Source organism: Taudactylus pleione, unplaced genomic scaffold, assembly GCF_031769625.1.
Source record: "Taudactylus pleione unplaced genomic scaffold, aTauple2 ptg000094l, whole genome shotgun sequence".
In the NCBI taxonomy this organism is placed as follows: Eukaryota; Metazoa; Chordata; class Amphibia; order Anura; family Myobatrachidae; genus Taudactylus; species Taudactylus pleione.
In genome coordinates, this window is record NW_028284496.1 from 2,573,276 (window position 1) to 2,645,364 (window position 72,089).

The 72,089-nt window shown below is 44.5% G+C and overlaps 1 protein-coding gene across 4 annotated transcripts; it reads left to right on the forward strand.

Annotated features, from left to right (window-relative positions):
- The first annotated feature begins 8,743 nt into the window (after positions 1 to 8,743).
- LOC148526771 (heat shock cognate 71 kDa protein-like) lies at positions 8,744 to 37,086 on the forward strand. 4 transcript variants are annotated; one of them, XM_088469838.1, is made up of 10 exons: positions 8,781 to 8,826; positions 19,528 to 19,735; positions 20,824 to 21,035; positions 21,188 to 21,393; positions 21,966 to 22,118; positions 22,223 to 22,778; positions 25,333 to 25,535; positions 31,212 to 31,410; positions 31,795 to 32,027; positions 32,974 to 37,086. In XM_088469838.1, exons 3-10 carry the CDS (start codon positions 20,831 to 20,833, stop codon positions 33,160 to 33,162), a joined length of 1,944 nt encoding a protein of 647 aa, XP_088325964.1. In that variant the 5' UTR covers positions 8,781 to 8,826; positions 19,528 to 19,735; positions 20,824 to 20,830; the 3' UTR covers positions 33,163 to 37,086. The 4 variants fall into 4 exon arrangements, with proteins under 4 accessions (XP_088325963.1, XP_088325964.1, XP_088325962.1 ...); XM_088469836.1 differs by lacking the exon at positions 19,528 to 19,735 and adding an exon at positions 20,404 to 20,745 and having other exon boundaries at positions 8,798 to 8,826; XM_088469837.1 differs by lacking the exon at positions 19,528 to 19,735 and having other exon boundaries at positions 8,744 to 8,826.
- Positions 37,087 to 72,089: the final 35,003 nt, after the last annotated feature.

Here is a 72,089-nt window from a genome sequence, read left to right on the forward strand (position 1 = left end):
AGGAGGATTCTGATGGTGATGTGGTTTGTTTAAATCAGGCTCCGGGGGAGACAGTTGTTGTCCGTGGGATGAAAAAGCCCATCACGGTCATGCCTGGGCAGAAGACCAAACATTCCACCTCTTTGGTCTGGCAATATTTCTATCCAAATCCGGACAACAACTGTCTTGCCATATGTACCATATGTAAAGGTGAAATAAGTAGGGGTAGGGACGTCAACCACCTAGGAACATCCTCCCTTATACGGCACCTGCAGCGCGTTCATAAAAAGTTACTGTCAAGTTCAGAAACTTTGGCTAAGACCGTAAGCAGTCCAGGGACACCTAAATCCCGTTGTCCTGTTGTATCCAAGCGCCTGCAAACCACACCGTCAACTCCCTCCTCGTCAATTTCCTCCTTAGTCAGGATCGGAAGTAGTCCTGCAGGCCATGTCACTGGCATGACTGACTCTCCTATCCGGGATTCCTCTGGAGGATCCTGCATTGCTACGCCTACTGCTGCCGCTGCTGCTGTTACTGCTGCTGGGAGTCGTTCATCATCCCAGAGAGGAAGTAGGAACACCACTACTTTTACTAAACAATTGACCCTCCAACAGTCCTTAGCGAGGAGGATGAAGTACGACAGCAGTCATCCTGAAGCAAAACGTATAACTGAGGCCTTGACTGCTATGTTGGTGTTAGACGTGCGTCCGGTATCCGCCATTAGTGCAGTGGGATTTAGACAATTGATGGAGGTAGTGTGTCCCCGGTTCCAAATCCCGTCTAGATTCCACTTCACTAGGCAGGCGATACCGAGACTGTACAGAAACGTCAGAAAAAGTGTCCTCAGTGTCCTGAAAAATGCCGTTGTACACAATGTCCACTTAACCACGGACATGTGGACAAGTGGAACAGGGCAGACTAAGGACTATATGACTGTGACAGCCCACTGGGTAGATGTATCACCTTACGCAGCAACAGCAGCAGCGTCACCAGTAGCAGCATCTCAGAAACGCCAGCTCGTTACAAGGCAGGCTACGCTGTGTATCACCGGTTTCAGTAAGAGGCACACCGCCGACAACCTCTTAGAGAAACTGAGGGAAATCATCGCCCAGTGGCTTACCCCACTTAGACTCTCCTGGGGATTTGTGATATCTGACAACGCCACCAATATTGTGCGGGCATTACATCTGGGCAAATTCCAGCACGTCCCATGTTTTGCTCACACAATAAACTTGGTGGTGCAGAATTTTCTGAAAAGCGACAGGGGCGTGCAGGAGACGCTTTGGGTGGCCCGAAAAATTTCTGGCCACTTTCGCCATTCAGCGACTGCGTGCCGAAGACTGGAGCGCCAGCAAACACTCTTGAACCTGCCCCGCCATCACCTGAAGCAAGAGGTTGTGACGTGGTGGAACTCAACCCTCTATATGCTTCAGAGGATGGAGGAGCAGCAAAAGGCCATACAAGCCTATACATCCACCTATGACATAGGCAAAGGAGGGGGTATGCACCTGACTCAAGCGCAGTGGAGAATGATTTCCGTGTTGTGCAAGGTTCTCCAGCCCTTCGAACTTGCCACACGTGAAGTCAGTTCAGACACAGCCAGCTTGAGTCAGGTCATTCCCCTCATCAGGCTTTTGCAGAAGCAGCTGGAGAAAGTGAAGGAGGAGCTAAGACGGAGCGATTCCGCTCGGCATGTGGGACTTGTGGATGAAGCCCTTCATTCGCTTTGCCAGGATTCCAGGGTGGTCAATCTGTTGAAATCAGACCACTACATTTTGGCCACCGTGCTTGATCCTAGGTTTAAAGCCTATGTGGTGTCTCTCTTTCCGGCCGACACAAGCCTGCAGAGGTGCAAAGACCTGCTGGTGAACACACTGTCAGCTGAAGCGGAACGTGACACGTCAACGGCTCCTTCTTCATTTTCTCCCGCAACTGGGGCTGCCAGGAAAAAACTTAGGTATCCTAAGCAACCCGCTGGCGGTGATGCAGGGCAGGCAGGACCAAGTTTGGACATCTGGTCCGGACTGAAGGACCTGGCAACAATTTCTGACATGTCTACTGTCACTGCATATGATACTGTCACCATTGACAGAATGGTGGAGGATTACATCGGTGACAGCATCCAAGTAGGCATGTCAGACAGTCCATACCTGTACTGGCAGGAAAAAGAGGCAATTTGGAGGCCCCTGTACAAGCTGGCTCTATTTTACCTGAGTTGCCCCCCCTCCAGTGTGTACTCCGAAAGAGTGTTTAGTGCAGCCGGGAACCTTGTCAGCGAAAGGCGTAGGAGGTTGCTTCCACAGAATGTGGAGAAGATGATGTTCATCAAAATGAATTATCAGCTCTTCCAGGGAGACCAGCCTCCAGAAGGTACAGAGGGACCTGTGGTGGTGGATTCAAGTGGGGACGAGTTAATACTTTGTGAGGATGAGGATGTACACACTGAAGAGGGTGAGGAATCGGTGGATGAGGAGGATGAGGATGACATCTTGCCTCCGTAGAGCCAGTTTGTGCAGGGACACATTAATTGCCAGCTTGTTTTGTGGGGGCCCAAACGAACCAATCATTTCAGCCACAGTTGTGTGGCAGACCCTGGCGCTGAAATGATTGATTTGTTAAAGTGTGCATGTCCTGTTTATACAACATAAGGGTGGGTGGGAGGGCCCAAGGACAATTCCATCTTGCACTTCTTTTTTTTCTTTGCATTATGTACAGTTTGGGGCCTAGTTTTTCTAACTGCCATCCTGTCTGCCACTGCAGTGTCACTCCTAGATGGGCCACGTGTTTGTGCCGCCCACTCGTGTCGCTTAGCATAGTCATCCAGCTACCTCGGTGCAACCTTTTGGACATGAAAACACTATTGTGAGGTGTGAGGTGTTCAGAATAGACTGGAAATGAGTGGAAATTAAGGTTATTGAGGTTAATAATAGCATAGGAGCAGAGAAACCAACAAATTCTGTGATTTTAGCTGTTTTTATGCTTTTTAAAAAAAAAATACAGATCCAAAACACAAAACCCAGAACCCAAAACACGGAAGGGTGGTTTTGGCAAAACCAATCCAGATCCAAAACACGAAGAAAGATCCAGATCCAAAACCAAAACACAAAACACGAAAAGTGGCCGGTGCACACCCCTAATTAGCGCCCATCTTTGAATGAGGCCCTGTGTAAGAAAAATGTACCTTTTATATCTTGGCTAAGTAGGAGAAGTTGATGGAGTTATTAGGAAGGAGCAGAGGAGCCCCCTCCTGTCTCACCATCTGTGCGTCTGAACTCTGACATTCAGCACTTCTAAAGGAAGTGAAATATCCCAACATTGTCACCCTCTCAAAATAAACACTCACATCATTCGTGGCTCTGCTGGAGACATTATATTTAGGTGCCAGCACTTATGTAGACTAATGTCAGACTCACTACTGATAAAAAGACAAAATACTGGGCTCTGCTGTCTGAGCACCTGAGTAAGACGCATGTACAGTGTCTGTGTATTTTGTTGCAGGTGCCTCTGCACTATTGAAGCTTGCACTAGCCCAATGGCAGTACCTCTGTCTGAGTATGGCCTCCTATTAGCGGCTGTGCATCTTTGTGGTGCAGCAACAAGCCTAGAATAGTCTCCTAAGATGCAATATTAGCGTGCGTAGGTTTTTGCCACCTCTCTGTTACCTCCCAGTAACGTCTACTAAAATTCTCAAAGCTTGCGTTCAAATCTGTACCACGACATTGTACGCAGAGAATCAGGATGCATGCGCAGTAGTCAAAACATTGGCCACTTGGGTCTATATTGGAACTGCATCCGATGCAGAATCAGGTCCTGAGCTGAATCTGAACACAGTGGGGGCGATTTAATTCCAGGCGATGGCCGCAAGTTGCCGGCATCCAATCTATTCCCCAACATTGCACATTTTAATTCTTAGCCTATAGAGATGTGCAGGAACATGTGTAATGTTATATCTCTTTTCCATCTGATGGTCGTTTTGCACCCGGGATTATGTTCACGTGTCCATCCCGGGCACGACCCCATACAGGCAGGCGGCCCAACCCGGCACTAATGCCGGGCCGATGACGCCATCGGCATCACGTGGGGAGCCAGTCGCTTCAAGATGATCTCATTTCCAAGTGCTGGCTCTTCCTATGCAGAGAACAGGACCCTGGGTCACATCGTCCCAGGTTACCAGTTCTTCACACTGCATCACGAGCAGAGTTGAACACACGTTCAACCCTTCTTGTGACCAGTGTTGAAATGCCGGGTTACTCGACCCGGCTTATGTCAGCCCTGCCCTTTCACACTACACAGTGACTCGTTATTGCTGCTAGTGGAAAAGGGGTATTAGTGTGCTGTGATTCTTGACATTGTCTGAAATCACAGAGAATATAATAGTTTCTGGTGAGCACTGGAAATACTCCATCTTATTAGCTAAATGTAGCTACTGTAGCTGACTTAATCATATTCTCTTAAAAGCAAGCGACTACTAATGAGTATGTGCATGTGCATGGAACATACCTAGCAACTTTGGAAAGATTCTGCTATTGAAATACTCGGGTCTATTTACTAAGCAGTGTTAGGAGACAAAGTGAAATGAGATAAGGTAAAAGCCAACCAGCTCCCAACTGCCATCTCACAGGCTGTGTTTGAAAAATGACAGTTGGGAGCTGATTGGCTGTCACCTTATCACTTTTCACTTTGTCTCCTAACCCTGCTTAGTAAATATACCCCACAGAGTCTTACAGTAACTAGGGTGGTGCGACCTGTGCCATGGCACAGGGCACTGCAGGGCAATGTTTCTGTTTATTATCATTCTCACTTGTAGCTTCCTCTTCTTTTATCCCCAGCATCTCCTGGCATCCTCTATCTCTTCCCAGGCCCTTCCCCATGAGGCCATGCCCCTTTTTCAGGTGCACTACCTTATGTCCCTATTTAAAAAATGGGGGAGTGCCAATGCTTTCTCTGGCACAAGGCACCAAAAGGTCTAGTTACGGCTCTGGAAATACCGATAACCCTTTCACACAGAAAAGCAAATTACTAGATAAAGCACTTTTAATTTGCTGATCAAAACAGGTATTTTTTCTGTGTGAAAGGGTCAACCCGGGACTTCGACCCTGCTTTTCCTGTGGAGAGTTTGAATAGTCTGATTTGTACTGTGTAAAAGTGTAAAAGTCAAACCAGCTTCCTACCACTTATCAAGCTACCTTTATTTTTTTTCTTCAAGTTTTTCCTGAAAAAAATACTGTATCGTGTAGCATTATCAATATATAGTATCAATGCTCATCAAATATGGTTATTTATCTATTCCAATAAGCTGAGTTCCATGGATGTAGATACCTCCAAGAAATGTAATAAGTACATAATAGTGTGGCATGTCCAAACATGTGATACTAAAGCCATACCCTCAAAATAATATTATAATATAAGATCTTTCAATTAAGTGGTTGCTTCATACATATATCAAACAAAAGAAAGGAACAATGATGTAGAAGATTATAGTGAATGATTAACAGGGTCGTAGGATGACCTATGGGGGCCAAAAAGCAAAATTCAATTAAACAGGTAGAGAGTGCAAACATAACATCATTTAGAATCATAAAGGTTAATATGCAAATTATTTAGCAGTTTATGTATTATGGTTGTTAATTATATACTTTTTGCACTTTTTACTTGTTTAGTTGACTTAAAAGGTTGAAATGAATGGACTTCTCATTATATGATATTGTTATGGACTTTGATTTGTTCTTTTATACATAGTCGAGTCACATTATTATGACCACCTCCTACATTTGACGTCGGCAGCGCGTAGCCCATGAAGTACGTTACGTGCTGTGCGCTGGCTTGGTGGGTATATGAGGTGTGCGATAGGCAGTCTGCACACATATCACTCGTTGCTGTCATGGGTATAAGGGGGGATTTATCTAAGTTGCTTATTGGCTTTTATTGATTATTGGCTTTCGGGCAAGGGTGGCAGTATTTCTGAAACAGCGCAGTTTGTGAACTGTTCGCGTGCTGCTGTGGTGAAGGTGTACCGTGACTGGATAAATGGCATCATTGTGAATAACCGACGTGGAAACTGCGGAGCACCACACGCCATTGATGTGAGAGGTGAAAGTTGGCTACGAATGTGCTTGAGGGCCAACCGACACGCTACAGTGGAGCAACTCACCATTAAAATGAACCTGGGGGTCACCAGACGTGTCTCTAAATGACAGTTCAGCGAACCCTGCTGTGTATGGAGCTATGAAGCAAATGGATGGTCACTGCACATATGCTAACGAAGGTGCATCGGTGAAAAATGCTTCAAGTTTCAGGCCTCTGCTGATTGGGGAAGGGTTGCTGTCTCCAATGAGTCACATTTTCTGCTTAATGGACTTTGGCGTGTCAGACGAGAAGCATTGGAGCACAAACACCCTGCAACCATTCCTGGAAGAACACAAGCTGGTGGTGGCAGCATTATGGTCTGGGGAATGTTTTTATGGCATTTTCTGGGCCCACTCATCCATGTGGAAGGTACCCTCAACCGATTTAATTATGAATCCATCCTTGCAGAGCACGTACACCCATACATGCTGATTGTCTTCCCTGAGGCGGATGGGATCACACTGCAAGAAATGTCTGACAGTAGTTGGATGAGCACAACCAAGACTTCCAAGTACTTCCCTGGCCCCCTAATTCCCCAGACTTGAACCCAATTGAGCATCTGTAGGACCATCTCGATTGTTGTGTTTGCTCTATGTATATTCCACCCTGCACCCTCCAGCAGCTGTGAGATACACTGCAGTCAGCATGGCTCCAGATACCTGGTCCAACCTACCAGCACCTTATTGAGTCACTCCCAGCCCCTCTAGCTGCTGTTCGTGCTGCACACGGCGATCACCCTGGCTATTAGCAGGTGGTCATAATAATGTGACTCGACTGTGTGTATCATTTGACTTACATTTGACTGTATTTAAAATATTTTTTTGATGCTTCAGTAAAGAAAATATTCATTAAAAAAATGAATGGCGATTAGAATATAGTAAATATTCTAAACAAAAAAATTATATATTTAAAAAAAAAAATTAGTCTTCCTAGTCGTAATTGTGTGCCATATAACGTGGTATATAAGAAGGCTATAATTGACTACAAAATCAGCTAGGGAGTTATGCTCCTTGCAGGAGACACGGATGAATGAGTATACTTACAGCAACACCTCTTCCCAGTGAGAAGAGACGGAGGTAGCCGATACCTATAGGTAGGTTTACTGTAGTTGTAGTAGAGGGATCTAAAGTTAGCCATTAAATATTCCACAAACACCATTGGGATCAGGCCACTTTCATTAAGCTTTTATTCATGTCCTCAGGACAAGATAACAAATACTATAGTGCAGAGGTTCCCAAACGCGGTCCTCAAGGCTCCCCAACAGTTCAGGTTTTAAAGATATCCATGGTTGAGCACAGGTGTTTAAATCAAATTGACTGAAGTACTAATTAAGTCACCAGTGCTCAACTATGGATATCTCTAAAACCTGAACTGTTTGGGAACCTCTGCTATAGTGTAATACTGTATAGTCAATTTATTTAGTACAGCAGAGCAGCGGTGAATATGGGACGCCCCCAAATTGTCATATACCAGGAGGCGTGGCCTAACAATAAAGAGGCCACACCCTTTCACATGAGCGATCAATGAACGCAAGGGGTCGCTGGATGGGGTTTTCAAATGTTGTGAGGTATGTATTTAGTTAGTTCTGCTGTGCACCTGGGCAATTATCTGCTGGGTGATTTGTGCCTATCTGAGTATGATAGACAGACAGAGATAGATAGATAGATAGATAGATAGATATGAGATAGATAGATAGATAGATAGATAGATATGAGATAGATAGATATGAGAGATAGATAGATAGATAGATATGTGATAGATAGATATGAGATAGATAGATAGATAGATATTAGATAGATAGATAGATAGATAGATATGAGATAGATAGATATGAGAGATAGATAGGTAGATAGATAGATATGAGATAGATAGATATGAGAGATAGATAGATAGATAGATAGATAGATAGATAGATAGATAGATATGTGATAGATAGATATGAGATAGATAGATAGATAGATAGATAGATAGATAGATAGATATGAGAGATAGATAGATAGATAGATAGATAGATAGATAGATAGATAGATAGATAGATATGAGATAGATAGATAGATAGATAGATAGATAGATAGATAGATAGATAGATAGATAGATAGATAGATAGATAGAGATGTACAAGCATGCATAGCACTCACGTACACCAGTCAGTCATTGCTGAGTAGTATCAGATCAGATTTACACTGTATGGCTGCACAGCTCTCACATTGGATACATGTTGCAATTGCTTCAGACAAACTATTTATATTTGCAGTGTACACCCAAACCTTGGACAGCTTTCAAGGCAGCACAGAAAGGCATTTGTTACGGCCTAGTGACAGCTGACACGCTGCTTTCCACATAAGGTTCTTGCATTTAATCATTTCACTTTATTATTTTTTTTAACTCCTATTACTTAATCGTAGTAGATTCTAAAGTTTGTCTTTACCACTGTCCCAGATGAGCATGCCACCCTCAGCCACTGTACTAAGAGAAATGGTAATGGCAGCCCTCCTATAAATCTATGCCAAGCCTGAGCTTCTACCCCCCCTCTATCTGTACTCTGTGCCTGCGTGACTGCCAGGCATTTAGGGGGGAGTGAGGGGAGGGTGGGGAGAATTACAGGGACATCTAGAAGCTTCTGAATACAGCTACAGCTGTGCAGGGATAGGAGACAGACAGTGTATTCAGAGGGACAGACCACAGACAGAGAGCCAGCACAGTCTAAGGGAGCTGTCGCAGGTGAGGAGACTGAGACCCGTTGAGTAGACAGACAGGAGGGTGCATACTGTGCATGGGCGTGTTAGGAAACAATGACAGATGTTTAGATTGATTGCTGGTTTTTATTGTATGTGCTACTGTATGTCAACATTATAAAATCAACTTTCCAGAGCTGCTATGTTTACCTAAGCTGCAACAATAACATCTAACCTGCTGCATGTAGATTTCTCTTGCTTTGACAAATGGCTTACAGTATTTATTAAACACTGTGCTTTGGGTCAGATATTTAGGGGAACCAAGCAGGTGACATTTCGTCTGCTATCTTATGTATCAATTGTTCCCCACACCTCTTCGATTGTAAGCTCCTAGGGGCAGGGCTACCTTCACTTTCTGTTTTATGTCATTGTATGTAATTTGTATTCCTCTATATAGGTTCTGCGCAATACGTTGGTGCTTTATAAATAAATAAGTATGTTGGGATAATGTAGTGTAAAGGTGCCCATCCACTAGATGATTAAGTTGAGCGATTGAAGCATAATGATCGTTCAATCGTTTGACAAAATGTCTAAAACGACCAGCGATGCGTGTGCCCGCTGGTCATTTAGACATCTTGCAAACATGCTGGTCAACCTGACGATAACGTCAGGTTGAGCATGTTTGCAGATGATTGATGAGCCTGCACTGAACGACTGCTCGTTCAGTGCAGGCTCATCGCAGACTGACAAACGACTGCACGATTACAATATCATCATCGTGCAGTCGTTTTCATGTCTGCTAGTGGATGGGCACCTTTACCATGACAACCCAATCCATTTTTCTAAACTGATTTCCACATTTAATAAAAATGTGACATCACCTGATACATTGTTGTGATTTAAACCTGTCTAATGATTATTGCCTTGAGGAGGCTGCAAGAGGTACAATACATTTAACTATTTGTGGGAAAGATTTGACCTTTATCCCAGACCATAGTAGGAGTGTTGTTCACAAAATAAGTTCAAGGGCCAAATATGATAGGGTGAGAGTTTAGCAGTAAACTCTGACACTTTTTAAACTCGGCCAATGTAATAGAGTCCGAGAACAGGCAAAGTCACACATGTTTTTATACTCAAAAAACTCTCAAGATTTAAACTCTCATTCAGATGTTTTCCCATTTTGAAGATAAAACTCGACCAATGTGAACGGTTACTGCTAAACTCTCACATTTCTAAACTCTCACTCTGTTACATTTGGCCCCAAGTGTTTTCACTATGGATAAGTGAATCTTCTGTCATCATGTTTGCTGAGATGTTTGTGATATTGCACCAATGTTCTAATTGCATTGGATTGATTAATCCGTATTTCATTTCTGGTTCATGCTGAAAAAAGGTGTCTTGACAGTTAAGAAAATATATTATTTCATTTCACATCATTTCTGGCTATTCAATAAATTAGTTTAAAAAATGGAAAAAAATACTATTTTTGAAACTTCCAAAGAAATGAATGCTATTTGGTCAGCTATTGGTGTGTGACACCAGCACAAGCTCCAATATGACCCTTGTCATTTAGTATGTACTACTCTGTTCCCAATCATAACACCATTTAATTCATGAGATGGGTGTTTATAAGCATTGACTAATTCAGTCCAGGAAAATGCAAATAATGTAATAAGTGAAACGTTTGGGAGCAATTTTGATAGATTTGAAAACATACTGAATTGTTTTGTTTCACCGTAGTTTTGTCTGTACAACAATATGGGAAGAAAAAGGAGTGAGTGGGGTGGAGTGTGGGTGATTGTAGTGTGGGAGGGACTGTGAGGTGGTGGGGACTGTTATGTGGGAGGGGCCTCAAACCCCTCCCACAACACAGCCCCCACTGTCTCACAGCCCCTCCCACCTCTGAGAGGTGGGAGGGGCTGTGAGACAGTGGGGGCTGTGATGTGGGAGGGGTTTGAAGTTGTGGGGACTGATGTGGGAGGGGCTGTGAGGTGGTGGTGGTTGTGATGTGGGAGGTGGTGGGGCTGTTATTTGGGAGGGTGGGAGGTTGTGGGGTGGAAGGGGCTGTGAGGTGGTAGGGGCTGTGAGGTTGTGGGGTCTGTGATGTGGGAGGGGCTGAGGGGTGTTGGCGGCTGTGATGTGGGAGGGACTGTCAGGTGGTGGCTATGATGTGGGAGGGGCTCTGAGGTTGTGGGGTCTGTGATGTGGGAGCGGCTGAGGGGTGGTGGGGGCTGTGATGTGGGAGGGGCTGTCAGGTGGTGGTGGCTGTGATGTGGGAGGGGCTCTGAGGTGGTGGGGCTGTGATGTGGGAGGGGCTGTGATATAGTGGGGGCTGTGATGTGGGAGGGGTTTGAAGTTGTGGGAACTGATGTGGGAGGGGCTGTGAGGTTGTGGGGTCTGTGATGTGGGAGGGGCTGAGGGGTGTTGGGGGCTGTGATGTGGGAGGGACTGTCAGGTGGTGGTGGCTGTGATGTGGGAGGGGCTCTGAGGTTGTGGGGTCTGTGATGTGGGAGGGGCTGAGAGGTGGAGGCTGTGATGTGGAGATACTGTTCTGGGTAAATCAAACTTCATGGGTGCCTTGGAATAGCTAAGCTTAGTTACATTTTATCTTGTTAAAATAGACACAGGTTTGTCAGGTTCATCCTTTCACAAATACTGTATTATGGGGCATATGTATCAAAGCTTGACGTGACATAAAATTGTGAAATATATATCACCAACCAATCAGCTCCAAATTATCATTTCTTAAACACAGCCTGCAAAATGTAAGGTAGAAGCTGACTGGTTCTTGAGATATATCTCACAATGTTATCTCACATCAAGCTTTGATACATATACCCCTAAATCTTTAATAAATACGTACAATACAGGAAAGTGTCCAGGTGGTGGCACTGATGCTATTGCTGTCAATTTGAAAGAGTTATTTACATGTCATGCCTTATAATCACCCTGATGAAACATATATATGTACAGATCCGCAGAGAGAATAAATCTTCTCTGAAAACTTTAAACATACCATCCCTGTAAATTGTTCCTGGAGACAGCCTCCTATTAGTCATGTGTTTATAGTGTGTCCCTGTCCTGTAATAAGGTAAGAGGTTACAGCTGCCTACCACTAGCTGTCACTGGCTCTCTCTGCCGTGGCTGAGTTTGCAAGCTGTTGCAGCAGTGAGAGGCTGTTATGGGGAATTGGCCTGTGTTATCCTCCCTCCCTATCAGATGGGTCAGATTCCCAGCCCAGCCTTTTGAACAGCAGCCAAAGTATCGCTCGTTCTAGAACGTCCCATCTCTCTCTCTCTCTCTCTCTCTCTCTGATAGCCAGAGCAGAAGTCAGAACCAATAATCCAGGCAGGATCTGCCAGCAGCTCGTGTTAGTGAACATCCTAAACTTTTTTCCAAATATAAGAAAGGGAACAGCCTGTTTACATCACATTTTGCCAAGAAAACAGGCTGTTAGCATGGGCGTAACTACTATCAGTACAAGGGGTGAAGCTGCTATGGAGCTCAGAGCTTATCTTCCTTGTCAAAGTTACATGTGTTATATACATTTTTCACCATTGGGTGGTACATAGGGGCCCTTACACACTTTTCTATGTGGCTTTCAAATGGGTTGGGTATGAAATCCCGGCTGTCAGGATGCCGCTGGTCAGAATACTAACAGCAGCATCCTGACACCCATAGGATCGAAGGGTAAGTATTTTCCAAACCCTGACCCCGCCCACCTAGTGCCTAAGCCTAACCTCCCCTTCCCCGGTGCCTAAACCTAACCTCACCCCCTTGTGCCTAAATCTAACCTCCCCCTCCCTGCACCCTAATCCTAACACTCCCTCCCCGGTGCCTAACCCTAACCATCCCCCTAGTGCATAACCCTAACCCTGCACCCCAACCCTAACCTCCCCCTAACACCCGGATGATTACCTTCAGGATGCCGATGGTCGGGATACAGGTGCCAGGATCTCGACCTGTCGTGATTTCGGCACCGTTATTTAGACCGTCGGTATCCCGCATGCCGGGTTGCCAACTACATACCTAGTTACGCCTTTGACTGTTACTGTAGTGTCTGCAACACTGAAATCTACATTTATTTTGGAGGGGGGTAGCCCCGCCTCCTGGATTTGGTCATGCTCCAACTCCTTCCCTGTACCTGGATTCTTGTCACCTCCTGACAGCCCTGCCTGCACTTGCCCTCGGATCCTCCCCTCCTGGATCTCAGAGGGGAACTTTATAGTACCGGCAAGTAAAATATACATATACTCTGTATCATTTTTTGTGCTGTACTAGACTGTTAATGTAAAATTGCAGCATTAGCCTGTAAGCCATACTATGCTGCTATTTAATTGGTTTTACCTTGTGCAGTGCAAAACATATTATTTCCATACATATGTGTCCTCTTCCATCTTTGCCGCTTTGACAGCAAACGTGCGCATACATCGCACTGTGAGACTTGCAGCACATGCGTGTGACACGGTATGCCAGGATACAGCAGTGCAGCAGTGTTCGCACCATGCAATCCTATGGATCACGGGTGCAAACGTAGAGTGCGTAACTGGTCACGGGTGCGCAACTCGTGCCATACATGTGGAGGGAGGTTACAATGTAGGCACACCGCTGTGGTGGAATATAAATTCAGAGCAATGTGGTGGCCCATAACTCTCTCCCCATCTGCCCTAAGGGCATGCTGAGCTAAATTGTAGGTGGTGGGAAATGCCCAAATGGTGGATTAACATGCACCTGTCACCTACACATAATCGAAGAAGCCATTTTTGTGGGGCAATCTAACATGAGCATGCAACCTATCAATTCACCAGGAACAAGTATCTCATGTACAGGAGGCAGACAATGCCTTAGTGAAGTCAATAACGCCTTTCAAACTGAAATTGATAGTATGGGCACTGATTTACAATCTGAATGTCTGGTCTCTGTGCATGTGGTGGACATACATAACCCCGTTTAGATTATTATTATGTATTTATTAACAGTTTCTTATATAGCGCAGAATATTATGTTGTGCTTTACAATTGGAAACAACATTAATAGAACACAACTGGGTAGCAACAGACAGACATAAAGGTAAGAGGGCCCTGCTCGCAAGCTTACATTCTATAGATGGGGCAGTCCCACATTTATGGGATGGAACTGTTGGTAAGCATGTGCGCATGGCAGTGTGGGTGGATGTTTAGGGGCAGGGCATCATGCATAGGGAACGGGGCAATCGGCACCAGCCGTAGGGTGCATGCCACAGGGTCCCTTGTAGGTCCTGGCAGCTCTGCAATAGCACTGTTGACTGCAGGGTGCCTGGTGCGGGTGCAGGAAGCCACATGCAGGTGTCACGGGACAGCTACAGTATAGTCCCATTCCAAGGGCCCTGCGTCCTGGTGACAGCACCACTCACACTCCCCTAGTTATACCCTTGTTTAGGGGAGAAGACAGGCTAGCACTTCCTAAGCATTTGGTGGCCATGCCTCCTGTGCACTGTCCTGTGGAATACATCTACAATATTGAGAGATATGCAATATGGACTATGCAAATTATGGTTTACTCGGTTACTCTGACATATTTGATAATCGTAACTAAAGTGTATGTGACTACTCTCCTGAAATGTCCAGGGGTTCCCCTGCACTCCCAGGGGAGTAGACCAGCCTCATGGATCCTGCTCACTTCCCCAGAATGTTAAAGTAGGCATGTAGAAAGCTGGCCTGGGTCCGGGTAAAGGGAGTGTGGCCTAATCGTGGGAGGCGTGGCTATGTCCCCTTAGTGAAGAATAAAAAAAAATTGTGCGCTGGGGAGAAGGGTGCTGTGAGCCCCTTTAGCCTGGCACAAATCCAGGGAGGAGGCGTGATCAATGTGATCGCTCCCTCCCACAAGCAGCAGAAACTGCTGGTGCAGCGAGCAGTCTCCCACTGCAGTGCAGCCAGCACACACGCTGCTATGTGCTGGGCTGCCTGTGAGGTAAGAGGGGGGTGGCGTCAGACCCGGGCCCCCACTGTGCCCCTCCAGCAAGACCTGGCCCGGGTAATTAGTATCCACTCCCTCCCCCTCAGTGCTCCTGGGCAGGGACAGACTGGGTCTGTATATCAGCCCTGGCAGTCCGTCCTGCATGCATGTGTGCCTTAGCTGCACTGGCTTGTGAAGGGAGGTGTGGTTATTTTAAGGGGGCATGCCGCAAGTCATGGGGGCTTGGCCTCACGGTTCGCCCCCGTCTCTTCCCGGCCCAGCACAGCGCACCGCCAGCCCATCAATGCCTCCACCCCTTCCGTCTTTGTGAGATCGTCGTGAATCCGGGGTCGAGGGGTGGAGGGCAGGAGACACTTCCTTCCTCCCTCCTCGAGCCGGTCCTAAGGCCATTGGACCTTCTGGCATATGCCAGAAGGGCCCGATGGCCAGTCCGGCTTTTCTCCTGGGTGTCATACACCCACATTTCTCTATTACAGTAACCCCTATTCCATTGGTAGAATGTGGCAGTGCTGAATGTGCAGATATTTTTTCTAAGCTAGATAATAATTTTGTCTAGGAACAATATGCCAGGAGCTACTGATTCAGGGAAGTAGCCCAACTATTGTTCACCAAACAGCCCAGGGACAAGCACAGCAATATTGATGGGAGGAATTCCAGCTTTGCTTTTCCCCAGAATATTTAATCTAGTATTTGTTGTGTATATATATGCTATGTAGTTAACATTATGAGGGAGATTTACTAAAGTGCAGTTATGACAAAACACGTGATGTTCTATGTGCGGTTGGTGCAATATATGAAAGGCAAAGCTGCAAATCAAACCACAAATTATTTTTGAAAGCACCAGCTCTGAAGCCGCCATCGCACTCTTTACACATGGAAAGAATAAAAATTGTGCAATGCATCATGCTGCGATTTTCAAAACTGCATGCCAATTTAAAAAAATAAATAAATGAGTTGTGGTTCACACTCTTAACACTAGAAACTGCCTGCATGTGCATGAACATAAGTGCATGCTGACACTTGTAGTACCACAAATGAGCATTATAAATGGTGGCCCCATTATGAAATAAATGTTACACTGTCTTAAATAAATAAAATATTATTACACCTATTATAAAACAAATAGTATTGCACCTAATAAAATAATAAATTAATATTGCCCTCACAATATACTGTACCTCCATATTGTCCTGATTTAAATGGGGCCATCCCAATTTGGAAACCCTATTCTCCTTACCGAGTGATACCGCTTTATCCTGAAGATGAGTCATATCATATGTCCCACTCATTGCAGCAGTCAATGGTTCCTTTTATGGGTAGGGAATGAGATGGAAGGTGGCATAGTACGGGTCGAATTCCATTAGATGCGAAAAGCCACGATAGGCGAAAAGTTTTTGCTTTTCACCTGTTTTCCACTTTTTGCCCTATTCAATTGCAGGAAGTTTTCGCCTGTGCGAAAACTCCATAGGTAAAGACAGGCGAATAAGTTTCTCCACCATGAGGCAGGTGAAATGTAGGTGCAAAATCTCTATTTTGGTGTACAAATGTGGGGACTTGATTCAGAACCCTTTGGACACCCACCCCCCCCATGTCTAATAAGGCAAAAAAATTAAAAACGTAAAACGATTTGTCATATTTGGGGCAAAAATTTATAAAGTGTTGGAAAATGGGTAAAAAATAGGGGGCCTGATATTTTGGAGGACTCTAAGGTTGAGAAAAGGCAACAGGTGTATTTTTGAAATTTTTTAAATCTTCACTTTAGAGACACCAAAACATACTAGTACCTATTTACATGTACTCCAAATTTAACTATGGTACTTATTTTTCTAAAAAAAAAAAACACATTGTTTTATATAATTTTTTTCACCCCTATGCTAACATGCATAGAACAGCCTTTTGACTCAATATAAGATCACTAAATACTTTTATTAGGGCTATTAATACTCTTCTATATTGATACACTTTTTATAGGGTACAGACTGATTTCCCCAAAATATGCTGTCCTTTTCGCTAGTTTTGTTACTCACTACATTCGCCTATCCGCGATTTTGCCTGTTTTGGAATTGAATAGGAAGAAAAGCGGGGACGCTTATGGCGAAAACATCGCGCCCAAACAGGTGAATGAGGCAAAATCATCGCGCTTTTCGCCAATCGCTGCTTTTCGCCTCTAACTTAATTCGCCCATATGTCGGAAGAGTACTTTGCAAACCACATAGTATGGTCATACCATTTCTCATGCTAGCGTTGCCGCAGGGCACTTATCCCACTTCCTAAACATCAAAAGTTAGCAGGTATGCAATAATAAAACATTTTCTCCTTAGCCAATAAATAATTATTGTCCCCATTCTTAATAAATCAATGTTCTTAATAAATCAATGTTGTCTAACTAATAAACACTTATCTTTTTGTTTTTTGTTCTAACAGGCCAGATAGCTCAGACCACATGTCTGTCAGATAAATGTCTGAAAAAATAAAATCATACTTTGCTTCTGGCACAAATGCGGTTTGTGATTTTCTAAACTGCCACTTATTCCATGCGTTTTGCATTAAATTCCCATCATGTTCTGGACAAACTTCCCAGCAAAGAGTAGTTAGTACATGTGGGCAGTGCAGTAAAGGTAAGTACTGTATGATCAATCAGATCAGTGTAGGGTGATGCTCGGCTGATTGTGGACTGATAGTCTAATTGTAATGTTTTACAGAGTGTTACATTGGTGATCATTCTTTTAGTGTAGAGCAGTTTCATATGTGTTCTCACATAATGTTACTGTCCACCTCCTTCCACAGGTGTGTGCCCAGGGTCACCATTAATTGGTTCCTTCTTTTCAGGGAAATCAGTGTACTGTTATTACATAGAAGAGAAACCAAGAATCTGATATAATTTAATAGATAAATATTTATTTAATAAAATATAGTTTAACAACTTCATGCCTGAATACTTTTCATGCTTGGGGCATGTGTAATAACAGGAGGTGGGTATGGTGCCGAAGTGTGGATGCAATGTGTGGCACTGACCGTTCCGACAACTGCAGCTATTGATTTCGGCAGCTGTTGTTGCCACACCACACAGCCAGAATATGCAGCCAGGGACTGGTGTTTACAAAAAACAATATATATATATATATATATATATATATATATTATATATATATACATATATATATATATAATGTATTTTTTTGATTAACCACAGTCACTACAAGCTCCGACCAGAAGTCAAAAGATGGAGAGCGCATACCTCCTAACATTTGTAATTTTAGATGTGTGACTTCCCTTCAAAAAGGGGACGTGGCCTATCAGTAAAGGGGATGAGTTATCAATGCACGTCCCTGTTAATAGCACTCAGGGGACAAGCCCTGCACTCCTGAAATTGCTGCTCTGCCCCCAGGCTCTCCCTTTACAGTGAAGAGTTACGGTGTGCACCCACTACTCTGCTCTGCTATTCACAGCAGCGGGCAGAGCGATCTCCCCCAACCCCCCCCCCCACCCAAGTGACACTGAATAGCGGCACTGTCCCGCCAAAAGCGTGACAGTTGGGTGGGACGAGAGTGCGATTCGCCAGAGAGGACAATTAACACTCTCCCTCTTTGGCAAAATGTTTTTTTAATTATGTATAATGTAACTCTCGTAGTATTGTGCACTCCTTGTATATATACAGAAAGGTTACTCACTGTCCGCAATTGGCACAATCATGGATTCACCGGAATGCAGGACATAACATGACAGGTTCTCCTCTATCTCTCTAGCTGTAATGAACAGGATTATTGTAAAAAGCCTGATGGTAGTGAAGTGAAATGGAGTCTGTCTGCAGTTGCCGAAGATCAATTATTAGTGCTATATGAGAACAGCACTTCCAGCAGCGGGACTGGGTTGTCCGAGTGGCGGCAATCGGAGACCCCGTCAGATGTTCGGATATAGCACTGATAATTGATCTTCGGCAACTACAGACAGACTCCATTCCACTCCACTACCATCAGGCTTTTTACAATATTCCTGTTCATTACAGCTAGAGAGATAGAGGAGAACCTCTCATATTATTTCCTGCATTCCGGTGAATCCATAATAGTGTCATTTTCGGACAGTGAGTAACCTTTCTGTACATATACAAGGAGTGCACAATACTACGAGAGTTACATTATCATTATTTCTTGTGGACCCCTTTTACACCAGAGCTAAAACCTGGGGTTTTGCTTGGTCTACCCAGGTCGCAGCTCAGTGTAAAAGGGTCCCTGAAAAATAACCCAGGTCAAGTGACCCTGCAATCAAACCCAGGTAGCTACCATGGTCGGACTCATGATGGACCTGGGAATGGTGCAGTGTAAACAGTGCAACCCAGGTTATCCGACCTGGGTCATGCCTAAAATAAGCTGAAGGTTTTATGACCTCACAAGTTTAGCAGGGTAGACCCAGGTTCAGTGTGAATGGGCCTGATCTGAGAATAACCCAGATCGATGGTGCTGTGTAAACAGTGTCTGACGTGGGTTGGAACCATGTCTGAAAATCTAGGTCGAACCTGGGTTTTTGGTGGAAAAGAGGTATTAGAGGAGAGATACTTTGTAGCAGTTCCATATTCAATCCCATTGTATCGTTATTTACTGTATATACTGTATGAACTCGCATTCAAAATAAGGCTGCTGTCTTTGAATAATCGAGTGTTATTGTCTTCCCAAATTGAATATTACACAGATTTTTATGTGTATTTAATTTTATATTAATAAATATTTTAATTTAGTTGTGGTCACTTATTCAAACTAGTGTTCCACGTCTTTTTTTCTTGTATTTTTATTAACAGGTGGCAGAACCAACTGTTTGAGCAGCCTGTTTGATTAGGATTCATCAACTGGCTGATAATCGCACCTACTTTTAATTCTGTCGTTTCTGAGAAAGCCTGCTATACGGACTATCAATAATGAGGACATTGAGCAATAGCTAATCTGTGGAGGGTACAATTGGTAATTTGATCCCTCAGCTCTGCACCACTTAAGGATCTCTTTCAAGTGGTAAATCAAAAGTCTGGCATATATCATTGCACAGACTATGGCTATAGCCAGCTTTTTATGAGGCCATTTTACTGATATTTATGTATGTAAGTAAACTTCAAATTATATATTGTACCTCTATGGCCTATTACTAAGTAGTTATTAGAACTCTGACTCCTTCTAGTTAATTTAATTGTTCTATCTAGCACTTCCTTTACTGTTTTACTACATGTTTAAAGAAGTAAGGAAGTAGAGATTACAATATGGTGAGCATAAAATCCGCTCGCAACCTTCTGACCACTGATTTAGTAAGAAAACAAATCTGTTGGTGAGATTCCAGTTTTGGCTCATCGAACTTAAGTCCTAGTCCTTTATTTACTAAACGACAGCTTTTTTGCACACAGAATTTAAAACAGCAATATAATTAATAGAGATGTGCGGTTCGGTTTTCCTGAAACATGAACACACCAAAACTTAGGGCTTCAAAATTGACTTGAGTCAACGTTCAGAATCACTTTGTGTTTCCGGTGGAAGCAAGTCCTGGCACGGATCTGCTTTTAGTTCAGGACTCAGATTTAAAAACGGAACTCAGGTTTTGGATTGCATGTAAACAGGTCTTAATTACATGATTTTAGTTGTTTTATCAATTTTTTAAAATTGTTTTTTATCGATTTTCATTGATTTTTCAGGAATCCAAAGCTGAACCAAAATTGAATCCAAACCAAAACACTTAAGCATGGTTTTCCCAAAATCAAAACATGATGATGAATTAAAACCAAAACACGGGGGTCTGCGCACATCTACTAAGAACACATTTAAAGGCTTTACTGCAAACCAAATATAGAAGCAGGAGCTACGTGTACAACACCCAATGGCTGAAGCATACAGTACAGCTATTTTATTCAAAACAGGTCCATGAGGCTGAGCATGTTAACCAAAGCCTGGGAGCACAGACTAGTCCACTAGTAGTCTCATGCATACCTCCATACAAGTCCTTCTAGTCAAATCCAGAGTTGACAGATGGGTCAAGTGTATGTAAATGAAAATCCAACAAGAATGGCCTGTTTAAAGTTTTAAATTTTTCATGGTTTTTTTTTTTTAATTCACAGAGGCAAAATGTCTAAGGGACCTGCAGTTGGCATTGACCTGGGCACCACCTACTCTTGTGTAGGTGTTTTTCAGCATGGAAAAGTGGAGATTATTGCAAATGACCAGGGTAATCGGACCACCCCAAGCTATGTGGCCTTTACGGACAGTGAGAGACTCATTGGGGATGCAGCAAAGAACCAAGTGGCCATGAACCCAACTAACACTGTGTTTGGTGAGCATGAGTAATGTGGGATTCCATCAGGTGGGAATATAGTGACTACAATTATAATGTTAAATATTATTGTCATACTTATTTTGCTTGCACTTCATGTTGAATATCACAAGTTAAAATGCCATTCATTTAGACAGTACATGTTATTGCAGATGCTAAGCGACTGATTGGTCGCCGTTTCGATGACACAGTTGTACAGGCCGACATGAAGCATTGGCCTTTTACAGTTATAAATGATGGGGGAAGACCCAAGGTTCAGGTTGAATACAAAGGGGAGGTTAAGGCATTCTATCCTGAAGAAGTCTCATCCATGGTCCTCACCAAGATGAAAGAGATCTCAGAAGCCTACCTTGGAAAGGTGAAATTTATGTGAACTTATTAAAATATATATTTTATTGACGATTATGGGGTAAATTTACTAAGCAGTGGGGATTAAAGTCCTAGCGGGAAGAGGGGGAGGGGTTTCTGTGGTTTTCCAGCAGAATTACATCCTATACATTTACCAAGGTGAAACACACCACAAAAGAGAAACCACACTCTTCAATACAATTTAATAAATAAGTACCATCAATATTTTTACCACTAGATTATAGAAACTCCAGATTTACTCCGGTTCTTGGCTGATTTGACTTTAGGATTTATAGTGGCACTAATAATAAGTGGAAAACCCATGTTTTGCACTTCTTATTAATGCCGTTTTCAATTTTGAGGTCAAACACTCAGAGAAATGGCAACTGCTTTGTAATTATACCCCTTAGTATCTGTCAGAAAAGGTCCATATTTGGAATATTTACCCATAATAAAATCTTTACTGTCAATATCATGTTATATAAAGAACACTAATGAAAAAATATTTTTAAACTTATTTTAATCCGAAACACACAAACAAAAATAAGTGTACCTTTTTCAAATCTATTGTTTTTTTCTTAGACAATCAATAATGCAGTGATTACTGTTCCGGCATACTTCAATGATTCCCAGAGACAGGCAACTAAAGATGCTGGAACCATTTCAGGACTAAATGTTCTGCGCATCATCAATGAGCCGACAGCAGCTGCCATAGCTTATGGCCTGGACAAGAAGGTAATATTAATAGATAGAACTCAGATATTTCATGTGTGAATGTAGATACATAAAACATTGGCTCAATCAAAGCATTCACTCCTCTTTGTGGTGGTCACACCTAGGTGGGTGGTGAGAGGAATGTCCTGATTTTTGATCTGGGTGGAGGCACTTTTGACGTCTCTATTCTTACCATTGAAGATGGCATATTTGAGGTCAAATCCACAGCTGGCGACACTCACTTGGGTGGAGAAGACTTTGATAACCGTATGGTTAACCATTTTGTTGGAGAATTCAAACGCAAGCACAAGAAAGATATTACCGAAAACAAGCGTGCTATTCGCAGACTGCGAACAGCCTGTGAACGTGCCAAGCGTACCTTGTCTTCCAGTACCCAAGCCAGCATTGAGATAGACTCCCTCTTTGAGGGTATTGACTTTTACACATCTCTTACCCGTGCCCGATTTGAGGAGCTCAATGCCGACCTCTTCCGTGGGACTTTGGAACCAGTTGAGAAGTCATTGAGGGACGCCAAGCTGGACAAAGCCCAGATTCATGATATTGTCTTGGTTGGAGGGTCTACACGCATTCCAAAAATACAAAAACTCCTGCAGGACTTCTTCAATGGAAGAGAACTTAATAAAAGTATTAACCCAGATGAGGCAGTGGCCTACGGAGCTGGTAAGGATGTATTTTTCCTGTTAAATCACATGACAGTTCTTTCATTGCTAAATGACACGTATTTCAGATTATTGCTAAATAGGTGTTACATCATAGAAACTAGTCAGTAAATTGATGGTATTTTTAGAATTATTCTGACTCTTTAATAGGGATAATTAGCATGTGCAGCTAATTTCTGCTCGTAAAATATTTTCTGAAGTAATAGCAAGGACCTAGCAGTTCACAGATGCTACAGTAGGAGACTGGTAAGGCTACAGGGAGAAATATTTACAGTACTTGGTGGAAGAGGTGGCAAATGGTTTATTGTCTGCTGGCACTGAAGTTTTGTCGTAGATGACACAGCACTTAGGGCCTAATTCAACAGTGCACGATCGGGAATCTGCGCAGGCACCAGACCCGTTATGCGAAAACGGGTCTGCGAGCCCGCACGTAAACTGTCTGCAGACTGTCAGCTGCTGTTTGGGGGCAAGGAGGAGGCGGCGACAGCCTCTGTTACCCGAAACGGAGTCGTGTCGCCGCCGTTGGGGGGAAAGGTAAAGAGGCTACGATCTCTGTCAGCTGATGGAGATTTCCTGGCCTCTTTCTTGCAGCTGCGATGGCCGGCTGCATGACTCCATGGTTCACCTTAGCTGGCCGATGGTCCGCAGAGTATCCGATGCTGCGTTGGTCAATGCAGCTCGGATACATAATGCAGCAGGAGGTGTGATGCCTCCTGCTGCATTAGCATATCAGCGCAGATGGAATAGCTAAGCTGCTTGCGAGCAGCTTAGCTATTCTGTTTGAAACTGAATCAGGCCCTTAGTACAATGAATCCACAAGAATAAAATCATCACCGCACATGCATCCAAATTGTGTCCATCCAGAGTCGTATATCTAATTTTGGGTGCCAGCTGGGAGTAGTAAAAATGTAGTGAGCGGTCCAGTGTGGTGATCAGGAGGAGGGCCATATGAAGAATTGTGGGGGTCCCAGGGAAACTAAGTTGTGGGGGCCTTCTACAATAAATTGCCCTCTTACCTTGTTCCCCTCCAATATGGCTACAGTGTCCCCCCTGATGGCCCCCTCACAGACCCCTGCTGTCTCTCCAGCCCAGTGTTTCCCAACCACAGTGTCTCCCCAGTACCCAGCCCCCACATGTACCTTCTATGTTATCCAGCTGCCCACCATGGCTCCTCTGCTGCCTGCTCTGTCTTTCAGTGGGTGCAGCATTGTGTGACGTCTTGACGTCAAGTGTGCTGTGCCAATTAAACAAAAGTAGCTCCCAGACTGTCCCTGTTGGTACCTGCCTACGCCCTGCTGATCATGCAGCTGTGCTTTTAGTTGTGCCCCTAGTCCCACCATTGCTGGGCCAGTGTGTGGAAGCCCTCCTGTGTGGGGGAGCCCCGTGATGACTGCCTCTGTCACCCCCCCCTTAATTCGGCTTTGCCTGGAGGTGATGGAAAGCATGCACGGAAATGGTCTGTCTTATGGGTGTGTAATGGGAGGCAGTGTCATGGGCACGTCAGTGAAAATGGCTGTAAACACAGATGCTCACATAGGTGCAACCGACCGATGGTGGCATTTATGGATGCAGCTAACAGTAGTACTGTGTGTACGGGTGCCGATAGTGGGATTCTCAGTCCATGCACATTCAGACGCATAACCATACACCAGGATAGGGTTTTGTAGTGGCATTTTAAGTATAAAATCTCAGGCTGGTGACCACCAATAGATGCAGCTGTGGGCGCCTCTGTGTCCACAGCTGAATCAGGCACATTAAAATTTCAACCTGGCTCCTGGCTTGGTGTGAAAGGGTCAACCTGGATTGCATGTCCCGGGATCTCGACAAAGGATTATTTCTTTGATCGACCCAGATAAGCTGCAGCCTGAAAAAGCAGATCCGGGTTATTTGACCCGGGTCAAGTTTAAAAATTGTTGATTGGCTGTGGATGCAGAGGCCCGCCTCAAGGGAGTGACATGCAGACAAGGGAGCAGTGTAAAGGGTGAAACCCGAGAATAACTCAAGTCCAACATGCAGTGGGAAAGGGGTCTAAGCAGCTGAGACACAGCTTGAACTTATGTACATTGACCCAACTCAGACACACGATTTTGGTCTGAAAGTGGTATAATCTATGATTTGAACATTTAGGTTGTATTAGTAGTTAACATGTTATTGTGCTCATACACAGTGCGATGCACCGTGTAGTGCGACTGTCTATCCGTCATCAGACGGATCGTGCTATCCCTGCCGACAATCGTGCAGTCCCCGCTGACTGCACGATATGCCAGCTCCCCCCTCCTCCATCTGAATGGGATCGTACATCGCATCCCAGATCAGATGAACATGCGGGAAGATCTGGAGATGCGATATACGATCCCACGGGAGCGCGCAGCACGATATCAGGTACAATATCATGCCTATTCACAGCACGATATAGCACCTATATCATGCCGTGTATGGCCACCTTAAGGGAAGCTACGTATCTAATCTACTTAGGCTGAAATTCACTTTTGTCACTAATCATTGATTATTAAAGTTTTGCTGCCCTGACTTCCTGTCTCATACTCTTTCATTAGCCGTTCAGGCCGCAATCCTGTCTGGTGACACATCTGAAAATGTTCAGGATCTTCTGTTGCTGGATGTGACCCCTCTATCTCTCGGTATTGAGACAGCTGGTGGTGTCATGACTGTGCTCATCAAACGCAACACAACTATACCCACCAAGCAGACCCAGACCTTCACCACTTACTCTGACAACCAACCAGGAGTCCTCATCCAGGTAATGTTGGAAGACAGATCTATTGTGATAGTCTAGAACAGACCTCTCCTGTTACTTTGATTGAGGGCCATATGTCTGTTAAAACTATGGGGGTGATTCAGTAGTGGACGGAATTGCAAAGCTACACGCAGGCAGCTTTGCAATTCCATCCTTGCAATTATGTTAGAGCAACAGGAGGCTTCTTGCCACCTGCATGGATTACTTATCTGAGCTGCCTCTAAGGATGCAGCATTTGATAATCTGTGATCACATTTATGGCTGAGTGACCCATGGGGTCATGCAAGCCGGCCACCGCAGATACAACAAAGAGGCCAGGAAATCTCCTTCAGTCAATGGAGATCCTTGCCTCTTCCCTTCCCCCCCCCAACAGTTTCGGGAAACAGAGGCTTTCGCCACTCCCTCGTCGCCCACAAACAGCAGCACTGTCAATCACTGACAGTCTACTGCTGCTCTGCGCGCGAGCACGTAGGACCCATACTGCACATGTGCAGTACGAGTGCAGAGTCTGCGCAGTTCCCCGACCATCGGGAGTCTGGTCTATATTGCATGCACTGCTGAATGCAAATACTATTTTAAAAATTATGTTCTCTTTTAGACCATGGGTGCCACATACAGCTCACGGGCCACCAATTGGTCTTGAACGAGAAAATATTTTAAATGTCAATATGTAAATATGCTGGGCATTATTGTAGAGATGCACAGTTTAGTTTTCTAGAAATCGGAATTCACTAAAATTTCAGGAATGCAGATAGATCGGAGTTGCAGTTTTGATTTCCTGAGGAGAACCGGACACATCAGATTCACGGTTCTAATCTTCCCACGGTTCAGAATTCAGATTTGAAAAACAAATTTTGGATTTTGGACTGCATAAATTACATGATTTTAGCTGTTTTTAAAATCTTTTTAAATTTTTTTTTTTTGAAACCTAGATCTAAAACCAAAACATTTGAAAGTAATTTTGCAAAACCAAAACACAAAGATGAATCCAGATCTAAAACCAAAACCAAAACACGGGGGTCAATCTCTACTTTGTTGGGAATTTGGATCTTATCCAACATACTGTAGGGGGGAATTCAATTGCACACAATATTTTTTGTGCGGTAAAAACTGGACTATAATGCGATTTATTTTTTCAGGCAATTCAATTACCATCTGGTTTTCCAACACAAAAAAATTTCGGGTGAAAACACATATAATCTTGGATAAATCACTGGATCCATGTGTAATCGCCATTGTGGCTTCGAAAAAACAGCTTTCATCAGAGATTATGGTTCACCTGCCCCCGGCATCTTGTCAGCAGCCCTGCACATGCTGCTGTGTGCTAGGCTGCAGTGGGACTGCGCCCCCCAGACCTCAGTGCACAGTGCTGTTTTTTTCTTAAATTTTCTAAGGGGGGCATGGTCACGCCTCCCTCAGTTAGGCCAGGCCCCTGATAAATTCCGACCAGAGCTAATTGAATTAGGCGATAAAGTACCATGGCTGATTGAATTCCCCCCCTAGATGGTACAAACTTGCAACAAGATCAAGCATGTTGTGATGCACATTTTGCAAAGGCAAATTGTTTCTGCATGTAGGGAAATGCTGCCTGGTTTATCAAGCAGCACAAAAACTGAGCAACTTTATTTTAATACTATGCCCCCATCAACTCTAAAGGGCTTTGTGGCGTCATTAGCATAAAGTCACAGATGCAAGACCAGCAAGAGGAGCAGACACAGATGCTCCAGTGTCCTACTCAGAATCAGGGCCTCATTCAGACGCAGTCGGAGGATGCAAGCGGTCGCTCAGAAACTGGCCGGCCACTTGCATCCTGACCGGCCGCCTCTGTTGCGGTCGTTAGGCTGTGGGTTAACACCCACAGATCTAACGCCCGCTACGGTGATGGACGCGATGGTCAGAGACCATCGCGACCATCGGGGCTTACGACGAGACCCTAGGGTAGGGTCTCCCTTGTCGTAAGCCCCAGAGAGCTTCTGGCTCTGTCTGAGCCGGAAGCTCTCCACTGACATCACTAGTGATGTCAGTGGGGCCTCCCCCAAACGGTAGGCGTTCCCATGGGAACGGCTCCATTTGGGCTGCCACCCCCCCGGCCCGCCTTCCAAACGGGGCGAGCTGTCAATCAACATCGACAGCTCGCCCCCTTTGGATTGAGACCCGCTACGACCGGCGCTGTCGGTCGTAGCGGGTCTCACGCATGCGCACAACGGCGCCGTCGCCATCGTGCGCATGCTCTGTGGGGGGGTCATCGACCTGGTTCGAGCGCATCGGCGCTAACGACCGGGTCTGAATGACCCCCTCAGGCCCAACAACTTTTTAACAGCTAACTGAACCAAAAAAATTGGGAAAATTGGTGCCTCTGTCATATACACGGTAAGGTGAATATACATTGAGCTCCCGGCCAAGACCTCTTAGATAAACTGCAAAGTGTATGTGTAATGATTATAATTATCTTATATTTAAATGAGAAAGTGCATAACAAGAATAGGCAGAGCTCTTCGGTAGCATACACAATTTCATCCATACGTGCGCTAAGCCACCTACCTGCTGCTGCCCAGGAATGCCCATCCATTTTCCCCGACATTTCTGATATCGTGCTTCTCGATCACAACAACACCTCTGTGCATATGCTCTGTGCAAAACCATACAGTAGGAGTTTTTAGAAATTTTAGCACACGCGCAGTACCAAAAGATCACTCAACTAGGTGAACATCAGCAATTTGTGCGGCTCTGATTCAGGTCCCAATCTTTTCTTTTTGTCCTTTACACAATTCTTAGAATAACAGACCGGTCATACACAGATACTATTGTACGTAGTAATTTTCACTTTCATTCCAGACAAGTATACAAGCTGACATTTTTACATAAAAACACGATGACTCCTTGTGTTTTTAATACCCATCAATGTAAGTTTATTATACATATACTCTACATATTGTTGTCATTTAAATTTTTTATCTACGCCATGTTCTATTGTTCTATTTTCTATTTTTGTAAATTGTTAATATATGACTTTTTGTTTCAGAAATTCTTGAACTATTTGAGCCAGTTCAAAATGAGGTCAATCCATTCAGATTTACATTTCCATGGAACCAATTTCTAAAATATTGAAATAATTTTTTGTTTTGACCAACAGGTTGTGTATTTTATGTCAGCTAGTCTGTTAACTGATTTTTGAAGTAAAATAAATTTTTAGGTTTTTTTGCCTATCAGTTAATTCATTTATTTTTCAATTCAAATTTGCCGTTTGAATGGAAATATTTTACAAGTAAGATGCAATCAAGCCATTTAGGCTTAAACAAGTTTGAACTTGCTCAAATATGGTTAAATCTGTTCACCTTGTACAAATTTATTGGGGACTTTTTTCCTGTATTGAATTAACCGGAGGTCAGAGAACTTTTAGGTTGGAACAACCCAGATCAACAAGCTCACATTTGAAAACAGTAGCTATATATGGGAACTACACAGTATGGGAAATCTGACTTATTAATTTGATTAGACTTATGATTTATCTTGCCTTTCCTAATAACATTCCATAAGTCTTATGATTGCTTTAACAACACACAACTTATTTTAAGTCAAGTTTTTAAAGGGGGACACTGCCTTCAGGTTAAATCTATTTTTTGTAGCCTGCAAACAAGATCCTTTGTATAAATTACAGTGATATCCAATGCTGAAAAATTAGCATGTTTATTCCAAGGTAATGAAAAGAAAGACATGTGGATGGATTGTATTTTGTCTGAAGACGTAGCTCCCCTTTAATTTTCTGTAGAGATGTGCAGTTTGGTTTTCCAGAAAATATAACACACACAGATGTTAGGGTTCTGAATCAATTTAAGTCCCGGCTCAGATCACTTTGGGGTACCGAGACGAATCGAGTCCTGACTCAGATCATTTTTGGGGTTCCGAGAAGAACTGAGGGCCTGAGTCAGACCCAGTCGCAAGCGCTGAGCGCTCGCAACCGGGTCAATGGTGGCCCACGCATGCGCACAACGGAGCCGGCTCCGTCGTGCGCATGCACGAGAACCGGCTAGCGACGGGCAGCGAGCTGTCGATGTTGAGTGACAGCTCACCCCATTTGGTGGGCGGGCTGTGGGGGTGGCTGCCCAAACGGAGGCAGGCCCCACTGACATCACAAGTGATGTCAGTGGAGAACTTCCGGCTCTGTTAGAGCCGAAAGCTCTCTGGGGCTTGCAATGAACGAGACCCTACCACAAGGGTCTTGTTGCAAGCCCGATGGTCGCGATGGTCTTGCAAATCGCGACCATCATCATGGCCACTCGCTATAGCTGTGGGTGGTCACCCACAGCTATGCGAGCGGCCAAGAGGCCTCTCCAAAAATAAAAAAGCCCGGCCCTGATTCAGAGCGAGCACTCTGTCAGAGCGAGCGGCTCTGAATCAGGCCCAGAGTCTCAGGTCGGGCCTGCTATAAGTTCGGATTTAATAAACAAAGTTTGGGTTTTGGATTGCATGTACACAGATCCAAATTACATGATTTTAGCTGTTTTTATCAATTTTATAGAAATTCAAAACCAAAACAGAGAGGAAGGGAAACATTTAGATAAAAAACTAAACATTTGACCGTGGTTTTGCCAAAATGAAAACCAAAACACAGGGGTCCACGCATATCTCTAACTTTCTGTGATGTGGTATTCCACAACTTTACCACTAACTGTGATGTAGAAATTTATACAGATTTTTTTACATAAACGGGATTTTCCTATATGTTTCACTTGTGATGTAAGTCAGGGAACGTATTTAATGATTAACTGGGTAAAGGGCTTTACCAGACCACATTAAACTACACAGAGTGGTAACAATGAATACAAAAGTTGTATTGGACACTTGAAAATGAGTTGAAACAGTGTAGACTTACTTATATAAAGTATTAAAATTCCAAAAGTAAATTTTAAGTAAAAAATTCTGTATTTTAAACTGAATGAGCAAAGGAAGATAATATGATATTTATTCATCCCATTTTTTATTTTATTATATTGTGAAGCTGGTCCCACGGATAAATATTTGGATACAATTATTGCAATGTGATGCAAAGGTTATGGGCAAAAAATAATAAGACAAAAAACATAAATGAGAACTTTAATTGTTGCCACTGTTGAATACAGAGAGCTTTACTCATCTGCTGGATTCTTTATATAGGTGACAATTGCTACAGTGTCCGCTCAAGACTAATATAAAGTACTGCACTCTTAAATGGAGAAATAGGGATGGGAGAACAAAAAAAATACAAATAATTAACATGTAGACATGCTATTTAATTAAATAAACAGCAGAAGTAAAACATTTAAAAATACCAGATTTGGCTGATACTGCTGTGGTTTTAAGGACAATGGACATGTGAAGTTACAACACATTTACCTTTTTTAATGTAGATTTCAGATTGCTATTAGTTTAACAAAAAAGTCATTTTTACTTAGTTGAATTATGAGAATTGTATGAGAGATTTATATTACCTTTTAAATCTGTTTCATATTTGTAACTCTGGACAAAGTACATTAATAGTTTTACAATAAAAAAAAAATCTGGATATACAAGATGCCTGGAGACTGAGACTGTTTGACCTTTTAACTAAACATGTTACAAGTTCAAACAGTAAAGCTCAAAACTACATGACTTGCCCCCAGATTGCCTAAGCCTACTATATATTCTTTATTTTTTTGGTAGGTGTTTGAGGGTGAAAGAGCAATGACTAAGGACAACAACCTTCTGGGGAAGTTTGAGCTGACCGGAATCCCACCAGCTCCTCGTGGTGTTCCCCAGATCGAGGTGACCTTTGACATAGACGCTAATGGAATCATGAATGTGTCTGCTGTAGACAAGAGCACCGGGAAGGAAAATAAAATCACCATAACCAATGACAAGGGTGAGTGATGCCTACATCAACAAACAAGAGTTAACTGAAGAATTTTTTTTATTTTTTATTGAGGTGTTCATTGATAAAAACTTTGTGCCTGACTACAATTTTCTAGAGATTTGACCTTTTTAACAAACACTCTGGTTGGGTGACTTTCTCTAAAAGGTGGTCATTACTAATTGATTTAATTTTCAGCAAACAATAAAATCATACCAAGTCTGAAAATATCAACATTTTATTTACTGAATTTTTTTTCCAAACTGCTTTGAGAAATTATCTCTGGATCCCACACAATAGTTATAGGGCATAATACTCTGCAAATCAATTTTACCAACAGATCTTTTTGAGGAACACTATACAATTTCTCAATGGTACATTTTTTATTTTTGGCAGGCCGTCTGAGCAAGGAAGACATTGAGCGCATGGTTCAAGAGGCTGACAGATATAAGGCTGAAGACGAAGCTCAGAGAGAAAAGATTTCAGCCAAAAACTCACTGGAGTCATTGGCCTTTAACATGAAGAGCACGGCTGAAGATGAGAAGTTAAAGGACAAAATTAGTCCAGAAGACAAACAGAAAATCTTAGATAAGTGTGATGAGGTCATCGCTTGGTTGGACAAGAACCAAGTAAGCAATCCATGTAATTTTATTCTAAATGCTTTCTTTATTTTATGGTGCACAGCTGGACAGTATGTAATACAAAACTTTCACATAGAGTCTATTATAATGAAATTTCAGGAACACTAATAACCCTTAACGAATTCATTATTCTTGTCATCTCCATTAATCCCTTGTGCATACTATATTCTCAGTCCTACTGTAAATATCTAGGATCCACACTTCAGCAAAGTTGGAGACTATATGCAGAGAAATATATTTGGGGACTTCTCCAACACACAGACTGTCTTATTGGCAATCAACGGTTTAATTCTACTTCCACCAGCAGTGCCTTTAAATGAGATTTACACCTTCAGACCAGGGGGTAAATTTACTAAGTTGATAGTTTCAGTCAGATTCTACTTAACACTTAACTAGCACCTTCTAGAAGATAATAGCTAGAATCTTATTGGTTGCTATGGGCAACATCTCCAATTCTAAAAACTTTCATCTTAGTAAATTTACTATATATATATATATATATTATATATAATTTTTTTTTTTTTTGTTAAACTAGATACTTTTATGCAATGCAATGTGCACAAAGGAGCGGAATTCTTTCCCAATACAACATAACTCTTCCAGTTGATATATAAAAATATCTGAAAAGTACAGATCCTGGAAAAGTTGTAGGCGTGCACAATATATACAGTAACCTGAAAATTGGAAATACATTTGGGGTGGTGGCAAGCATTGTAGCACTGGTGAAGTGGCTTGTACCCCTTTGTGAGTGGGCACCACAACTTCAGTGGCAAGCTGAGAATAAGCTTATTCTGACTCTAAAGCTTTTTTCACTGTTTATTTTACTATTTTGCTTCCACTATTAATTTTATTGCTATTTTCTACAATTCTTCTGTGTTGTCTCCTGTCCATTACATCGCTAATTCTTCCACGTGTTTCTGCTTTGTCCCATTAGATGGCTGAGAAAGAAGAATATGAGCATCAGCAGAAGGAGCTGCAGAACCTGTGCAACCCCATAATCACTAAGTTATACCAAGGTGCAGGTGGTGCTGGGATGCCCGGTGGAATGCCAGGAGGCTTTCCCGGAGCCGGGGGAAGTGCAGCTGGTGGTTCTTCTGGACCCACCATTGAAGAAGTTGATTAACAATCTCCACCGACACTCAGTAGCGCAAGTTGCCCTCCACAGTTCTGCTTTGCCACACTCAAGACTCTTCATAGGCTGTCAGATTCTGCTTGTGCTTTGTTGCTGTTAAATGAGATTGTTAAATCCTTAGTAGCCTTCTATAGCCTGCAGTTACATTTCACTATACAGGACAATGTGTTTTATTCTAGCAGTGCTTGTCCTCCTCGTTCACTCTACTTGATTAAGTTCTGTACCTTTCACTGTGTATCGGAATTAGTCTTTGGCGCTTGTCAGTATTGTCTGATGGCGCCAACCTTCCCCATTCTGTTCTATAAAGTCTTAACTCAGATACGTCAACCACAACTTATATTATTAGGATCCCTTTTTTATTCATGCTGTCCACCATGTATTGTATTGAAGAGCCACTAGAGAGAAGTGTATCAAAGCTTCTAAAGAGAGCAGGTGGTGAAGTTGCTCATAGCAAGTAATCAGCTTCTGCCTACTGTATCAATTTATACAGTAGAACGCACTTAATTAATTATAGCTAGAAGCTGATTAGTTGCTATGGACGGCTGATCACTCAATATGTGTGCAAGCATCAATCAAACCTTAGCATAACTTAGGGGCATATGTATCATTATTCACAAAGGAGACCGGTAATTTTCAGGCTTCCAATGCCTGTTATTGTGTCTTTTTAATTAGATTTTTTTCACCCCATGTATCAATGTTGAACTGGCTTATATGAAAACATGATAAACTATAGCTTTTGCATTTTTTTTCCTGTATTTATAACATTTTTAACCTATTTCTATTGCATCTGACTTTAGGCAAATGCCATAAATATTCGTTAGCACTGCGCATGCGCTAAGTGTAGCAATATTGGCGTAAGCACTAGTTCAACTGTCCTTTCTGTATACATATATATATTATATATATATACATATATATATATATATATATATATAAATGATTGAAAATGATAGCATTTAAATTAATAAATGCATTAACATTACTGGATAAGGTTACAAAAAAAAAAACAATTTCTGTTCCAAATTACGCTTTCAGATTATGCCGATAGTTACAGAATCCATGAGGTGAAAAAAATCAGAGGTTAGATTTTGATACATATAAAAATTAATGCAATTCAATTCATCTCTATGGTTCCGCAACTGTTGTGCACTATTATTAATGCAGACAAATAACGTAACCAAAGATGCAATAAAAATGAAATAAAATAAAACACCTCTGCAAAAAACATAAAAATGTTATGAAAACACAAAAAAGCCTTCAGACTGCATTTTATTGCAAAAACAGCCTTGATACATGTGACCCTTAATATAAAAGAACTGTCAGACAGCAAATGTGTGGCATTAAAATTTGGTCATATTTATTTTTGACAAACATATTTTCAGTTTCTATTTAATAAAATTACTTTAAGAAGAATGTGAAGTATATGCTGGCAGAAATATTAACGGACAGGGAAAATCAACTAGATCAAACACACAGCACATTTGCTAGCTCTCCACCCAACTTTACACATTGGGTCCATCCAGATAGATGGAATCGTCACTCCCAAATAACGAAGTGTCATGAGATCATGCCCAATAAAGCATAAAACTCTATAAAATTGTGCATAACAGCACAAGTGCCATTCTATACAGCCACACCAATCAATTTAAAAACTCACAAACCAAGCCCAAACTGGAACAAAAAGGCAAAACTCTGCCTTACAGCTTTTTTTAAACTTTCCGCCCTCCATCCCAACAAGCATCTCTGGTTGAACCCTACGCCAATCAATAAGACAAATTAATGCTGGGTACACACTTTGACGATGCATCCGTAAGCAGACTGTTCCGCCATCAGAGCAGCCGAATGGTAACCTATACACATTTACGAATTGGTCACTCAATGTGTTTTGGCTGGCACCACAACTGGCTGCCCAGTTAAGATGCCAGTGGTCCCTGCAGCAAGCGTATGGGCAGTCGGCTGGTTGCCCGTGCATATAGCCCGTTGCATCTTTCACTGTGTCGGAATTGGCTGTGTTGCTAGCCCAACCTGATGTGCCTGTGAACTACAGTATGTTAGATCGATAGAAAGAGTGATATATTGCCAAGTGTGTTCCCAGCATAACTGATGCTGCCCTGCACCACAATGACTGGCAGCCTTGGGGTTTAATATTCCTCTGGCTGAATCTCTCAGACCTCCGTCTTCATTATTCATGCAAATCTTAACAATTCTTTTTTATTTCAACTTCCAAGCTGTTCCATTACTCAGCTTTATGCTCCATTAGCGCTGATAGTCAATGTTTTAGTAATCCTGTATACAGTATGTCATGCTGCATGTGATCAACAGTATGTGCTGGAATGTGTAAGGCAGAAAAGCCCTGAACTTAGTTTGGTAAATCACAAAAACTTCCAACAATAAACATGGATACCGGGATCTTTAGAGATAAGTGCCTTCCGGATTGTCTTCCAGGATTTTGTGTAAACCAGTGAACGAGAATATTCTCTCATGGAATACATTTCCTGTCTCAGCATGTAGCCCTCATATTGATTGTTTTCCTTATTTTTTGTGGGTTCCCATTATTAGTAAGACAAAACTTTTAAAAAGATGAAAGCATATTGAATAAGCTAGTGCAACCAGAGCAACTGTGGGGTAACCCATAAATAAATCCTTAACTTGCATTGGGGATTTAAAAATGCAAATTTTGAATTAATGGCTATGGATAAAGGCCCAATGGTGTTATTTTAATCAAGAAATAAATTAAAGAGTTAAATCCTGTAGTCTATTTGTGAATGGGTACAATGCCATGGTTTTCTTCAGTCCGTACAATGGAACTTAGGGCCTGATTCAGACCCGCTCGCGAGCGCATAGCACTCGCAAGCGGGTCAATGGTGGGCCACTGTGCACGCGCGGTGTGCGCGAGCCACGGAGCGAGTGAGAACTTTTCTCGCTCCGGGGCTCGCTACAAGATGGGGTGGCTGTCAATGTTGATCGACAGCTCGCCCCGTTTTGTAGGCGGGTAGGGGGGGTGGCTGAACAAACGGAAGCGTTCCCTTAGGAATGCCTGCCGTTTGTGGGCGGCCCTACTGACTTGTGATGTCAGTAGTGGACTTCCTGCTCTGTCAGAGCAGGAAGTCCACTCGGGCTTGCGAGACCTGAGACCCTACCACAGGGTTTCCTCGCAAGCCCAATGGTCGTGATAATAGCGACCATCGCCAGGCCGCCCGCTAAAGCTGTGGGTGGTCACCCACAGCTTAGCGAGTGGCCTGGAGGCCGGGTGGAAAAAAAACAACTCCCTGATTCAGAGTGAGCACACGCAAATAGCGAGCACCTCTGAATCAGGGCCTTAGACTGGCAATTTCTATTTCAAGTGTATGCGTTAATGTTCTATGCCATTTCTCCACCTAGGCTTCCTACAAAAGGACACTGCTTATTACCAGGCATCAAAGAGGCTTGCTCATGGCAATTACTCCCAGCTTCATTTGATCACCATCAATGAAACACTTGAAATGTTCCTCATATCAGAGCACATAGCCAGTTATTGGTCTAGGGCAGCCTGTGGCTCCCCAACTGTTTTCAAACTTCCAATCAATCATAGACTATGGCTGGCTTGGGATGTTTTTCCTCAACTGCTAACCTACAAGGGTGCCAACCTCTGCCCTTAACCATAACAGTCAGTATCCCCGAGGGCTTGAGATAGAATTTATTATAAAAATGTTCACTGGCTCCTTTTAGTGATTTAATCCCATCACTCATTACCAGTAAATTAGTGGTTGCTTTTTGTTTTTGTCTTTTTTTTTTCAATCGTTCCATGCCAAGACATTTATGGTTTATTTAACTTTTATCATCCAATATGTACAGTCTCTGCTGTGTCTATTGGAGGCTTGATATGTGCCAATTTCATTTTCTCATTTGATAGTAATAAAACACTGTGTAAACAAAGCCTATGTTTGCTTTTTTTCTCTTATTGGGAGTATCTAGGTCAATTATTGATTGAAAGACGAGTATTTATTTTCTTTGTACACGAAACATAGAATTGAGACTGACATATGTTCTGATAATAGACAAAGGAATATAACAAGGGAAATGCCTTAATACAAAAATAAAGTTTACGATTTAGCACACAAGTTTAATTGGTAGTTATAGTTACTAGTTAGTTAAGGGATTTGAAAATTTGAAAGTAGTGGAATACTGAAGCTTATTCAAGTGAGTCCAGAGCAGAGGAACAAATAGTAGTTTGTATGTTCACATTATGTGTGTTTTATGCTTTTTGTAGCTTTTCTTCCAGTCTATGCTGTGTCTATGAATGTTAAACTACTTTCTAGTTTGCTGCAGCTTATTTTCAGTTAAAGCAGCTGTTAGAAGGGAGGGGACCCTCCGTCTTTAATTATAGTTTTATTTTCTCCGTCATGAGGGCACAGCTCATAAAACTACTAATAGATGGGCCTAGTTCCAAAATTGTTTACCCGTACATCACTTGGAACTATTAAAAGTCAAGCCGGTGACGTGATTAGGTAACAGAGTGGTGCAAGTGACCAATCCCAGCACGGGGTTCTTCTACAGTAGATATTATATAAAGTATGATGTGAAACTGCCAGTGGGCCACAACAACATGGTGGTCTCTTCCATGTTATCATGGCATTAGCCACAGTCAGATCAAGTAATTAAAGGATAATGCCACTCAAAATTGAAGGTTAAAGTGATATTCTATTTAGAGATTCACGGTTCTGCTTTCCATAAGTCTGAATCCACCAGAATTTCATGAATCCAGACAAATCCGAATCGCGGTACTGACAGATTTGAGTGGTGGCACTGATCCTCCTGTGGTTTGGAATTCAGATTTGGAAATCCGTAATTTCAGATTTTGAATTGCAAAAATTACCTGATTTTAGCTGTTTTGTGTTAAAAATTCCCAGATCCAAATGCAAAACCAAAACACTTGAGGGTGGTTTTGCAAAAACCAAAACACGAAGATGAATCCAGATCCAAAACCAAAACACAGGGGTCAGCGCACATCTCTAATTCTGTGATTTAAACATCAATGCAAGATTCAGCAGTACTTCCTTTATTCCAGTTATCCAACACACTCAACAGGTCCCTTGACCTTTGTACTTGGTAGAGGAGGCTGTTCATGCTCTCGCTGGCAGAATGTTGGCTCTCATTTTTGTAATGCTACTATTCATTTTCAAGTGGGACGGAAGTGGTACAAATTGCCAAACTAAAGTTTTCAGGAATCAAAAGTTGCAGAAGTCTTTTTACTTTCTATCTCGAACCAATTCTTATTTTAACCATTTTTTGTTCAAGCTCTGTTGTGACTCAAAAAATGCTTGGAATCACTGTGTTAGCATTATTTAAAATAAATTATAAGATACATTCCATATTACTCCTAATATGTTATTAAATAACCATTGAAAACATGTAAGTCTACACTTATGACAAACACAAGATAAGACATCGCTCAATATCTGATCCTAATTAAAGGATTTAATTTCACCTATCACCATTTATATGGGGTTCCTGAAATATTCTTGGGAAACAGCCTTCGGAAGTCTCCATTGCGGTTTCCTGGTAATTGCAAGGTGTTGTTTAAACAGGGAATTACTTGGATTAATGAGTGTGGTTTTGTGATAATACTACTTACAATTAACATTAACAGCGATTATATAATGTAAGCTGCTTAAGAAAGTATGCCCATGGTATTTGCCAACAGAAAATGGATGTTAAAGGCAAAATATACCATATACAGTACTTTTTTCTATTAATCTACAATAACATTTAGTCACATGGGTAGTCAAGTACATTTCTTGGGGCTTCTCTTTATTTTTTTATATTTTCTATTCTCACAGGTTTGGGATTATATAAAGGTCCCCGCAATTGGTGCCATTTTCACTCCGGCTGTAGAGAGAGAAGCCAGCAGACGTAGTCAGTCACTCAGTGTGTGTGTCCAGTTGGGGTCTTGGCCTGAAGGCTGCTGCTGTTTTGTCCATAAAGGGGCTTAGGCTGCAGTACATAAAGGGGGCTTCGTTCAGTGGGTACTGCAGCACTGTGTCACTTGTCCTGTCAATTAACTGTGGCTGCTGCTGTGTTTCTACTTTAGGGTCCACAGGAAACCTTGGGGGTATAGGCGATGCGGCAGCAGCACGGGCACCACAGAGTTAAAACTTTAACCTCCCAGGATGCACTGGGGTCCCTCCTCTTTACCCCGCCCCCCAGCCAAGGCCATCAGTTTTTTCGGTGCCCGGCCAGGAGTCGGAGCACATGTAGCAGAGTGGGGCTGTTACAGCCCCAAAAGCAGCTGTGGCTGCACATCTTCAGCAGTACAGCATGGACAGTCTGTACAGACGTCCATGCTGCCGTTCCTTCACCCCGCCGGTACCAGAACGCCGGTACCGATCCGGGATGCTGGTGGGAGTCTGGGGTCATGGCTAGCGGTGACCCCGGACCACCTGGACTGTGGCCGGATCTAAGGGGACCAGGTAAGCGGCGGGTCCCGCGGAGGGTACCCACCAGAAGACACAGTCCTCAGTCCCCAGGCAGGAAGTTCCCTGGGGACTGGCTTGCGAGTGGAGCCAGGTATTAACCTGCGCTACCACAAGCCCCAGGGACAGCGGGTCGCGACTGAACGGAAAATGTCCGGCGTCCCTGGGGTTAAATGCATGCCAGGGGAGCGCGCCTTCCCTGTTTACACCCGGCGCCTCCCCCGCTGCACAGTGCCTCTCCACGGCGGTCTGGCGGGCTGTGTTCAGTGTTCCTCCCCCGGTACCCGCCTCCTCTCTGCTCCTCGGCGGCCATTTTATTAATAATGTGCAAGCGCTGCTGGACGCTGAAGCTGGTGGCTGTGTGGTCCGGGTCCCCCTGCATACCTCTCCTTCAAGCAACGTTAAGGTCAGTGTATGCTGCGCTGTTTCCTACCAGGCTCTGTGTCTGTGTAGTTGATTTCAGCGCTGGTGGTGCAGGAAGTTATTTCTGCATTGTATGTGACTTAATGCTAGCGCTGTCTGCCTGTACTTTCTCTTCTGACTGTCAGGCATATTTTCCATCCCTGTTTTTCCTCTGCTAAAGCCCTTCGGTGCGGTGCTGCAGGGTCATCATTGCCTCACTATAAAAGTATTTATTTGTGAGGAAAGTCACATACATTCCGTTACACTCATCATGTCTGAGAGTGAACGTGATTTTCCTCTACTGCTAAAGTGTACCACTTGTAATGTACTAATAGCGGAGGTTAATGTAACTCTGGGAGTTTATGCATGGCGTGTTTTCTAATATCACGCCCAGTTACTGTGTCTGCTCCTGTACAGGAACACCCTGGACTTGTTGGGCTTGGGTCAGCTGGCCACACCCCCTGCGTTGCCCCATAGGGGTTATCACGGCAGTCAGTTGGGTCCTCACCCATATAGGGGTTCCCCAGGAAGCTGAGTGGTCCCCAGTGTCTCCTGCTCTCGCCCACCTAGGTCTCGCATGAGCCTGCATGTGTGGGTTCACGGCCATTTCGGTACAGCACCTATCGGTCGTGTTACAGGGGGAGTCATCTTTGCAGTCTGCTAAGCGGTCTGTAGTGTCTCAGAATGTTCTGCATGATGATGATGTCATTACATTTGATGACGGTGACATTTTTTGACCTTTCAGACCAGAAGTCTAAGTCAAAAACATATATACCAAGCCTTACACGGGCAGTCCGTGCGGTCTTGGTTATTGAAGATGGCGACCCCCCCGTGGCCAAAACTAAAACCCATTGGCGATTAATTATTTTTCCCAAGTGGGAGACTTCTCCGCAGGTGGTTTCTCATGTCACATGCCTAGAGTGGAGTACTACGTTACCAGGCCCTCCATGCCTCCTTCAAGCATGCCACGGATCATTAGGTTGAAATATGCCTAAAATCCAGTTATTCCCTTGCTGGAGGGGCGTCCAGACTGGCTATGGCCGTGTGCTAGGTGACCACAGCCATGGAGCGCTGGGCTGATAATTTGTAATTGTCTCTGGACTCTGACTCGTCGCCTGAACTGGCGAAGTTGGTAGGCAATCCCAGAGACCCAGCCACGTATATTAATGAGGCAGCCGTTTCCAGAATCTCCTCGCCAGCTGTGGCAGTTCGCTGCAACCTAGGGTTGCACAAAAAGGATCCTGCACGCTTAATCAGAGAATTAGCAGCTGTCCTATTGAGTGTAATCAGACACCTGATTGACACTCTATAACTGGAAATACAAATGGGGTTTGGACGCGCTAGTGATTACAGGTGGGGTGGAAAAAAGGGTATTGTAATGAACAAAACAGATATGTGCAGATGTTACAATGATCAATAGTTAATGAGACCGGCAATTGCTAAGTAAACAGAGGACTGAAAATAGACACATAAAGACAAAAGGATGTTTGTAGCTCTTTCATGGAAAAAATGTGTGTGTGCTGGAAAAAAGTGAATCTGTTGTGGCAGTCCCGTGTCTTGCACGCTGAGAGTGGAGCAGCGGTTGAAAGCTTACCCTATCTTACCCTTTTGACGGCGCAGACTGACGCGTTTCGTCATTCAATTACTTTTTCAGTCCTCTGTTTACTTAGCAATTGCCGGTTTCATTAACTATTGATCATTGTAACATCTGCACATATCTGTTTTGTTCATTACAATACCCTTTTTTCAACCCCACCTGTAATCACTAGCGCGTCCAAACCCCATTTGTATTTACAACATAGGGTTGCGCTCTTGGAAAGAGGATGCAGATTCCAAAGAGGGTTTGGAAGGCTTGCCCTTTAATGCACAGGTCCTTTTTGGCTCTGATTTGGACAACATTGTGGTGACTCTGGCAGCAGCTAAGTCTGCATGTCTGCCATCGGCTCCGATCCCATCAGGGTCTGGTGCTTTGTCCTTTTGGGCCTCTGGGGCCCAGGGTAAGTCCAAAGTGCAGTCCTTTCCTCAGCAGTCAACAACCAGAAAATCTGCCAAGCCAAACAAGCAGGTTTAGAGCACAAGATGTCCTACTCCCAGGTCAGACGATAAGCCTTCAGCCTAAGGCCTCCCCTTGGGGGACCCCAAAGTGGGAGGCCGGCTTCTTCAGTTCACCCAGTGCTGGTATCTGACTACTGTGGACATTTGGGTCAGAGAAGTGGTCTCTGTGGGGTATGCCCTCTCATTTCGGCGAAGGCCTCCCAGACGGTTTTTCACTACAGGTCTTCCATCTGTCAAGGCCATGGAACTCCAGAAAAGCTGCACTCTATGCTCCGGGCTGGAGTTATAGTGCCTGTTCCGTTATCCCAACAGGGAACGGGATATTACTTGATTCTCTTTCTGGTACAGAAAACCAAATGGGTTTTACCGGCCAAAACCTCAGGTGTCTAAACAAGTCTTTGAGGTTCTTCGGTTCAGGATACAGACCCTCTGTTCCATTATATTGGCAATGGGACTTAGGGATTTCATGGTGTCTCTGGACAATTATGAAGCCTACCTTCATATACCTATTATCTTGGCGCAACAGCAATTCCTCAGGTTTGCGATGCTGAGCCACCATTTCCTGTTTCAGGCACTGCCCTTTACTCTGGGCACTGCATCTCGAGTATTTACCAAGCTCATGGCAGTTATGGCAGCCCACCTTCAAATGCAGGGGGTCCGCCTGTTGTCCTACCTGGACTACCTCCTGTTGTTAGCAGGTTCTCCAGAAATCCATCTGCACTTAACAATATCTGTGCTGCACAATTATGGCTAGCTGATAATCTGAGAGAAGTCCTCCCTGGGTCCCTCACTGAGGAGGCTCCATATTGGAATCCTGTTGTCTTTCAACGCCAGGAGATCTTTGTGACAAAGGACAATATCTCTGCATTAGAGAAGTTGCCTTCGCAACCAACAAGCATCTGTGCACTCAGCAATGCGGTTACTGGGCTCCATGGTGTCGATGTTCGACATGGTGGAATATGCCCTGTTCCACTCCAGACCTCTGCAGCAGCTAATCCTCAACAGATAGAATGGGTTGCCCAATCAGTTAAAAACACAGACAATTGTGCTTTCCCCAGAGGTCTGTCTGTCTCTAGCCTGGTGGCTACTAACTGCTCACCCAAACTGGGTGCCCCCCTTGTCAATTGTGGACTGGGTCCTTCTAATGATGGGCGCCAGGCTCCAGGGCTGGGAAGCAGTGACGGGTCCACACTTCATTCAGGGACGGTGGACGCCTACAGAATCTGCATTTCCAATAAATCTCTTGGAACTTCGGCCAGTATTCAAAATTCTCCAGCAGGTAACTCATGTCCTCCACGGACGGTCCGTGCAGGTACAGTCAGACAACGCCGTGATGGTGGCTTACATAGACCGCCCAGGTGGAAACCGAAGTCGGGCAGTTCTGACAGAAGTGTCCAGCATTCTAGCTTGGGCAGAGGCCAACCTCCCTGCCATAATTCGGCAATGTTCATGCCAGGAGGCTTCAACTGGGATGCAGACTTTCTCAGCCGTCAAGACGTGCATCCAGGGGAATGGTCTTTTCTCCAGGAAGTATTTCACCAACTTGTGAACAAATGGGGCTTTTTCAGAATTAGACCTCATGTCCTCCCGACACAACAACAAGCTGCCTGTGTACAGTTCAATCACAAAAAATGGAGGGGCTCTTCTGGTGGATGCTCTGTTGGTCAGGTGGACCTTCAGGTTTGCATATCTGTTCCCTCCGTTTTTCCCTTCTTCAAATTATTCGCAAATTCAAGCAAGAAGGCGACATGCTTCTGCTCATAGCTCCAGCGTGGGCCAGGCGGCACTGGTTCTCAGATCTTCGGGGTCTCTCAGTCGACACCCCAATATTGGTGCCTCTGTATCTGGACCTGTTGTCTCAGGGTCCTTTCCAGCACCCGGACCTAGGTCATCTGGCTTTGACCACATGGCTGTTAAGTCAGCCCTCTTAAGGTCCAGGTTTTTTTTCCAGATCTATTAACATCATGCTCATAGCTCGGAAACCTTCTTCTGCAGGGATTTACCACCGGGTGAGGCATACTTTCTTTGAATGGTGTCGTCCTAGAGGTTCTGATCCTCAGATCCTTAGGATGGTATGCAATCGGGAAGCCGACTGCCTAAATACCGGCAGCCGGCTTCCCGACTGTCATATCCCGGCAAGGGTGAAATGCCGGGCATCTAGCTGTAGACGCCTGCATTTCCCCGACGCCGGGAGACCGGCGCCTGGCATCACGATCGTAGTGATGCCGGGCGCCGCGAGCGGACAGCCGCGGGGGGGAGGGTTAGGTTTAGGGCTCCCGGGGGGACTTAGGGTTAGGCACCCCCCCGGGAGGGTTAGGTTTAGGCTAGGGGGAGGGAGGGTTAGGGTTAGGCACCCCCGGGGGGGACTTAGGGTTAGGCACCCCCCTGGGGGACTTAGGTTTAGGCAGCGGGGAAGGGGGTGGTTAGGGTTAGGCACAGAGGGGGGATTAGGGTTAGGCACTTGGGGGGGAAGTTAGGGTTAGGCACCCCTAAGGAGGGTTAGGGGGGTTAGGTTAGTATATACTTACCTGAGGACGATCGGGATTTCCAGCGCTGTCGGGCTTCCGCTGCTTGGGACTTAGATCACGGTCTTTGCCTTGCTCACTGAAGGTGCAACTTTCTGCCCTGTCAGTCTAGTTTTCAGCGTAGGATCACTACACTTCCTAATGTCCACACCTTTATGCAGGGTGTACTTCGTATTCAGCCTCCCTTCGTCCCGCCAGTGGCTCCTTGGGATTTGGCTGTGGTCCTGAGGGCTCTCCAAGGACCGCCATTGAAACCTCTGGGCTCAGTGGCTTTCAAATGGCTTACAGCTAAGACTGTGTTTCTTCTGTCCATTACTTCGGCCAGAAGGGTGTCAGATTTGGGGGTTCTCTCAAGTCCTCCTTTTTCTGATTTTTCATAAAGACAGGGCGGGGCTTCGCACTCACCCTGGTTTTCTACCTAAGTTGGTATCTAGTTTCCACATTTAATTAGGAAATCCTAGTACCGGCCTTTAATTCCCCAGTCCTCTCTGCTGGTGAGGCCTCTTTGGATGTGGTACGTGCTCTAAGGATTTATGTTGATCGTACCAGTTCCTTTAGGAAATCGGACTCCCTTTATTGTCCTCTCTAGTTTACATAAGAAAGGTTGACCTGCCACTAAACTTTTGGCAGGATTGATTCAACCTCTCTTAATCCTCACTCTACTCGGTCTGTGGGTCCTTTGTGGGCAGTTCGCCGTGGTGCCTCAGCTGTTCAGCTCTGCAAGGCAGCCACGTGGTCTTCTGTCCATACCTAAGTCAGGTATTATGCATTTCATGCCTTCGCCTCTCAGGGTGTTTCCTTCAGGCGGCAGATTCTCCTTCCAGTACAGGAGCGTCCCCTCCCTTAAAAGGATACTGCTTTGGGACATCCCCAAGGTATCCTGTGGATACCCTATAGACCCTAAAGTAGAAAATAAGAGATATGGTAAGAACTTACCCTTGTTATCTCTATTTCTACGAAGTCCATAGGGTTCCACAGGACTCCCGCCCTGTCGCACCTGTACTGCAGATGGGCTTTAATCTGGTCACCGCTCTTTCCATCTCCTATTAGTGAGAATGTGATTCTTCTGTGTTCCAGACTTTCTTCTCTCTCTCTTTGTTCTCCTCCGGCCTATGGCTTGTTACAAAACTGATGGCCTTGGCTGGGGGGCGGGGTTTAGTGGAGGGACCCATTGCATCCTGGGAGGCTAAAGTTTTAACTCTGTGGTGCCCGTGCTGCTGCCGCATCGCCTATACCCAAGGTATCCTGTGGAACCCTATGGACTTCGTAGAAATAGAGATAACATGGGTAAGTTCTTACCATATCTCCTATTTTTTGTCCTGTCCATCAGGTTAGGGCTGCAGTACATAAAAGGGTGCTGTGTTGTCCAGGGGGGGTGCTCTGTCAATTAGGGGTGCTCTTCCCCAGTGTAAAAAAAACTCAAAGTACTTTTTTTGTGTGTGTGTGCTTTAGCAACTTAGCTGCGCTATTAATGTACGGTAACACTGCCGCAGTTTATCGTCCACGTATTTGTGACTTTTCAGGTGGTCTGTCTGCATTCAGTAGGGGTGCTTTGTTGTCCATAAAAAAAGGGCTGCTGTCTGTGTTGTTCATCAAGGGGCTGCTGCCTTGTTCAGGGGTGCCCTTCTCCAGCATCCAGAAAAACAAAAGTGCTTGTTTTGTGTGTGTGTATGTGCGTCAGCAACTTAGCAGCGCTATTATTTGGTGACACTGCCGGCCAGACCGCAGTTTATCGTCTACGTATTGTGACACTATAAGTGGTAGCGCAGTGTGTTATTCTTATTCATAAATAATTAATCCTGTGACACGGTAAGTGGTAGTCCAGTGTGTTATTCTTATTAATAAGTAATTAATCTTGTGACACTGTAAATGGTAGTGCAGTGTGTTATTCTTTTCTTATTCATAAAAATCTTGTGATATTGTAGTTCATTTATACCACAGTATAATATTTAAAATTGGTACAATTTGATGTGTGTGCTGTACCCCACTTCATTCGTGTTGGTGATATGGAGAACAATCAGTTGAGATTTGAGGGGAGAGCAGGAACCACATACTAGTGCTGGAGCTGCTGCCAGTGTCACCAGTCATGATGATACCAGTCCATCTACATCATCTACTAAAGCCGATGCCCAAGGGCAGACAGGGCTTAAGTCAGGGCATCTAAAATCAAGAACCAATCTTTTACAGTGGTAAAAAAGAAAACATCAAAGGTAAAATTAGCTGCAGAAAGGCATACAATTGGCAATATGCCAGTTTCACCACATGAAGTGGCAAGGAAAGGCTAAGGCCTTGGCCTTTATTTATGACTGGAGGTTCTGCCTCTTATGATGATGTAAGCACAAGTGAACATGCTGGCATAGAAATCGAGGATGCTTCTGTGGAAGTGCACCAGGATGAGCAGGATATTTGTGTAGCTGATGCTAATTAGGATGTTGATGATGAGGATGTTGTTTGTGTAAATTAGGCACCTGTGGAATGAAACAGTTGTTGCCCATGATAAGGAAAAGCCCATTGTCATGCCTGTGCAGAAGGCAAAAACTTGGTTTTGTTGACTCATCTGCATCACCAGTGATTTTTTCTGTGAAAGTTTAGTTTTTTCTTGGCAGATACACTTGCTGGAGAAACTGAAGGAGAAGCCACCACTGCATCATGTGCCTCTGAGCTGACAATTTGGGTACAACGGCATTTTGGAGGTCACTAATTACGTTTTTTTTAATCTCCCTGTACAGGTTGGAAAATGCTTTTCTAGTGAAGTGGAATCTTTGCCAAGGATTGTTTATCAGTCAATTGTTTTTAAAGCTCTACTAGTAGTCTTCCTGGTCCCTTTCTGGGATGAAAATCCAATCCCAGCAGCAGCAGGCATAGTGCTCAAGGATTCTTCTGGGGGCAAGGACTGATGTGAATGAGTAAAATATTTTTTGTAAGTACCTCCCCTCCACGCTGTTCAGTTCTCCAGAAATCTGAATCCACCCAAATTTCGTGAATCCAGACAGATCCTAGTTGCAGTTTAATCTCCTGAGGAGATCCGGACAGATCCGAATCATGGTTCTGATCTCCTCGTGGTTTGGAATTCAGATGTTAAATCCAAATTTTGGGTTTTGGATTGCAAAAATTACATGATTTTAGCTGTTTTTACAAAACTTTATACATTTAAAAAAAAAAAAAATAGAACCAAAATCAAAACACTTGAGTGTGGTTTTGCAAAACCAGAACCAAAACATGAAGATGATTCCTTATCTAAAACCAAATCCAAAACACGGGAGTCAGCGCACATCTCTAATATTTACATGTGTTAACTTGCATTAAAACACTGCAAATCACTAAAACACAAGATGTGTGAACCAGGCACATTCTTCAGGGAGAAAATTGAAATCTTTATTTATACAGACAAAGAATTCACAACATGGAGTTTGAATGCAGGAGAAGGCCACTTTCAGGATTAGCTGTACAGCCAGGATAGGGAATGATTGCAGTTCCACAGACTGTACTGTAAGTGGGCCGAGTTTGTAGTGATGTATTATTTAATGTACTTTCAGCTTCAACACCCCCCCTCCCCTCACCCCAGGGCATCACAGCGGGATGAGTAAGAGTGAAATTGACCTAGTTTCGGCTGAATGGAGTTTTATGAGTTTTCATTGTGTCTTTTGTGAGAGAACACAAACCTTGTCCCTGCGTGATTCACTGCAATCCATAATAACATATTATAGCACACAGCAGGTGTAACATGTAACGCAATCTACAGGTCGTATCTATCAGACGTTATCTCTCCTTTCATTGTGGAAATTAAGTGAACTCAGAGAAGCCTCAGAGTAAAATCGCAATATGAAATACTCATTACAATGTTAATAAACAATGTATTAAACATAAATCTTCAAACAAAGATTAGTTTGTCTATTTCAAAAAAAGTCAATAGAAATTAATTTCTAAAAGTCTTCATTGGAGGTACTGTACTAAATTACTGTGTTAGTGGTATATCTCTAGTGGTAATATATCTTTTGATTTATTAATATTATTATTAACACTTACTAACACCATAGTCTCTCACTGGTGTGCTGCCCTGGGATGGCTGGCCTTCGCTGGCTTTTTGGGGTTCTGCATCCCGGACTTTGACTTAGAATTAGGAACCTCCAGTATCAGAGATGCCGTGACGTGGCTAGGAGCTGGAGGCTTAAACATAGTTTTGCAAACATATGCAACTGAGATCTCCGAATTATCTACCACCATGTAGTTTTTCAAGTCTTATTGCTGATATTCTGAGTGCTGGGGGATACCCTTTGCTATTTCTTGTGTAGACTAACCCCTCCCTTACATACACCTGAGTGAAATTACTAAGGTGATTGAGCAGCTACGTTAGTGGTGCCCAACTTTTTGGGTACATTGTACTAAGCATCTTAGGTCCATACAGTTTAGTGGTAGGCTTGAAACGTGACATATTATCCACAATCAGTATCAGAGGCACAAATCCCACTAGTAACACAATTGATAAAGGTAATAGATAAACACGGGCAGGGGCGTATCTATAATGGGTGCGGGGCACACGGGACCCTGGGTCCAGGGGGGCCCCGCACTGCTCACCCTGCACCCATAGTATTACTTACCTCTCTGGAGTCCCACATTGGAGCGGGGGTCTGGCGCTGTAAAATTCACTGGAAAATGGCCACCGCGGACATATTCCTGTCATTTGCGCATGTGCAGTACAGGGAAAATGTCCGCTGCGGCCATTTTCCCGGTGACCTGCGCATTCTCTATAGACTCTGGGCGCACTCTAGTGCCCAGAGTCTATAACTCCGGTGCTGGCCGTGCACAGCTCAGTGCGCTGAGCGGCCGGCCAGTCAGAGAGGAGGGGGCCCGTGTCTGAGACTGTACACAGGCCCCGTCCTCTCTAGAAACACCCCTGGACACGGGTGTAAAATGGGCACTCACCCCATCATGATGATGTGGAGGCCTTGAGCTGTAGACACATCAGACCCATTGTTGATAATTCCCTGCAGAAAGGTGATAATGGGTATGATTGAGATGTGGGTGGTTTTGCATAGCCGCAACTAGGCTGCTGTGCAATACTGACCAGCATTAAATGCTGCAAGAGGCGTCTTAAAGAAGCAGATGCCTCCTGACAGCAATTCGATTGCTGCATCTGTAGACGCTGCATCAAATCACCATTGTGCTGGCAGCAGCACCGGCCAGTCTTAGTAAGCCTCAGCATGGGTAGAAGGATGTGCACGCCGCGGGGGGAGCTGGGAGGGATCCGATGGAATCCATCTCGGGGTATCCTGATAAGAAGCCCATAGGCTTTTATTGGGTAATGCCATCTGAAGATGGTGTTACCCACCGTGACGAATGGGATGCATTCCGGTCTCAGTACATATGGGAAATGTAATAAAACCCTATCATAATGAAGTGGGCAGGATGAGAGGAGATAATTGCCGGGAATTGCAGCTCCCTATGAAAGGGGCATGGCCAAATTAAGTAAAAACTTCCCCTCGCTGTCCCGCGATTCACGGCAGTTTGCCATATTGGGGGCGGGGTCTAATGAAAGAAGAGGGAGCTCGCCCCTGAAGTGTCCAGATTAGTCTCCTCTCTAGGCTTCTCCCGGAGAGGAGATTAAAAATAGTCAGCGGGTATGTTACACAGTGATGCTGAAGAGAATGAAAGAATGATTGATGAGAGAGTGAAACTAAATTGATTCATAGTTTTCTGCTCTAGAACTATTGCTAATACATGGATTAAATCAGCTGTTTATAAAAAAAAATATGAAATAGACAAAGGGTCTCATTCAGACCCGGTCGCAAGCACTGATGCGCTCACAACCGGGTCGATGGTCAGCCCTGCGCACGTGCAGCGGCCGCACTGCGCGTGCGCAAGCCCCGATCGACAGCTCGCCCCTTTTTGTAGATGGGCCGGGAGGGTGGTTTCAAAAACGGAGGCGTTCCTTAAAGAACACCTACCGTTTTGTGGGCGGCCGCACTGACATCAGCAGTGATCTCAGTGGGGAGCTTCCTACTCGATCAGAGCAGGAAGCTCCCTTGGGCTTGCGGTTTCGGAGACCCAACCTTAGGGTCTCATCGCAAGCCCCGATGGTCGCGATGGTGTTCACCATCGCGACCATCAACCTGGTCGGTCGCTAAGCTGTGGGTGGTAACCAGCGACAAGGAGGCCGTACTAAAAAAAAGGTAGCGGCCGCCCTCATTCAGAGAGACCGATCGCTTCTTGCGACCACCTCTGAATGAGGGCCAAAGTTATCTGTCTACATAGAAGTGCTGTAGTATTCCATGTTTACCATGTGGAATTTATAAGGGAAAGAGGTCTTCTCATCCCTCATTAGGTGTTCCTATTACTACAGTATAAAGGGCTTTTTCTTTTACCTGTGACTGTAAAGATGTTATACCTCTTCCGAAATGCCCGTGTAGTAAATCATATGTTGGACAAACCTCAAGGAAGATCACATTACGACTTTTACAGGGTCTGGTCTGATGTGAATAGATCTGAAATACATGTAAATAAACAGGTGATGGCTTCTACAACAGGTGGTGATATTAGAGCCCTGTTGTACTATGCAATTGGAACGATATTATGGATACATTATTTCCTACAGTAAGTTGCTGAATAATATTTTGAACCTTTTGGTTTACATTAATTAATGATCTTACGCATTCATTAGTGACAGTTATAATTTCATGGGCAGTGATATGGGCATGTGCCTACGTTTTAGGTGCTATAATGAGGCAGCAATGCTGAAGGGTTAGTCCTTAGTTATAATGCATATAATTATAATGGTTTGTTCAGATGTTTCATATGCTGGGTATTGCTTGTTATTGTGTATGTTGATCTCATTGTATATTGATCTAAGCCATGAATGGAGATTTAGTTAGTCTTGAAGTATTATTGTATCTGGAACAGGTTCATTATGAGTGGCTATGAGATCCACCTGTGTCATTAATTAGCAGCTTGCTGTGTAAATATAAATATACTTATTACTTTACTGATTGTGATACATTATTTGCAACTGAGGAAGAATTTAACTCCAAAACTATTGTACATGATTGTCTTTCAGCACTGGCTTATGCTGTGTCTCTATCAATAAGCCAGGTTTATATTTCTTATGTGGATCAGTGGCGTCATGAGGGGGTGACACCCCAAAATACTGGCTCCCATGCAGTGACAGGACCCAGGTGCTGCAGTGTGTCATTCTCCTGCAGCACCGGGCTCCTGTCATAGAAGAGGAACCGACAGAGCTGACAGCCCAGTCTCGGGGGCAGCCCAGCATCTCCAGTGAGGCTGGGCTGCCCCCGGAGTGAAGTCATCAGGATCCCTTTCGTTGCCACGCCCCCTTTGTTTTAGGCCATGCCCCTTTCTTGACGCAGGCGAATCTCCAGCGCACAGGGAATGTCAGAATACGATACCTCTTTGTACACAACCTAATGGACGAGGAGTACATCGCTGTACCTCGCTGACAAAGTAAATAATGATTAATAGCAGTGCCATAATAAGGTTGTTTTATTTATTTTTTTATGCAAATAGGGCAACATGGACATATACATAAGAGAGAACAACATAACACAAATACAGTAAACTGAATTTCCTATGTGTAAAAAACAATGAATACAAGACATCACATTTTTTTATTAAACCTTTGAAAATGAATTGAAATTGTATGTCTTGCAACAGTACAGAACCCCAGAAAAAAGGATATTACCTCCAGCACACTGCAATAATATCAGAAAAAATACTTGAATCCTTCATGATAATAGAAATTCAGAGGTATTAGTTGCATACATTTGCAAATATATGATTAAGCGCCAGGCCAGCATCAAGGCTCCTCTATATAACCGGTATAGAGGAGACTTGACGCTGGCCAAGCGCTTAATGGTTTCTGTGGTTCCATAGGCAAACGCAGGGGGGGTTTCTGGTTGCCTGGAAACCCCCCAGCCCACACCATGACCACAATAGAAATAGTATACTGTATAATACAATTTTACTAGTGCTGCATGTTCTCCTCAGAATTACAAATGAAATAATTAGCACCACATTTGTCTGCCACCAATGAATACACCTGTGTACCAACTAGGAGATCTGGAAAACATGTACTGTTAGGGGGCACTGCTATAGACCGTCTATAGGGTTAATTATTAATACTGTTTTCCAGTGCATAAGGAGACCAATATGTACATCTATGTCCAGGGCAGTTCTAGGCTCTTCTGCTGCTCCCCCAGAAGTCCGGTTTGCTCCCATGCTCAGGAATGGTGCCCACACGTGAAGTGAAAGCATTCAGCTCAGACAGGATGGTCCTACTGCCACATCTAATGGCTTACTGTGATCGCTGGTCCTGTATATGGTGGAGTTATGACACACACTACACTTTGTATGATGCATATTAAAACTGGTTAAATGCTTTTTATGTCCTATTCATGGATTGGCCACACTCACTCTAGAATCAAGCCTTTGGAAACCCCCCTCTAGAAATCCTGCGTTTGCCACTCTGTGGTTCAGAGTAAACCCCACCCTTTACAAGCACCTGTGCAATATCATTAAGCTGATGTGAGTGACTACTATACTTTTTATTAACAGTACAGAACCAGCAGCAGAACAGAAATGATGTAACGCAAATAGAAGGCCGCAAATCAATTGGAATAACTGACCTAACATAGATGTGATGGTAATAAATTAAGTGCTGTCAGCCGGTGGTCCGTCACCAGTAACCAGTCAGGAGCATTTAGTTAGTGCTGCAGAGAGTCATTGCATATAACTGTACCACTCTTACAGCCTTGCAGCACCCACAGAAGACATACCTTCATATTGGAGTATCTGTGTCCAATTGAATCGCAAATACATAATCATGGCCTTAAAGGCTCATAAACTGAAGTTTTCCATTTGCGGAGCCCATCTTGCATGTTTTCATAATGCGCAAGAGGCAGAATCAAGTGTGTGCAACTATGTGCAATACAGCGCTTTGCGCAAACCAAATACATTTGTGACTCATATTATGTCATCAGTTCAATATTGAACAAACAGCAGTGATCTAAGATTACAGCTGTTTGTCGCTGCTATCGCCATCCTCACGGTCCCCACTGCCGGCAGCTTTTCCGGCTTCAGCGAAACCTTCCGGCATTGCCGAGTCCGCGTGGGGAGAAACTCATGCACATGCGCAGACTGAATGTCGCGCATGCACATGACATAGAAACCCATTGCTTGCAGTGATACGCTCCCAGCAGCTGTGCGGAGGACGATGAAGGGGACATCACTGGACCTCGCCGGCGAGGTAAATAATGGTAAAGAATAGCAGTGACATAATCATTTGTTTCACTGCATTACTAAATGAAATATGCCGCTGGTGTTTATGTTTGTTCTTGAATGGGGTGCTGAGGACCTCATTCAGAGTCGGTCGTTGCGGCCGCACGGTCATACGGGAAAAGGGGCCGGATATGCAATGATGCACTCGCATGTTGCCTCCCTAAGATCGGATCGGTAGCTGGCCGACCAAGGGGAGGAAGCGGCCCGAAGACAAAAAAATACGCCCCCTTCTCGTACGCATTGCACGTCATCTCCGGGCATATAAGGATTAATCGAGCCCATCGGGAACCATCGGAACTGGTCGTAGAGCTTAAGGTTGACCATACCATCTCTTAAGCTCTACGATCATGTCAGTGTAAAAACCTCCCATGTCACATGTGCCATGACACTACTTTGTTAATTATGCACTCCCATAAAACGCTGTTCGCATAATGAGGCACGCCTGAGTTCGGATCTCCACTCCCCCGTTTTCAAGCACCTTCCCCTGTTACCACCCACAAACGCCTCATTCTGTCACTCAAACTACCGACCTGGCTGTGTTCAAGGAGAGAGAAATTTCTGATCGCAGCGGCTAGTTTGCGCACGCGCATTGCGAACTTTACGCATGCGCAGTTTAGTGAACATCGGTGGCGTACGACCGTGCAGCCACTACGACCGACTCTAAATGAGGTCCTGAGTTCCGTACATGCAATGTGGGATTAATTACGCCCAATTTGCGTTGAACTCTGGCCCTGTTTCAGAGCCGCTTGCTCTGAATCAGGGCGTGTTTTTTTTTGGGGGGGTTTCGGCCTCCTGGTCGCTTTCATAGCTGTGGGTGACCACCTACAGCTTATGCGAGCGGCCAGGTGATGGTCGCGACAATCAGGGCTTGCGACGAGACCCTTGCGGTAGGGTCTCATTCCCGCAAGCCCTAGTGAGCTTCCGGCTCTAAATAGAGCCGGAAGCTCACCACTGACATCACTGGTGATGTCAGTGGTGCCTCCCACAAATGGCAGGCGTTCCTTCGGGAATGCCTCCGTTTGTTTAGCCACCCCCCCTGCCCACCTCCAAAACAGGGCGAGCTGCCAATCACAATCGACAGCCGCCCCGTTTTGGTGAGAGATCCGTAGCGACGGAGCGCCCGTCACTGGCCGGGTCTCGCGCATGCGCACCCCGGAGGCGGCGCATGCACAGGGGGAAAACATCGATCCGCTTGTGAGCGCATAGCGCTTGCGAGCGGGTCTGAATCAGCCCCTATGTTCAGTCTACAACCTTGTACAGATATATTTGAGCTTTCTTTAGTGCATGTGTAATGCGAAAATTTATTTGTTATGCAAAAAAAAAAAAAAACAGGCACATATCCAACTCTACATAACTCCCACTGTGTACAACAGAAACAGGTTTCTCAATAAAAGTAAATACAATACAACAACTGTAAATGTTCTTTCGGGATGCCAGCCAGAAATAAACTACTAGACATGTTTCCACATGAGGCTCTGAGACTTTGAGACTAGAAGACTGAATGTCCCCCATATACAGTTCTCCTGGTAGCTAAAAAAAATATTAAACAAACAGTGATCATTAATATATAATGTTCTATAAACAACTTGCAATGATTGGATACGAAAGAGCAATTATGTAATTTTTCATGTTGTTTCAAAGTTTGGATAAACTGTTCCAGAAAACCTGTCATGGTCATTTCATCATAATGATTCTAATTTTTAGGAAAATGTTACTAATATTTTTGATTCTTCTCATAGTGTTTCCTCCAAATCCATTCCAATTCTTACCTACAGCACCATCAGGTAATATCTTAGGGCTGATTCAATTTTACATGTTTACTGTATCTCACATTACTGGGGTCTTCAGGCTATTTTCAGCATGCACGTTCCCCTGACCCTCACTATTCAGTTAGAACATGCTTATTGCAGTAGTAGCACAAGTAAGTGTGCATGGTTTTACGCATAATAAGTGGGAGGAAAAGTAGGGAAATCACCCTGAACCCAAAAAGGTCTCCAATAAAGTGGCAGGGTAGTATAGAAGGGGATGGGTATGGGATTCCAGCAGTCAGGATCCCGGTGGTCAAAATCCCAATGCCGGCATCCCAACAAGGGTAGGATACCGACATCTGTCAGTCAGTATCCTAATTCTTCCCCTCTCCCTACCCCTAACCCTCCCTCCCCGGTGCCTAAACCTAACCTCTCCCCTAGTGCCTAAAAATAACCTCCCCCTCCCTGCACCCTAAACCTAACCCTAAACCGCTTAGTGTCTAACCCTAACCATACCACTAGTGTCTAAACCTTACCTCCCCCTCCCCGCACCTAAATTTAACCCTCCCCCTTAGTGCCTAACTCTAACCTTCCCCCTAGTGCCTAGCCCTCCTACTAACCCCGCTACTTAACTTTGGGATGCCAGCGGCGGGATTCTGACAGGTATCGGGATTCCTCCGGTATTCTAAGCCTCGGCATACCCTTTTGTCAGGACACAGAACGTATCCCATAGAAGGCTGTTGGTGGCCATAATCAAATTACTTGGGGCTCACAAAAAGTATCAAATAGTTGTCTTTTGGATTTTTTTTTTACAAAATGAAATTAAGCAAGGGTTTTTCAGTAAATGAATACATTTGGGGTACATTAAGATGCCTGTTAGGTGATTTTAGTGTAATTTTGAGCCACTTTGGGTAAAAAAAAGCTAAAAAACATACAATATGTAACTCTCAGTGCAAGTTCACAATCTCATACCTCATTTATATAACGCCCCCACACAGCCGCCCCACATAATTTACCGCATTATTACACTTTTTGAAGACAATTACTTAAAAAATGAGATCTCAGAATCAGCCTGTAAATGTGGATATTCACCTATACGCTGCGGCTACACTGCCCCATTTGTAGGCTTGGTTTCATAGACATCGTCATTATTATTGGTGTGCCGTATCCCTGGTGCAAAAGATGTATCTGTTGTAGAGAAGGCATAATACAAAGAGGCCCTCAGTATCTTGGGGCATTGACTATTCCTTCTCTGCCCATCCCTACCCCTATGTATGTTTATTTATACCCATAAATTATTATATTTACTCCTTTTTAGTATCATAGGAAAGCCCTATCTTTTCCAGAAAAAAAAACATGACGGAATAGCTTCTTAACGTGCAAATTGTACATGGAAGCCTTGCAGGGATGGCTTTGGAATTGCAGAAGATGTAGTAAGACTTTATAGAGTACAAATAATGTTCCGGGCTTTCAGATGCCTCACCAACATGAATAGAATGGAAAACTGAATGTATCTATATAAGTACATATTGTATGAGTAGGAACTTATAATATAAATGGGGATGTAGTTTAAATCCCAGCTGTCGGGATGCAGGAGCTCAGAATCCCGGATCCAGCTTCCCAACGGTAAGCAGTGGGGTTAGGGGGAGGGTTAGGGTTAGAGGTTAGGCATAAGCACTAGGGGGAGGGTTAGGGTTAGAGGTTAGGCACTAGGGGGAGGGTTAGAGGTTAGGCATAAGCACTAGGGGGAGGGTTAGAGGTTAGGCATAAGCACTAGGGGGAGGGTTAGGGTTAGAGGTTAGGCACTAGGGGGAGGGTTAGAGGTTAGGCATAAGCACTAGGGGGAGGGTTAGGGTTAGAGGTTAGGCACTAGGGGGAGGGTTAGAGGTTAGGCATAAGCACTAGGGGGAGGGTTAGGGTTAGAGGTTAGGCACTAGGGGGAGGGTTAGAGGTTAGGCATAAGCACTAGGGGGAGGGTTAGGGTTAGAGGTTAGGCACTAGGGGGAGGGTTAGAGGTTAGGCATAGGCACTAGGGGGAGGGTTAGGGTTAGAGGCTAGGCACTAGGGGGAGGGTTAGGAACTAGATAGGGAGGGTTAGACTGTGGGGACAGAGGTTAGGTTTACGCTGAGGGGGAGTGTTAGGGAGGGATGGAGGGTTAGGGGTAGGGTTAGGATACTGTACTTACCGACAGGTGTCAGCATCCTAAATCTGTTTGTATGGCAGCATCAGGAGTCTGACTTCTGGGATCCTGATCGCCGGCATCCCGTACCCAACCCATATCAATGTATACCACATTTGTAAATTCAATCCATAATTACAGCTTTGTTATTTTAACAGGTATAGTATCTACAGGACAGTTAATTAATATTTATAGTAGAGACAATATTTATAGTAGTTGAATGAAGGCTTACACAAGGGATCTTGATATTTCTGACTAATTACATGGTAACAAAAGATAAACAACGGGCTCCTCCTCTGTATACAACAATTTAAATGTTCACATTGGCTAAATATGGTCTCACATTGTGCTCCTCAATGTTCCCATTCTGTCCTCAGCACATGGTTCTTCTGTTCTCCACACTGTGTAGCTTTCCACCATGGTTATCGCTTAGGGGGAGATGTATCAAGCCTTGAAAGTGATAAAGCGGAGAGAGATAAAGTACTAACCAGTCAGCTCCTTACTGTCATGTTGCAGGCTGTTTTTGGAAAAAATGACAGTTAGGAGCTGATTGGTTATCTCTCTACAAGCTTTGATAAATTTAGTTTTCTAAGCGTGTCTGGTGCATGTGCCATTCAGCAGGCCACCCACCATACTACTCATTTCAGATTTTAGTGGAAACTCATTTATACTGTGAAAGAAGAGAGTAGTCATTAGTGGCGGATTTTACCTGCAAGCTGCGGGGCTGCAGCTCCCCGCCCCCCAGTTTAATCTACTACTTCAGTATAGTCAGTGCAGTCCGTGACTGGTTACAGTGTGACTGGCAGTGGCTTCCTATTGGAAGTGCTGGCTGCCAACCACGCACAGAACATGTTGCCCCAGTAGGAGGTGTCTCCTCTGCGATTAGCCTTCAGGTAGCCCTACAAAGCTTCTAGGGGCTGCAGCCAATGAAGCCCTTTGGAAGCCGGTGTTATACGCAGGCACGGCACCACCGCTGTTCGTGCGCAAGCTCCAGTCCTGGTTCCTGCCAGATCCATTGATCCAGGACCCGGCCAAACTAACAGCGGTGGCAGAGCCCCTCTGGCAAGAGGGTAGGAGGTGCCGCTGTTTATTAGAATGTTGTTATAAGTAGTATAACAAGAAATATGCTTATTGTAACATAATGTTTATAACTTTGACTCAAGTGATGATGTTCTACAGTACTAATCCTGTCAATAGAATGATAATTGCAGGGGCTCAAATTTTTGGTGGGAGGAGATGGGTGGATTAGCGCAATAATATTATTTATCTATTATGTTATTTATATACAGTAACTCACACAAACATCCCCCAGTGCTTTAAAGAGAATGGTTCAGTCATTCACACGAGTCCCTGCCCAAGGCACGACTGGCCACTCTTCCCAGAAACAAGGGTGTGTTGCCTCCATTTTCCGGGAGGGACGAGGCCAGGATCTGTGTCAGTGGATGCAGATTTTCTGGCATCACAGCTGCCAAGACCCTGTCAGGCTGTGGTAAGCTTCATCTTATGGTCTCAATGGTTGCGTTGGTGATCCCAGACTGTGACCTCGGTCGCAGAGCTGGGATCGCAGATGCATTAGCATTTTAGATGGATGGAGTTGCACAGCCGCTTGTGTGGTAAGTTCCATGTGAATTGATGAATTTGCGTACAAGTAAGCATCAATATCTTAGAGCATGGACTTTAAACCTATCTTGTTGTAGTGTCAAACAGAATACGCCAGAAACTTGATGATGATGACTGCCTTTCAAAGTATGTAAAAAAATCTATACCTTAGTAAAATAAAAATAAAAAGACATGACTTCAGCCGTACAGTAATGTAAAGCAAAGTCAGTCTGCTCAGGAAAGTCTCTATAAACAAATCATGCTTTATCTAACAAAGTATGACTCCAACTGTGGAATTGTAGGAAATAAGACTGACAGGTGCCTCTGGAGTTGGAAACCATATAGTTAATACTGCCCCGCTCTGTCAGTCCCTCCATTGGTTGCCGGTCTTCTACCGTATTCAATGCAAAATACTTCTACTTACACATAAGGCCATTAACCAAACCACACCAACATACATCTCTTCACTCATGTCAAAATATCTCCCAACCCGACCTCTCCGCTCAGCACAAGATCTGCGTCTCTCATCCCCAAACATTACTTGCTCCTATTCACGGTTACAGGACTTTCTTCGGGCAGCACCGACTCTATGGAATGCCTTACCACGCACAATAAGACTTGCATCTAGTCTCCAATCCTTCAAGCGTTCCCTAAAAACCCACCTCTTCAGGCAAGCTTATCAGATTCCATTCATAGCTTCCATGTCTAATTATATCCCCTCTCACAGTCCACACATAACTTCACACATTGTCTTTCTTTCACATCCTCCTGACATTTGGCCAACATTCCTGTGTGCCTGGATCATGCAGCCCACCAAGAAACTCTGCATTCTGGCTGGACCAAATTGCAATATATAGCACCTATCCTTGTGTATCAATGCCTATTTCCCTATAGATTGTAAGCTTGCGAGCAGAGCCTTCCTACCTATACAACTGTCTGTTTATTACCCAGTTTTGTTCTATTAATGTTCCAATTGTAAAGTGCAACAGAATATGCTGCGCTATATAAGGAACTGTTAATTAATAAATAATAATACATTAATTGTGGGTTAGTTTATTCTGCAGCCCAGAGATTTGAGGAAATTCCCACAACAGTCCCAAGTGGTAACGGTGATTGCCTGAGGAAGCGGCCTGTGCACCGAGAAACACGTTACAAGTCTCATCTCATTGCAAATTTTATTTTAATTTTATTATTTTTTATTTTAGATTGTGTATAATGTATTAGATTTGTATTATCAGGTGCTGCTAGAAATTTTTTTGGTTCGGAAGCATTTGATATTGATACTGATATTTATATTTTTTATATTTGTATATTTCAAAGCACAAATACCATTTGCACTATTTATATGAATGTATTTGTGTTCTCTGAGTGAAGAAGTAAACACTCAGCATCTGATTCAGAGGTGGACGCAAATGGCTTCTCAGCTGCCATCCAGTACACGGAGCGCTTGTGAAAGTATGCAAATGCCGGGGCTGCCTGGCCTTGTATAGAGATGTCCACTGACTGCTTCTCATGTCTGCTGGTTGCATACAGGCACGCAACCTACGGACGCACATTGGACGATAGTAGACCATCTGAGCAACCCTGTGGTCATGCAGAATGGCCGTGGGAACTGAGATGCTGGAGCCATTTTTACTGTGTACGGGATCGCAATTACTGTCCGCAACATGCTCCCAAAACAGACGCAACAAGCCTGCATTTGAGGCACCGCCCCCCCTGTTACCTGCCTCTAATGCTCCCGGACTGTCTTAATCCTGCCTGCGACCGCCAATGGTAATGAAAATTGCCGCATGCATGTGTGACGTTGTTCACAGACATATCGCATTGGCCGTGCTGCACAGCCGATGGACAGATACTGTATGTCTGCAGACATATCTGTCCATCAGCAACTGTGTATGGGTGGTCTGCAGACCGCCCATACGCATGCAACGGGAAGTCGCGGGACCCGCAGCGGCCTGGAAGATGATGGTCGTTCGGTGTATATGAACGACCATCATCTACAGATATATCTGCCTAGTGTGTACCCACCATAACAGTTTTTCCGCCACTGTTGGATTACAATAATTTGTTAAAGTTTGTGCTGCAGACACAACAACTGATTTCCAATGGGAAATAAACAGATAACACAACGACTTTTTGAACGATTATCAATAACGATATAATTTATCGTTCAATCGTTGAAAAAATCATTCACTTTCTGAGTTAAAGCGATGAACGATTATCGTTCATGCGCGTTCACATTTGTAGTTTGTAGTACAGTCAGACTGACCAACTCAACGATTTTCAGTAAGGTAACATGCAAAAATCGTTTGTAGTTCGAAAAAAATTTGTTCATTACATTTAGTAAATGAACAATGTTAGTAAACAATTTTCGTTCATTTTTCCCTTGAAAAAATTACAGAACATTGTTTACTAAAATTGTTAATTTACTAAATCGTTGTGTGTGTATGCAGCTATAGACAGGAGATAAATAACTTACTCCATAATTTTTTGTCGCTGTGATTCAGGCAGCTAATGGACAGTTATCATTGTTTCAATGTTTATTAGCTGTTAATAACTTTCCCTTTGGCAATAACACTTTGAGTGTCTGATTACATTGTTTTTACTGATTTTTACTGATTGCCAAGCTGTTTTTATTATTTATGTACTCCCAGGAGCTATTATTATGAGCTGTGAGTAAATAAATATTTAGTTACTTATTTTATATTTTGTTTATTGCGCATTTTTAATGTTCTGAGTACCACAACATACAGTGTATCATTTGAATCAGTACACAAAGCATTTACCATTTGTTCTGGAGAGAAGGTCTGAACACCCAGATATTGCTGCATCATTTAAATAAATGTCATTATTTTAAACGTTATACTTTGGACTGCCTCTATATTAATTTTATTCTCCCACATCCCAGCGGTCGGGATGCCGGTGCGGGGATTCTGACCGGCGTCGGTATTCTGGCACCGGTAATGTAAGCGTCCACTGAGTATTGCAGGCGGATAACACCCAAGGTGCACAACACAACTACTGTACTGTACAACACAGCTACTGTATAACACAACAAAGGATTCCACTCAATTTTCTATTGACTACTCACTTGTTTGGGTGATGATGCTGACCACTTAAGGTTGGTACAGTCACCTAACTAGTCAATTAAGAGAGCACACTCAAAATTAAATGATTTCACCCAGACTGGTGAGCTGACGTTCTTTACCACCGCAAAATAGCCAACGACAAGCCACCAACCAACAAAAACTATAAATAAAGGAAGGTGGAAAGACTGTTACAAAGAGGCTTTGGCACATAGCCCAAGGCTTTTCCTAAAGTCCAACACAGACACACCTCTGCCACACCATAGGCAGGCTAAGTCATGTGACCCTCATGCCAGCCCCCATTCCTAGATGTCTAAACTAGGCAGCACAAGTGTTTTACACTTTCACATAGAAAAAAAAGCCAGACGGAACAAGCTCTTATGATATATTCTTTGACGTTAGCCAAGTAATACAGGCTCTGCAACAACCATTTTATTTATACACTTCCGCCCACGTCTTCTTTCCATATTCTCTGATAACATCTCTGGCACAGTATCCTGTATAGTATAAGCTCCAGCTCTATATCTGTAGTAAGTGCAGTAAGTACATAAATGTTCTTCATTGGTAACTGCCAACTGCCATTCCAATGCCTAATACAATTACAGTAATTATAGTAAGATCTAATGCTCAAATATGAAATGTAATGAGTGTAAATGTTGGCGTTTGGACTCAGCAACTAATGAAGCTGACACTGAATATAATATTATTACAGATTATTACATTTTCAAAACTGTTCAGAAAAATATTCATTTTTGCATTTGGTCAGGAGATTTTCCATGTTTTGCCAAAAAAATGACTTTATGGGGCGGAATTCAATTCTTTTCATCCCCTATCGCGCCCAACGGAGCTATTCTATTCTTGCTCCTGTCGGGCGCGATCAGCTGCCAAGCGCTACATTTCAGCTCGCATCCCCTGGGGGATGAGAGCTGAAATGTGCGAAAAGTGACGTTTGGGCGCCCAAACATCACTTTTCGCGATCGCGCCCAGCACTTTGGTCGAGTTTAGCTGCTTTACGCGGCTAAACCTGACCTCTATGGGCGCGATCAGCGTGAAAAGCTGGCACAATTGCATAGCGGCCCGCGATCTCCTGTCACTTTAGACGGGAGATGCGGGCCTACGAAATCAATTGAATTCTGCCCTATGTCTTCATAAGAGCAATCTCAACCCCCCCGCCCCCTTCACTTGGGACTGATCGTGAATCGCATGCAAGTCCAAAAGCAGACGCACCGTGTGCAAGCTGCGCGTGTGCTGCACCATGCATATACACCTTGATGGAGTCATGTGCAGCCAAATCTCTCTGGGCCTGGTTCAGCTTGGATCGCAAGTCTACGGACGCACGCAGTCGGCTGATGTTTGCAATCTGCACATGCGTATGCATCGCCGTGCGAGTACGCGATCTAACCGCTGCGATGGGGAAGTGATCGCTGTGAGCACGCAGTATCTTCACACAGTAATTGACGGGAAGTGACCTGTGGTGGTGTGACAGGGGGTGGTCAGTGAAACGCAGGCATGCCAGTGCGTTTCAACGCCGTTACAGGAGCGTGCATAATTTATCCCCTGCGATGGCCTACGCAGCCTGAGTACTCACTGCATGCAGGAAGTTTAGCCGTCTATGATTGAGGTCAGGTCAACCACAACTCTGCATTTGGGTCCGATGGTTCTCAATGTTACCGATGTTTTCGCAGTCTTGCTAACGAATGCGGAGGCTGAGTAAAGGTAAGGGGGCGGCTTTATGTAGTGCTGGGTGTCTGCATCTTGTGCTGCGGCAGCAGTGCGATCACATTTATTTGCGTAAATTCCCAGCGGCTGGGTGCGTGCAAGTGCAGTCTTGCGATCCTTGCTGAATTAGGCCCCCTGTTCTTAAAATTGTTTCTGGGTGTCATCTGGGTGACTGCCTTATGAACACATGCTGGAGATCCGTTCTGTGAGAGTATTGCGGACGTGTAGTCAGACTTTTGCGCTATTATGATGCTTGTTTCTGATTAATCTTTTACATCCAGCATGGAGTAGGTGCAATTGCCAAGATGATGATGATGGTCATGGCTACGGATGGAAAAACTACGGCCAGGTGCATCTATATGCATGAAGATGCACTCGCATTAACATGAGGTAATACGGCCCTGATTCACAGCCGGACGCTCTGACCAGAGCGCTCGCTCTGAATCAGGGCCCACCTCCATAATTATGGAGTGTCCTCCTGGACGCTCGTATAGCTGTGGGTCACCACCCACAGCCTATACGAGCGTGCAGGTTGATGGTCGCAATGGTCTTGACCATCGCAACCATCGCCACTGCGAGCCGGAGCCTGCGGTTGAGTTTCTCAACCGCAAGGCCCAGAGTGATTTTGGCTCTATCAGAGCCAAAATCACTCCCACTGACATCACTAGTGATGTCAGTGGGGCCGGCTTCTGACGGTAGGCGTTCCCTTGGGAACGCCCCCGTCTGGGAGGCACGCCCCCGGCACGCCCACCAAAGGGGGCGTGCTGTCAATCAATATCGACAGCACGCCCCCTTTGATCAGACACAACGAGCGAAGGAAAGTCCTTCGCTCGTCGCGTCTCACGCATGCGCACGACGGAGCTCCCTCCGTCGTGCGCATGCGCAGTGCACACCATCGACCCACTTGCGAGCGGCCAGCCGCTCGCGAGTGGGTCTGAATCAGGCCCTACATCTTGCTGCCGCATAAGTCTGCTCTTGTGGCCACTTCACATGTGACTAGGAATCAGGCTCTTGGTTCATTGGTGGAACCATCATCTGATATAAACATAGATGCTCCACAAGGGTCAATCCTGACTAGTAATATTGAGATAAGGTTGAGATGTGTGGTTCAGTTCTCCAGAAATCCCAATCGACCAAAATGTTGTGAATCTGAGATGCGGGTCTGATCTTCCCATGATCGGGATTCAGCGCTATGGGTCTCACACCAAAGGGGGCGTGCTGTCGATGGTGAGTGACAGCACGCCCCCTTTGGTAGGTGTGCCGGGGCGTGGCTGGCCAGACGGAGGCGTTCCCATGGGAACGCCTACCGTCTGGGTCCGGCCCCACTGACATCACTAGTGATGTCAGTGGGAGTGATTTTGGCTCTGATAGAGCCAAAATCACTCCAGGGCTTGCGGCAGACGAGGGTCTCATCGCAAGCCCGATGGTCGCGATGGTCTTGACCATCGCGACCATCATCATGGACGCTCGCATAAGCTGTGGGTGGTAACCCACAGCTATGCGAGCGTCCATGAGGCCGGTTCGCAAAAAAAAAAAAAACACACCCTGATTCAGAGCGGGCGCTCGTTCAGAGCGTCCGGCTCTGAATCAGGCCCGAGTTTTACTAATTTCAGTCACAATTGCAGGCTAGTCTGGTTTTGCATTTTAAATGACAGTTGTGACCGGACGCCTTTCACCTAGGCCGTCACTGGTCACGGGTTAGCGCTTTTGGACTCCCACTCACCGTCAGTGACCGCCTGTCACTGACTCCGCCCACTGCGCTGTGGGCGTTTAACGATGCTGCCACCACCAAACTCTACCATCGGCGTTTGGAACCGCTTATTAGGTACACTCAGGCTCCTGCCTCGGAACCTGGAACCGCTTCTGCTGCGTATGCGTTTGATTAACTGCGGACACACCTCCTGTTTGATGTCGGCTGTTCCCACTTGATCCCTCGCAATGGACCAGGTCTGCACGGTAGCTTGGCAGAGTGCTTGAACTTGGAGACACGGAGCTCTTACCCAGAACAGCAGGGGAACGGAATAGCGTTTTGACGCAATTCTGTTGGTCGCAGGATTGAGTTAATTGAAGTAAAGGCAAACTGTGTTTATTTGCTCAATGTCTTAAAGAAGACCTTCCCTTCCGTCTGAAGGGGAATATCACACAGAAATCAAACAGCAATTCTCCACAAAGGATTTTCAAAGATGTACCACATACAGGAATCTTATCAGCAGCTCTTCTCCTCAAAGAAGTTACAGGGTTGTTCACATACAGGGCTCACAGTCCCTCTTTTTATGTCATTCTAACACACACTTCCACAGGGGGTATGTCTGCCCTGTGGTTTCCAACCAATCACCTTAAGTGCATGACCTGTGCATGTGCTGGCCACATGCACATTTAACACTGTCCCCTATGGACAGTGGGGAGTGGTCACTCCCCTGAGCCTGAGACTACCTGGTGTTTTGGTCACCACCCAGGAGTCGGCTCGTCTAGGGCCGGGGGAGGTTTTCCTAAAAACCATACTTCCAGGAATCTGCTAAGGGACCAGCCCAGCCACCTTTGCCTGAATCTGAGCTCCAGAGGTGGGGAAGCAGGATCCCCGGGCACGGTTTCCTGGCCATGGAAGGGAACTATTTTGAAGCTCCCTGAAATGGTTAGCTGGCTGCCTTAGCCAGCTCCCTATGCATCTCCTCATACCACTTCCAGGCATGAGGCTGCATAGGGGAACATTTTATTTCCTCTGGAAGGGGCTTGGGGTTCCAGCAGCCCATGGAGGACTCTGGATCCCCTGGCTGTCCAGAGCATCACAGGTAAGTGCACTTTTCTTAAATTATACATTTAAACACTTTAAATACATTCACCGTTTGTGCCTGTGCCCAGCATCAGCCCAGGACCTCCTGTTCTGGCTCAGTGTTGCACATACATTTTAAATACATTTTGTGTTTTTAACCACATGTACATCTGTGCTTTTTATACTGTGCTCATCGCTGGGCTCCCTTATTCCTGCCATCCTGGACTGCTGGGGCTCCACCAGGGGTTAATCCTCCTGAGCGCCGCAGCACAGAACTCTGGCTGCAAGCGCTCCATACTGCCCTCTCTCAGCACTGCGCACCAGGGGTTAAACCTGCCATCGCCGCTCGGCCGGAGCTCAACTCCGGCAGCATGCAGTGCTTCAGACAGTCCCCCCACACACCCGGTGCCTAGCGCCGGTAATACATTTTAACATGGCGCCTAGCGCCCCTTTGTCCATTTAAAAATGGCGCCGCAGCACAGGGGTTAACCCCTTTAGTATCGCGGCAGCCATTACCCCTGTGTGGCTGGCCTCCGGCCACACTAGTATTACCATTTAAATCTGCAATCTAGATGGCCAGAATCACGCTGCTACTGAAACCTCAGACTCTATTACATAACATTGTCCACACACCTACTGTACTGTATGTAGGAAACAAAGGGATGATTGCAAAGGCGTATTAACACCAGTGGGGGCCTGTGTGCAGCATGTCCCCTCTTCAGAGCAGTAGGGCCCCCATCCCCGCATCTAAACTTGCTCTGGCAAGTGAAGCAGGCCCCTCCCTTTTTTAACACCAACACAGCTCTGTCTCTGTCTGACATTTTGTCGTGGACCTACGTGTGGACAGTTATAAAGGTACCATTTTATTAGGAGGTTACTAATCAGTTTGAGCCTTATAGTATCATTGGTTGCCACCACATGGTTTTGTACCTTTTTTCTCTTAGCTTTCTTCCATCAATTTTCCTGAGCTATGTTTCTCCAAGACAGAGTGACCCCTACTTTTGTTCCAGATTCAGCTATTGTCACATAACACCTTACTTTTTATTAAGTACAGCCAGTACCCCAACAAATGAAATACCGGAGATGAGAACAGTTGATACCATATTCTGAGCTATGTGCACACCCAAAATAATTTGGTATGATAGAAAAGAGAATCCAACATTTTAGCCAGCCACAACCAGTTTAATACAAGGTAGAAAATCCAGTACTTTCTGCCTACCAGTAAAATGAATCACTGGTCATAGGACAATAATTCATTATGTGCTGGTTTCTGTTTGGGGATAAAGATAATGATACACTATAGTCCATGATAATAGCCCTCACTGTACGGATATCTGCTGGTGACCTGGTCTCCTGGGGAATTTCTGACAGTTTGTGTTTTGACAGTATGTCATACAGAGACAAGCTAGGCCTCATTCACAGCAATAACTCTGGATAGAAGGTGCAATTTTGCTCCTTGGCAAAACTATGTTACGATACAGGGGGGATGCAGTCAGGAAGCCGACAGTCGAAATGCCGACCCCTGGCTTCCCGACTTTGTAATCCCGGCAAAGGACTAATGGTCGAAATCCCGACGCCTGTCATTTTACCTATCGACGGTAAGCCAGGCGGCAGGCACAGACAGCTGAATGGGGATAGGGTTAGGTTAGGGGCTCCAGGAGAAGACTTAGTTTTAGGCACCCCTCCAGGGGGGTTAGGGCTAGGCAAGGGGAAGGGGGGGTTAGGATTAGGCACCCCTGGGGGGAGGTTAGGGTTAGGCAACCCCCTGGAGACTTAGGTTTAGGCTGCGGGAAAGGGGGGGTTAGATTTAGACACTTACAGGGGGGTTAGGGTTAGGCACTTAGGGGGAGGTTAGGGTTTGGCATCCCTAAGGGAGGGTTAGGGAGGGTAAGATTAATGAAAACTTAAAATACTTAACGGTCGGGATCTTCACTGCTGGGCTTCTAGCGTCGGCATTTTATACCGATCCCATAAAGGGAGGTACAAATTTAAGATGTGCAGACAGATTTAAACATGGGAAGGGGGGCATGTCTTACATAATCTCTAAATTGCAGTATTTAAATAAAGCTGTTCAGTATTTGTATATTACATGCAGAAAAAAAATGCCTTTGTTCCTCCCTAGCATTGCAGCATGGTTAGTTCCTGTGGTCCTTGGTCTGGATTTGCTACTAACTCCTAGGGCCTGATTCTGAGTTACACGCACTGTGGATATCGGACGCAGCGGAGCAATGTTTTTCTACTGTGCATGCGTTTAGGTCATGTGTCCCGATTGTCTGCAGTACTGATTATGACATATGGTCTCTGACATATATAAAAAATGTGTTGGGTGTTCCTGTGTGGTGCCTGGGAGGTGGCTACTAGTGCTCCCAAAATGGTCTGATCAGTGGGCGTATCATGACAGTGTCACGTGTGTGTCATTGCAAGCAGCCGTGTTCGCAGACACACAGACGCAGGCATAGGAGAATGTGGTCAGGCTGAGACACCGCACCTGCATAGGGTTGTTGCTATTTTTGCTGGTTGTGCATAAGAATGCACACATTGGTATTACAGCCTGCACGGGTGCTATAAGTGGGCGTCTCAGACTTTGCACATTTGGCCACATGGATGTACACAAGGGAACGAGTTTGTATGGGAAACCGCCAAAACACGCTGCTGCGTGCAGCATACTGTACATAAATATCTCATTATTAGCCTTGCATTGAACAAACTAAAAATATTGAACTTTTTACATAAAAAATTACTAAGTGCATGTAATTGTACACTATTGTATAATGTTATGATGTATTATATAATCTAAAAGTGAAATGTGTGATTGCTTTTACCTTAGAGTAACTGCTGTTACTTAATCTTTTAATTGAATCTTGAATTTAATCTTTAATTGACTTATATAATTGATTGCAGACAGCAGCTCGTGTCATTAAAATGGTCAGCCATAACATATTACATACAAAAATCAAATATGAAGTTGTCTTGAAATTACTAAGGGGCCATATCTATCAACGGGAGCCGCCCGGCGCTGGGATACTTATCACCAGAGCAATTCAGCATTGTCCGGGGCCAGGACAGCTGCTCTGAATAACAGCTGTCCCCACGATTAGTAACACTGCTACTTGAGTAACAGTGTTACTTACCTCCCCTGTGGCCTGAGTTCACGCATGTGCAAAGCCACTAGGGAGACAGGGAGGAGGCGGCGGGGGATCAGCTCAGATCCCTCTTCGTAACTTTGGATCTCCTTCCCATAGGAAGGAGCTGGGCTCTGAGAATCAGGACCAAACTCCGAAAATTTTAAGAATTCAGAGTTTGCTGAACATTAGGTGGTCCTATCAGACTCCTAATAATGAATGGCCCGTTACATGAAATATGTGAAAACCAGCATCTCTGCATGTGTAATGGGGGTGTGTGGTATGATTGACCACCGGACATGAGCCCGATGATTCAAATCCCGACACCAGTATGCCGAAGAGCGCAGATCCCGACCGAGGTAAGTAAGCTATCTAATCCACCTCTCTCCCCCCCTTACCCTAACCCTCCTTTAGGGGTGCCTAACCCTAACCTCCCCCCCTAGTGCCTAGCCCTAACCTCCCCCAGGGGTGCCTAAACCTAATCCCCCTCCCTGCACCCTAAACCTAACCCTGCCGGGGGGTGCCTAACCCTAACCTCTCCCCAAGGATGCCTAACTCTAACCCCCCCTTCCCCTAGCCTAACCCTATGTCCCCCCGGAAGCCCCTAAACCGAACCCTCCCCTCCACAGCTGGCCGCTCGTGAAGCCCAGCTTACATTCGTTCGGTATGCCGGACGTCAGGATTTCGACGCCTATCATTAGTCTCCTGCCGAGATTGCACAATTGGGAAGCCGGCGGTCGGCATTACGGCCGTTGGCTTCTTGACTACCTCTCGTAACGGGCCATTAAATGATGATGAATTGGCCCCTAAATCATAAAAACAGGAACTTACATTTGAATAGCGTACAGGCCCTATCCTGTTGCTGATGTGGGATGTTCACAATTACTCTAATTGAGATCAAGACAGTTGTTTACTTAAAAAAAACAAAAAAACAGTTGGGCTCCAATGAGATAAAACTGGCCCCACTAACTATTTCAATCATCTTCTTTAAAAAAAAAAGTCGTACATAATCGACAATAGAACACAATTGCCGTGAATGTTTAGACCAACGCCGCCATCCTGAAGACATCAAGATTCCGACATCTGCATCTCGATGGTAAGTATGTGGGTCACAGTTAGGGGTGCCTGGGGTTGTTTAGAGACTTCCCGGGGTTGTTTAGGGTTAGGCACTGATGGTGGAGGGTTAGGGTAAGGCTGTGGGGATGGGGGGTTAGGGTTAGACACCACCCGGGGAGGGTTAGGTTTAGGGAGCGAGAAGGGGGGTTAAATTTAAGCACCACCAGGGGGGTGGATATGGTTAGGCAACACCGGGGGAGGGTTAATGGAGGAGAGGGGGAGGAGTACTCTATTTACCTTCCCCTGTCGGGATCCTAAACATCGGGAATGCCGCTGTCGGTCTTCTGACCGCCAGCATTCCGACGGCCGGTCAATCATACTGATTCCGGTTGATCCACATTTACAAAGCTACCACTTTGGCTTAAGAAATGTTTGTCAACTTTTTCTGGGTAGTTTTATTTTATTCAAGCAAATAAACAAGTCAATAAAACAAGTAACGGTCAGTACATTACAATAAAATATATTAGTAATATTGTTTTGGTAATATTGATTCCAAAGCCATGTTTTGTGTGTACAGGATCACAGATGCAGGTTTTGGCGCACCTGCGTTTTTGGCAGCACAAAGCGTTACCTACGCAAAACAGCCCTTGACTTTCAATCACTGCAAATATAAAGTCATTGCTTATGACTACGGTAATGGACTTTGATAAATGCGCAGAGTGACTCAGACAGAATCTCTCAACTGCGAATACATCGGCTTCAGAACTCTGAAACAGGCTCTGTGTTTTAATTAGGATTGTAAAAACTGGATCTGTATTATGAGCCTGATTCAGCAAGAATCGCAATTGCAAAGATGCATGCAGGTGGCTTTGCAATTGCGATCCTTGCAGATATGGTAATGCAGCAGGAGGCATTG

What these genes read in the sequence shown, in the direction of transcription:
- LOC148526771 (XM_088469836.1), top strand. An exon ending in AACCAGGAGTCCTCATCCAG is followed by an intron (nt 25,536 to 31,211) that starts GTAATGTTGGAA and finishes TTTTTTTGGTAG; the next exon opens with GTGTTTGAGGGTGAAAGAGC. An exon ending in CTTGGTTGGACAAGAACCAA is followed by an intron (nt 32,028 to 32,973) that starts GTAAGCAATCCA and finishes TTGTCCCATTAG; the next exon opens with ATGGCTGAGAAAGAAGAATA.